Source organism: Rutilus rutilus (genome assembly GCF_951802725.1).
Source record: "Rutilus rutilus genome assembly, chromosome: 4".
NCBI lineage: Eukaryota > Metazoa > Chordata > Actinopteri > Cypriniformes > Leuciscidae > Rutilus > Rutilus rutilus.
In genome coordinates this window covers 31,779,634-31,851,722 of record NC_140212.1, presented here as the reverse complement: position 1 = coordinate 31,851,722, position 72,089 = coordinate 31,779,634, and the positions used below count along the sequence as shown (strand labels likewise).

The 72,089-nt window shown below is 37.9% G+C and overlaps 1 protein-coding gene and 2 long non-coding RNA genes across 3 annotated transcripts; 1 reads left to right on the top strand and 2 right to left on the bottom strand.

The window, feature by feature from the left end:
• The first annotated feature begins 4,070 nt into the window (after positions 1-4,070).
• LOC311290070 lies at positions 4,071-4,650 on the top strand. The gene is made up of 3 exons (XR_014627302.1): positions 4,071-4,186; positions 4,310-4,421; positions 4,509-4,650. It is a non-coding gene; the product is annotated as an uncharacterized lncRNA (long non-coding RNA).
• Positions 4,651-32,863: 28,213 nt separating this feature from the next.
• On the bottom strand, positions 32,864-57,209 carry LOC311289055 (uncharacterized protein; the record flags this gene model as incomplete). The annotated part of the gene is made up of 4 exons (XM_084406815.1): positions 57,129-57,209; positions 56,263-56,495; positions 33,386-33,526; positions 32,864-33,063 (listed from the first exon to the last, which is right to left on the bottom strand). Exons 2-4 carry the CDS (start codon positions 56,432-56,434, stop codon positions 32,864-32,866), a joined length of 513 nt encoding a protein of 170 aa, XP_084262941.1. The 5' UTR covers positions 56,435-56,495; positions 57,129-57,209.
• Positions 57,210-65,698: 8,489 nt separating this feature from the next.
• LOC311289950 lies at positions 65,699-66,979 on the bottom strand. Its single transcript, XR_014627250.1, has 3 exons — positions 66,734-66,979; positions 66,343-66,454; positions 65,699-65,803 (listed from the first exon to the last, which is right to left on the bottom strand). It is a non-coding gene; the product is annotated as an uncharacterized lncRNA (long non-coding RNA).
• Positions 66,980-72,089: the final 5,110 nt, after the last annotated feature.

The following is a 72,089-nucleotide window of genomic DNA, read 5'->3' as shown; positions in this document are numbered from 1 at the left end:
TCCACAAACCAGTTTGTTAAATGCTAAATTCATACTTATCCGACAAACACATACAATCTTCTGTTTAATATCACCAGGGCAGTGAACTGGAATGTTTGTGGTTGTTGTCGTTTATGTGATCAGTGTAAATTATTCTTTGATTATAGCTTTTATGTATTGTTTATCTACATGCTTGTTTATCTACAGGCATGCTAAACATGGTTTTGTGTTTGATTTGGCTACTGTTGTAAAGCCAATGTTCATATTGGGTTAATAGATATGGCGACAGATATTTAGCTACAATCGTTCTAAATATACAAAAGTAACAGTGTCATATAGCGATCACAATAGATCTGCAGTCTTAAAAAACCATACCTTTCTGAAACGTCCTTTAACATTGGGGGGTTTACAAGGAGGGACAGAGCAGTGTAGAATAATGGTTAAATGTGTTAAAAATAATGTGAATTTTAAAAAACGAAGCATGAACACGTTACAGTGCACCCCACAAACACAATCAAGCCTTCGAAAAAAGGTGTTTTTAAGCTTTGAATAGAGGGATTTGATTAGCTTTGTTTTCCACAGGTCTTGTTGTGTAATTTGATCATTAACCATATTGTCCTCTTGTGTATCAGACACGGAATATTGCTGAGAGGACTGAACCACTACCGTGGCGAGGTCTTCGCCTACCCAATGTTTTTACAGAGGGAATTGTTAGAGAGGGCCAATGTCACTTTCTTCTGCATGGATGTTGTCTGCAGGTATTTTTTCTCTGTCATATTGAAACTCTGTCAACCTACTGTACATTAAATGACAAGTGCCTGATTTTTTCAATCGTTTTATATTGATGGCCAGGCAAAGTGTTGGTTAATGCCTACTAATGCTGTGCTTCTTTTTAGGTACTGGCCATACCTAAGCAAAGTGACTGAAGAATCATCAGATCTTCAACCGCTGATGGAAATGAGGTAGGGGTGTAACGATTCGTTTTAACAACGATTCGATTCGATTCGCGATTCATGGTTGTCGATACGATTCAAGGACGATATTGGTTCATTTAGAACGATCCGATCTGAAACGATTCAGTGACTTGAAATCGATTCAGTAACTTTTTAGCCAAAAATTCTTGTAAGGGAATCAGGTATCAATTAATTATAGATATAAACAAACAAGTAAACAACAATTAATGTAAAATGCATTCACATTTTATTTTAATAAGTAGGACTGAACGATTATGACAAAAATGATAATTGTTGATTATTCCCTTGAAATTGTAATTGTGATTATTAATTACGATTATCACAACATAGAATGATGTTTTGAATAGTTTGGCCATGGGACCCACATTTCCGCATGGTCATCAAGCCGCGGCCCACCTTTTTAGGAATTATATAAGCCTATTATAATACATTTGTTTACACAAAAATTGTTGACACACAAGTTCTGTCCCCCTTAACAATTTTTTTTTTAAGAATATGACAAATACTGATAGACAGTAGGCACTGCGAGGTTAAGCTATTAAATAGCAGTCCCAAACTAGTTTTTGTTAATACAATCTTGGTATGAGCCACCACAGTCATATAAAAATATACAAAACCAGTAAGTGGCATTTTGTTATGGAAACAAACAACAATTAGGCTACCATGATACACAATACTTAGAAGAACTGGTAAAGAAACATGGAAACTGCTCCTGATAAATAGCAACACACATGATGTACCAATAACGTAATTTATTGGTATTTTACTTTTATTTCTTAACTTACTAATTTACGACGTTGCATGCTCGTATGTCTTTTGCGCTTTAGTGAAGTGATACAGCGCGCTCCGGCGCATTTGCGCGTGCAATTGAAGAGTGCGCGCTACTGCAGTACAGCGGCTGAGAGGACAGGACAGTCCGTTTTTCTGAGGCGAGAGACTTTGCGCTGCTTGTTGTATTTGCGCTGCTGCTGGCGCGTCACGCATGGCGACGACGACACAGATAGGCAGACTGAATCGAGTAACGTTTAACGCCTTTATCATTAAAAGTGCAAAGAAAAAACATCCATATAAAGTCTAACGTGCTTAAATCCAATGCGCTATTTCCTAGTATCGATACAATCGATTCATTACCTTTTAAAACGATATTAGATCGATATATGTCGTCCGGAAGGCCAACTTGCCGAGCACAGATCGATCCAGTTGGATCGTAGGAATATAAATCGATACATCGATGTAGTTGATGAATCGTTACACCCCTAAAATGAGGCCATTTCTCAGTGTGATGCATGCCAAAGCTCATACAGCAAAATGCGAGGTACCTCAAATTACTGAAATTCAGATGCGACAGTAGCCAGCAGGCAGCTAATGCAAAAAGTCGAGCAATGATTGTTTTTTATTATTTTAATCTGGTATTGGTGACAATATACTAAATTGTAAGTCTGTGATTATGATATCTTGTGTAGTATATTATGCAGATAAAATATGACATTTAATGTGAAAGTGATTTTAATGTGCACATAATCCATGATTGCATAACATTAGATTTTTAAAGTTATGGTATGAAATTAATCCAACACTATGTTGCAGGTGAGATGGGGCGGCAGGAATCAGGATGGAGCAGGGAACACTGTTGGAGAGGAAGTCGAGCAAGTATGTTATTACCGGCATTATTATAACTATGTAGATATAAGAGATACATTTATGTGAGAGACAAGCAGAGTGTGAAGGATAAAGTACATCAGGGTATCAAACAAAGATCTATGCTTGCTCGAATGACCATCAGAGCATGATCTGAACTGTAGTTGCAACACACATTATGTCTGAGTAAAAAGTGAAGTCAGCAGTGGTGGTGTATGCATGATGCATCACTATTTCAAGCTATGTTCCCTCTGAACTGCACTTTTTAACTATATACACTCTTTTGATCCTGTTAGGGAAATTCAGTCTCTGCATTTGAATTAGAGACGCACATACACAGCACACAGTGAGGTGACACACACTAACTCCTAACCACTAGAGCAGTGGGCAGTCAGCTGCTGCGGCGCCCGAGGAGCAGTGAAGGGTTTGGTGCCTTGCTCAAGGGCACCTTAGCCGTGGATGTGGACGGGACAGCGATGTTCAACAACTTTCCCCACAACCACTTTCCTCCTGGTCGGCATTCGAACAAGTAACATGCCCAAGGCCCTAACCAGTAGGCCATGGTTGACTTTCCAACCTACCAGTAGGACCCCATTTGACACACCAGCCTGGTGACAGTGCACAATCATCAAGTTTCATGGGATTCTATGAAAATGCAGAATGTCACAGCTCTGGCATGCCATAGTGAGGTTTTAAAATGTAGACCCAATTGGCAAGATCCAGCGTTGCTCCCAACTTTGAAAAATTGGGCTCGATCTTTCCAAATTTGCTGTCTATGGCTGAAAGGGTGTGGTTGTTTTAGTTTCCATGGCATTCTAAGGTGTATAGCTGGTTGACAATAAGATATTAGTTAAACAATAATTATGGCTACATGTTCACATATACATGTTTTTGTTTATTTGTTGTTGTTTGTTTGGTAATGTAATATAGAAATACATTAATTAATGTATTGTTTATCTAGGTTAACAGCTTTCTCTCCAGGGCAGCTCTTGTCACAAAGTACATGACAAAGGCAGGTTGGTATGACACATTACAAACCATACGCTATGATTAGGTATTTCTGACTTCTAAAATGTAATTTTCCTGTTCTCCTTGCACTAAAGTAATTGTTGTGTTAGGTTGTGTCTAACTGCAATGGTCTTTCTCATGTAAATTGATCCAATCATGCATGCAGATTTATTTTTTTAATCAGGGAGAGAGAATATGCTCACTCAACAGGCCATGGGGTGGAACAGAAAAAAGACAGAGAACCTTCACAAAGTCTTGGCCCGCAGATACATCAAAGTAAGGACATTTCCCAATGGTCCTCTTGCCTGACACAACATACATTTTAACAACATACAGCAGAGCTGGAGTCCATCCATTTGTAATAAGCTCATTCATCCATTCATTTATAAACTGTAGGTGAAGGAATTTCTTGATCCCGGTATTGGCTGAAAGCTTGCATGATATTTTTTTTATTTTGTGTGATTTAAAGATCTCTGAGATGGCAAAGCTTGAAGCTGCCAGTATCAGTGATTTCCACCAGAAGAATGACATCACTGAACAAACAGCACAGCAGTGGGTGTGTGATGTTCAGCAGTGGGCAGTCACAGGTAAATCATGCGTAGCGCTCAGACTTTTCACAAATACAACTGTTAATTACTTTGTTAAAATATGAACTACATAAGGTAATCAGAAAATTTTAAATGAAACAATCGCTTAATTGTGTTACCTAGTTAGAGCCAGGGAACACAACAGAACAGGGAGCAACAGAGGATCTCAGGGCTGAGATAGAGAGCATCATAGTGGCCCTGCTACGCAAGAAGCAGGACCTCAATCGTCAGAATGGTTGGTTGACTGATATTCAAATGGCACATTGCAAATGCAAACAAACAAAAACTGTTTTCCTGATAGTTTTCTTATTTCACTTTGCAGATAGCAACCAGACAAGACAAAGAAAAAGAAGATAATTAAAAAAAAAAAACTGAAACAAAAGAGCCTGCTGTACAATGCTATTGCAGAGGATACAATTGACGAGGAGTTGGCCTCCAATTTGACAGAGGACTACATCCTTCCTTGGGAGAGACGTGAGGATGGTATGGTAGTCCTGACATGTTCTCTAAAATGTATGCCTTTCTGTCTACGGTATTGCAATGAAAATCTCTCTCTCTCTTTTTCATATTTCCATCAATTCCCTCTACCTAAAGGTCACTCCTTCAGGTTAAAACGATCTCTTTTTGACCAAATGATGCCAATTAGACGACTTGAGGAGGAGCAGAGCATCCTGGTGAAGGAGATGATGATAGTCCGGTATAAAGAAACGTGACGTAGGCTACAGACAGATAAAACAAAAACATTAGGGCTGTAATCTCCCAGTCAATTTATTGGTCGATACGTTCTGGCTCAACCATAATTCTGTCATTTTTTTGCGTGGAAAGCACTAATTGCTAATGGGGGTGTTTTCAGAGCACCGTTTCACAGGTAACAGTCTGTCTTCAGAACAAGATTTAAGATTTCGCTTAGAATTGTGGGTAGTGTAGTATTTCTCCAGAAGATCGCAAATAACAAGGTTGATTTCATACCTTGTGGCTTTTATAGGAGCAGAAACTTTCGTTTCACAACCTCGTAGCTCGTGGTCAATCTACCTTGGATGGTTTAGACATTATGACTGAAAAACAATACACTACGGAGAAAATTAATGGGATTTGCTGGTCTGTTGGGGCCCCCCTTGGAGGGCGGGGCCTGTTTTAATTGAAACGGGTGAAACATAGGTAAGGCCGCCTCAAATTGAGCTTATGCTTTATTTTTCAGTTATGCACTTTATTTCGTTTCTGCTCTCGTCTTGATCTGGTTTGTTAAAGGCACACTAGGCAGCTTTCCGTTTTTGTCAAACAGCGACCCCTAGAGTCGCTGTGGAGTACTTGTATTTAACGTTACTGTCGTAAATAGCACTCGCGCAGAGCCGTCTCTGCACTCACTGCCTGATCCCTTCCGCCCTCTATACCGGTACCTGTTCAATAGGATGGAAGCTGTAATGAGTGGAAATAAGGTGTGGCCCCTTTAAGAGCTGCGCGCGCCCTGTTGAACTGTCGTCGGCAGTCTGTGTTGTATCATGTGCACCTCGAACACCCGTATGCGGGTTATTTCAGTTTGATGCTCATTCTTATCCTACTTTTGTTTATCAAGTAAAGATGTGGATGGTAGAACGGGTGACAGACAGTTACACGAGTTCGACAGGGAATAAAGTGCAAGTTGTGAGAGTCTGTCTGGCTCTCGGTAATAACTTCATCTGTGAGCTATCCCTATTTCTCCTCCTGACAGAACGCGTTACAAAGCGTCGGACATCGAACAGGCACAGATAACATCTGAAGATGTCTACTAGTCCATCAACATGAACGATATTTACTCGAGTCTGACTCCTCGCTCGGTCAGTCTGCCGTTTCCTTTCTTTCGTCCTCAGACAAAGCTTTCCTAGCTTTGTGTGCAGTGCCGTAAAGCAATTTGTTACATCGCGAGACCTGATATCACGCGATACTTCCTGACGCGACCCGCTGGCCCAAAGTTGCAAGGGTGGTTTTTCCGCTCACAGGCGCTCGGGGGATGCGCGACGACCACCATTCAACCCGAAACAAGTCATATAACTATTCCAATGACTCCGAAGCTGTTCGGTTAAGGTAAAAAAGTTACTTAGTGCACCTTTAATAAATATATATATTTTTTTTATTAAAGTGGATGTGCCTTTTGTGTTTAAGAGTAAAAGCTTCAAGTTAATAGTCTATTCGTGTCTCAACCGCAAAGCTGAGCTCCTATGTTTAGCCTCGCTCTGGCTAAAAATTATAGTGTCTGTCAGTTATTATAATACATATGACAAAATCAATTGTCTAAATTGTTGCACATGATGCAACGCTGTCAGAGCCGACAGACTCGTGTGTCGTTTTAGTGCAAAATAATTACGATTGCGAAAAAACGATTTAATATACTGCAAATAGCCTACTAGTTTTTTATGTTTATTTATAATTCATTTAGGAGGACAAGGCTACCAAGTACTGCGCAGCTAATTCATCTAACAGGGTTTTTTTCTAACATAATTTTTAGTAAATTTTTAGTTCAAATTTCTGGACTTCAGTCGACCAAGATTTTTCTTTGGTTGATTACAGCCCTACAAAACATGATTGCGATAGCCATTATGATTTGTCTGATTTAAAGCGTTCACTTTTTTTTTTACTATGCATATCTTCAAGTGTATTTACCATGTTTACTATAGTAATGGTTAGCGTGCATAGACTTTTGAATCGCGTATAAATATTTCTAGTTTATACGGTGATCAAAATCCACATCAGATCACAAACAGAAGGCATTCAAACATGAACATAAGTTAAATTATTAAATTAAAAGTCTTTAATGCTGACAGAATCATCCAGCGCTGGCGTCTCCAGACTCAGGTAAACTCCGCCTCTGTTCGTAACCAGTCCTCTAGTCCAAGCTGGCCCGCTTTGGCCCAAGGTATTTGACGGGCCAGAAATCCTGGCCGTCAGCCCCAAGTTAGCCCCGATTAAGCCCCAGAAATGACAGTGGAAATGCGACTGGCCATGGCAAGCACTAGCCTGGCCCAGCTCTGGCCCAACAGTGGAAACGCAACTAATTTGACAATAACAGCCTTATCATACACTCAACCCAATGAAGCCCCAGGCCCGATGCAAATGTTTTTTTTTTACTAGTTTCAGTTAAACACAATTTTAATTTTCACATCCTGCGTCACGTTGTTTAGCAAATGCATCTATACACCCATGGGCTGCAAAAATCAACAACTCCAAGTTTAATCAATGCCATTGCAGGGTTTTTCCTGGTTTAAAATGAGGCAAAGGTGGTAAAATCCTAATAATGTATTTTAATATTAAGGTGATTAAATGTGCATTTTTCGTAGGTCATATAGCCTAATGTGTTTTCCAACATTATTTTTGTGGGTGGAGCTCAGTACCTCTAGGGGGGTCCAAGCAATGACCCCCCATAAGAATTTTGTACATTTTAAAATCTGTTAATTAAAATAATTAATCCAACCGCCCATATTCTTTGTTTATATATCTGCATCAGATCATCACATTACAATTATTTAATTGTGAAGCATAATAATACAGTAACATATCACACTGAAGTAGGCTGATTTAAAATGAATATTTATTTAAATTAAAAGTTCTTCTTTTGGCATAATTACATTTCCTTTATATCCTAAACAGAGGCTTTACTCCCTTCAAACTTAAATTGTCAATGTTTCATTACATCACTGTTTGAAAACACTCTTATTGAAAATACAATACTTTTTGTACCTTTATAAAGAGCATTTTCCCCCCTAATTTTATTGAATGTATGCTCTAAATTTAATTTCAAATTCTTACATTTTATCCATACATTCAATTAAAATAAGACACTAGACCAATCAAATTAAATTAACATTGAAAAATTATAACTGTATAAAATGAGATTATGAGATTGTTTTAAATATTTTTTGAACATACAAATAAGTTGAAAAGAATGATACTTTGAAACTAAACCGCCAGTAATAGGAAGCATGCAATCATCTTAATGAGCGAGTCATTGAGTCAAACATTCATTCAAACAATTCGTTCAAACTAACTAACTTATTCAGAATGAGGCACTTTATGAATGAGTAATTGAATCTTTGACTCAACTGATTCGTTCAAAACGCTGAATCATGGCTGAGTGTTGCTGTGAGATATGCCATGGTTCTGTTTTCTATAACTATTTTCACTGCTGAATAGGGGAGGCTGAAACCCACAATTCAGTTTGTATCACACTTTTAGGGTCACAGTGTTTGAATCTGTACAAATCTTCTTCTTTTTTTTTTTTTTTATCTTTAAAACTCCAGAAATGTAGCCTACTTCGCCATATGATATATAGCTTAATTATCCACAATTTAGGATGCACCATTAAAAAATTTGTTATATCATAAATTAAATGGTCATTAAATGGCTTTCCTAAGGTAAACATAACGTTCCGTGTAATAATTGTTCTCTTGCAATTTTATTGACCTCTTTTTGTGATTGAAAAACACTGATCAATCAATATAATGTATGAGGCATATACCTTTCAGAAAAGTGTACTGTACCTTTAAATAAAAGTAAAACATGATCAGTTTACTTGCACTGAGGCACTACAGCGATCCATCAAATCACATTGACAAGCGCCAACATTGTTATCTGAATTTAATAATAAAATTAACCGAACCTAAATGCTAATCATTTTTGATAATAAAAGGCACCTGCTCTGTCTTGTCTATCAGTGTAAGTGTCCCGTTTGATCAGTGATTTTTCCTCTACATGAGAAAATGCATGTGTGGCGTAAAAGTGAGTAAATTGCGTTAGTCTCAAGCTAAATGAGTGAGAGTTGGCAGCCCTGCTTTTAGAAGGGCATAAATCATCACCAGCGTTCCTCCTCCTGCCACCTTCTCCTATGAGGATTGTATACATTAGACTAGTACAAACATGCTTTATGCAGCATATACACATCATTTTTTTAAGGAATTGATGGAAAATAATGCACATTTGAATTTGAAAAAAATCTCATTTCAGATCTATTTTTCAAAGTATTTTGAAATGCCTGCAATAACAATATTGTGCATATTCATTACCACGATTTATCAATTACCAAGTACCAGCACATATCTACTATCTCAATTAATTACTATATAAATATATGAATATTTAAAAAATACAAATCTCCCAATAACTTTGCTTGTCCAAAGGTTTTTTCCCTTTATTACTTAAACTGTTATGTAATAATCAATAACATAATGTACTTCAATTATTAACATTTTATTCATTACAGATCACCAAACTGGAGGCATTGGTCTACACAATGGACATTTCCAACACAACAGTCACCATAAGAGAAAATGACTGTAAACTAAAGACCTGCTGCATGGCGGACTCAACCGGAACAATTACACTGTCCTTATGGGACTCTCAAATTAATCTAGTTGATGTAGGCAAGTCATACTCCTTCACAAATTTGTCTACCAGACAATTCAATGACAAGATCACACTCACCACTACACGTACAACCACCATAACAACCACCATAACACCAATTCACAAAAATATTGCAATGCCTACTACTACTGATGTCACCCAAACTCCTCCGCCCACACTACACACAATAACAGCAGACATCACCGGTGCAGCAATCACCATGAGAAAACGGTGCTCCAAGTGTCATACCGCCCAACATGCCTTCAACAGTTTCCATCGTTGCACTACATGCAAAATACTGCGAAAAGGTACCACTTATATAACTAAATGTAGTGGATTTGTTACAATTGAACGAGAAAATGAAGTATCTCTATCTATAACAAATTCACTTATGACAAACAAAGAAAATTATCAACAAAGAAAACGACATAAGCACTATGGACAGTCAGGACATTGAAGAGTACTTCATATCAAACAGTCCACTCACACTCACATTCACAAACAGTAATCAGATAATAGATCTACACACACTGGACATCTGCGACAGTGATGAGGAACTGGCTTCAGTAATGATAGACGTCCCAGAAGAAAACACTCAAACACCCGACACGCATGAGAACATGACAAAAAAACACAAAGCAGTCTAACAGCAAGCGTGCAAACACTCACACACTCTAACACGCACAATGCATTACATGGTTATAAAAAAAAAAAATATTTACACTGACATTCCAGTAACTTCAAATTCAAACTATTGCTTTTTCAACACACACACACACACACACACACACACACACACACACACACACACACACACACACACACACTGTATTTGTTCTAAATAATGTTCAACTGTATTACTTTAACTGTTATGAGTTATTAGAGATTATTACAGTATAAACGTTAATAGTTATTAAAAAAATGTTTCTTACATATGTAAACAACAGTTCACATTTATCCGATTTACTTTTTTTTAATCCAATTTTACATGATTACTCGTGTCATTGATCTTTAACTATATTTGTTTAATGAAAACGTTACTAAAAATGTTATTGTACTACCAGTGGCGTAACTTTGTTTTAAAAAGTGGGTGGGACGTTTTTTTTTTTTTTTTTTACGGGGGGGGGGGGGGGGGGGGGGGTTATGAATGCTAAATCATAAATCGATGTATGTACAATAACATGTCCATCAATCGATTGAAATAGTACATGGGTTTAATTTGTCGTTTAATGAGGTTTGATATATGTTGGTATTGGTAAATCCTTTAAAAAATTGTGTTTGCTGAAATGGTCCAGTGGTAGAACTATTGCCAAGCGTGTAAGAGGTTGTGGGTTCTAATCCGCACTCGTATATATATATTTTTTTTCTCATTAAAACCCATTATGTTTATCAGTGGTTGTATATCAGGCAATCATACGTTTATATGCATTTTGTTTTGTAATTTCACCGGAACGAATAGAGAGTCTCCACAACGGATTGAAGCACGCGTCCGAGTGATGACTGTGCGCGAGCCACAAGAGAACACAGTATCCATGCCTGTGTCTGTATCTGTATCTGCTCGCAGCGACAACGAGCACTTTGATCACTTGATTTCAAAAACAACACATTTCAGTGCTAGATCGCCTCTTACAAACGAACTAAATGAATGCTCTGCTAGTTAACTGGAGATCTTTTATTTATTTGTATTGGTACATTCGTGCCGCGAGATGTTTCAAAAGTGGTGGGGACAATATCGACCTTAGCAAAAAGTGGTGGGGACATGTCCCACCCGTCCCACCCGCAAATTACGCCTATGTGTACTACACAGATTACAACAAAATTTTTTATAAAGATCTTTTTTTTTTCATTTGTTTTATGAATACATCACTGTTGTACAGATGTATATTCACCTGTAAAGTAATAACTCAAAACAGTTATTGAAAGCTGTTACTACAATTGTTACTCTATATATAACAATATTATTGGGAGATTGTTTCTTACATAAACATGTATGTAAACAATGCACATTTAACCAACTTTATTTGTACTGTTAAACCTGCACATCTTAACTACTTTATATATTAAAGTGTCCAATAATAATGTTAAAAATGAAATGTCAAACCAATAAAAATGTCAAACTTGTGTACTTCAAATTCTTTCAACTCCTTACCTATTGGAGAAAAAAAAACATTTGTTTGTGTGGGTGTGTGTATGTAAGCAGGCATTATAGACAACATAGAAACTCTGGTTTGCTTAAGTGCAGAAAACTGGTGAGAATCAGTTTTTAAATGAAAGTGAGCCAATAAGTGGTCTTCTAGTGCCCTCTGCTGGCCATTCTACTTATTAATAGTCTTTTTTTATGTGCTTTTGCATTCATATATTTGGACACTAAAAATAATTTATATAACAATTACTATTATAACAATCATATTTTGTCAGTTTATCACTTCATTTGTTCTGATACTTCATATAATTGCTAGCAATGTGGTAAATCATGGTAAATCATAGTAAATAATACTAGAATGTGGTGTATCAAAATTAATCATGCTGGTTATTTCATTCTGGTGAATCATTCTAGAACATGGTATATCATGATAAAACATGCTAGAACATGGTAAATCATGGTAAACTATGCTAGAACAAAGTAAATCATGGTAAAATGTGATAAATCATGCTAGAATAATAATAAACTAATAAAATAATAGAATGTGATGTGTCATGGTAAATCATGCTAGCTATTATTATTATTATTCTGCCGTAAAACGAATCGTGGAAACCAAACCGTAAGTGCTGGAGACTTGAAACTTGGCCAGATGGTAGTACAAAAATCGAGGAGAGGTTGAGAGAGTTTTGCCTATAGGTGGCGCTATAGCGACCAAAAGCGCAAAACTGGATAGTTACTTATGATATATAAAAAAATCAGCTCTCAGATTCTTTCAATTTTATTACGAAATTAAAACAATAAATACCATTTTGGCGCTTGTAAATGTGACCTGGGAGATCCCTAGTGATCATCTCTACTAGCTAATAGTAAATAAACACGAATTAACAATATTGAAAGATACAGTACAATTTACCGAAATGTATATTCCTCAAACATAATATCTCGCTCAATCAGTACCGCAGAAAGAGGTCAATAAAAAGCTGGAGAACAATTATGTTGCATAACATTTACCTCAGGAAAGCCATTTAATGACCATAATATAGGCTATAGCACGTTAGTTGGCTAGAAAAAGAGCTATAGAGAGTATTTTGCTAAATGTGTACTATTTTACATATATTATATTTTTACTTATATCTTAACTTAAATAAAGTTATTATAACTAATGTTATTTTTAACCTTAAATAATACTACCAGCTGATAGGGCTCTCTGTATGTTTACAGCATTAGGTGAAATTTTTTTCTTAAGAAAAATTAACACCTATCTTGTGTACCTAGTATTTATCCAAATGAGTCAATATTAAATCAAATCACAAGAATTTAATTGAAATCGTGAAATTTGTGTCAAGCAATAATAATAAAAAAACATGGCTTACCAGAAATTGTACCATATAAACATTTTAACATGTTTTCACTAAACCTAATGAAATTCAGTTCAGTTACTAAAATGTTTTGACAATCACAATACACTTAATGTGATGCAAGATTATTTTTTTCATATACATATTACATTTGTTTCACGGCTCTTTGGTCACGGTTTTCTACGGAAGCCCTGAAACGCAACGTAAAAAAAAAAAAAAAATTATAGTATTGCGAGATTAAAGTCGAAATATTTTTAAAGTCGAAACATTTCGAGATTAAAGTCGAAAAATTTCAAGATTAAAGTTGAAAAATTATGAGAATAAAGTCTAAACATTTCGAGAATAAAGTCTTCCATAGAAGTTGCGTGTGTGTGCATTCATAACGGCGCGCGTCCACTGGCGCAGAGGGCGTTTCCAATTCTGAATTATTATTATTTTTTTTTTGTGTGTGTGTGTGTAAAGAAATGCACTTGTGAAGTAGAACTGCCTCGGACATGGATCTACACAAAATTGTAGCTTTTTACTTTTATCTGGGCTTTCAACAAAAAGAAAATTCGACAGGTGCCAATCTACCAACATGCATTACCATGGCGTTGCCTATAGACGAGCACAGACTCCGCCGGAGTAGGTTCACAATCTGGTTGAAACTTCATGTGGCAGTGTTTTTGCCGTGTTTTCATGCTCGTCTATAATAGGCAACACTATCTAGGTCGAAAACACTTAACAGTAACACGCACCGTCTCCCTCTTCACCATACTCAGTTAAATTCATGCATGCGCAACAGAACGCCGTTGTATCAGCAGCTGCTGCAGTCCGTAACTTATGTTCAAAATGAACGAGAACATCATGAATCCATTTTCCAAACCGTGTTTTTGACTTATCCTGAATCACTACGGTACGCCTGTAATAAGTGTTTATATTCTGACTATTTTATCCCGGGGTCGGCTCGGCTGCGGAGTTGCCCAGTGCCTGCGTGACTCGCCATAGACATTAACGGAGAGAAGTAGCTCCGGCTACAATGTTCTTCCCGCAAGACACGTACACGTCACACTGATGACACATTTATTGCACACTGATGGTGAAACGCACCAAGTAGGAATTCAGGAATTACAAGCCAACGAGCCAGCATACAGCTTCAGTATGGCAAGCCGTTTTAACTTTTATTAATTTCCAGGATATGAATTGTTGATATCAAGAATTAAATTTTTGATATCAACAATTTACTTTCTTGATATCAACAATTGAATTCTTGATATCAACAATTGAATTCTTGATATCAACAATTGAATTCTTGATATCAAAAATGTAATTGTTGATATCTGTAATTATATTTTCACTAGTGAAATGTCACCATAGGCTGCCATTCAAAATCAATTGTTGATATCAAGAATTGATTTCTTACTAGTAAAAATGCGAATTACTGATATCAAGAATTCAATTGTCACTAGTTGAAATGTCTATTCCTTATATCAACAATTGAATTGCTACTAGTAAAATTTTTTATTTTTGATATCTGAAAATGTATTTCTGATATCAATATAATTTCAGATATCTAAAATGGCTTTCTTACTAGTAACAATTACATTCATGATATCAGATATCAGAAATTAACATTGTCACTAGTGAAAATGGAATTCTTGATATCAAAAATGAACATTGTTACTAGTAGCAATTCAGTTGTTGATATCAAGAATAGACATTTCAACTAGTGACAATTGAATTCTTGATATCAAAAATAAATGTTTTTACTAGTAAGAATTGTATTTCTGATAATGGGAAACTGGAATTTCAACTAGTAAGAAATCAATTCTTGATATCAACAATTCATTTTGAATGGCAGCCTATGGTGACATTTCACTAGTGAAAATACAATTACAGATATCAAGGATTATAGTTTTTACTAGTTGAAATTCAATTGTTGATATCAAGAATTATCATTGTTACTAGTGGAAATGTAATTTCTGATATCAAAAATAGCCATTGTTAGGTTAGGCTACTAGTAGAAATCTAATTCCTGATATCAATAACTATCATTTGAACTAGTGTAAACTTAATTGTTGATATCAAGGATTCGTATCCTGGAAATGAATAAAAGTTAAAACGGCTTGCCATAGCTTCAGACACAACTGATGACGAGAGCACAGGTGCGGACAGGGAGGAACCAAGTGAGCAAGGAATATAACAAATACATATGTTTATGTTTGATTATACAAAAATTAGGACTGTCAAAATGAACACATTAACGCATGCAATTCATTTTTTCAGTTAAACGCGTTAAAAATATTTAACGCAATTAGGCTGCTCTATAGTGCTCTCGAAATACTTCGACTTTATTCTCGAAATACTTCGACTTTATTCTCGAAATACTTCGACTTTATTCTCGAAATACTTCGACTTTATTCTCGAAATACTTCGACTTTATTCTCGAAATACTTCGACTTTATTCTCGAAATACTTCGACTTTATTCTCGAAATACTTCGACTTTATTCTCGAAATACGAATACGATTCGGTATACATTGTAAATTTTTTTTTTTATTATTATTTTTTTAACACTTTAGAAATACCATGATACATCAGCATAAAATATACATTCTTATAATCTAACATTTACAGTATTTAAAAAGTTATTCTCAAGGTCAAATGTAATAAAAAAACTGAAAGAATGAGGCAGCTTGATCTTAGGAATCTTAGTCACATTATTGTGTCACTGACAATTAAATCTGTGAGATTCTGATACAGCAAGAGAGGAGATGTTAGTTTCAACAGGCCTTTCATTTATTTGTAAAAATTGTAACTGCAAAACAAAAACACTTATTGTCAATTGTCAATATAGGCTTTCTTGTCACTGTCAGTGCCCACATTTATTACACCGTGTCCTAACTACAAGCGACCAGGCAACACGCGACGATTCCGTTTTAAAAATGGTCTCTACTCACGTCATGAATAAGTTGTCATAACGTTTTTATCCGACGTATTTAACAGATTATAACAAACTCTTGATCTATGGGTAAAAGTTAACTATAAATCTGAAAGTATTTTGGGGAGGGATCTACATACCAACTTATCACAATCATTAAACTCTTTGATGTAAAAAAACAAAAAAAAAACAATAGAACAGAAAACTGATTTTCTTCGTAGAGATATATTATGAAAAAAAAAACAATAGTGAAATGCACAATAATAAACCCAAAACAAATTAACATACCATAATCCAATAGTACAAATTACTCATAATATAAACACAAAATGAATAGTCATGATGATATGAGCATGTAATGTCGGATGCAATTAATGTGGGAATACTTCCCACTCTTACTCTTCTAGACAATGTAGATGTACACAATTATTCAATCCTTGGTAACAGTCCAGACCAAAATTCAATACTCCACACAGCAATTCCAGACACAAGCAGAAAACAGTTCTTATCCTCTTGATTAATATCCCGTTTCGGTGACCCAAGGCAAATGAGATATTATGCAGGTAAATTTGTCCTTTCTATTCCCAACATGTACCATGAAGTAGAAAATAGATCATTGGTACAAAAGAGGCTAGGTAAAAGGAGTCCTTTTTTGATTGAGCATTAAACGGTACGTTTCCCAATCAGGACATCAGTACAGGTTACCAGAGGGAAGCCATGCTTTCCTCTTACCAAACAGCTCTGTCTTCTTCTACTCCCTACCTGTATTTAACCTTAGCATAAAGGAACAGCAGTGCCCCCTAATGGTGGGTAGTGGAATAACACCATAAGTAACATTTAAATGTTACAAGATGACAGAATACATATTTTCACAACGTTGCAGAATTTTTTTTTTATTTATGTTGCGCCGATATCACGTTGATATAAACGTAAATATAACGTCTTATGTGGTACTTCCTGGACGTCACATATACGTTTTTACAACGTTCACCCAAAAGTCGAAAAATTCACAAAAAGAACCTGTTAATCACTAAAACCTGAGATGTTTCCATCATTGGATGTGTGTGTGTATATATACTCTTAAGAAAAAAAATTTTTTTTTGCTAAATCATTTGGCAATTATATACAAAGATTAGTAATATTTAATAAAAACAATATGGCAAATAAACACTTTAACTTTCTTTAATAAAACAAAACAAAATGGCAAAGAAACCTCTAACGTTTAACTTCCAACTAGAGATGCGCGGTTGGCGGTTACAGCCGCGGACTCCGCGGATAAACCGCGGATCGGGCGGATGACGTGACGAAAAATAATATTTGAATTAAATTCTGGCGGGTGGCGGGCGATTGAACCAAACAAATGAAAAATATTATGTATACACCAATCGGCATGCGGGTGCGGTTTTGAAAATTGGTCAAAAACGTTGGTGCGAATGGATGGCGGACGGATGTTGAGTTTTGTGATGCGGTTGCGGATGAAATAATAGCCCATCCGCGCATCTCTACTTCCAACATCTTCACTGTCAGAGTGGGAGAGGGTGGAGACTGAAATTCTAATCATTTTAATAAAATCAATTGTTTGTGTTTACTCAGAGAGGTCTATTTAAAAAAATTCTCAGTGAAACAATTAATTTGTGAAGTAACAAATGAAAGTGTAGCTGTCCAATTTGGGTCTGTCAAAAAAGAATGAAAAAGCATGTCATGACTGAGTATTATCAATTATTATCATTCCCTACAGGCGTGGTCGGGAACCATTTAATCCGGTAGAGCCATAAAAGCTTAAAAAATAAAAAAGGTTTCTACTTTAATAAACCCAGAGAAAAGTTCATCTTTTTTTATATTTTTATATTTTTTATATTATTGTCAAATAATTTCAAAATTGGTGATGTAATACAGGCCATCTCAGATTTTGTGTTCTTGAACCAACAGCCTACACTTCACCTAGGCCTGTCTGTAGGTTGGCACTTGGACTTTTACCAACTTGTATCATCAAATGCAGTACGTAAGAATAAAAAGAAGACTACAGTATATTAATGTGGCTTCTGTGCACTGGCGTGGTCATTCCAGTGATGACCGTAAAGTTGCAGTTCATATTCAGAAAATAATATCATATCAATCACTTATTTTTTAGAGAGAGATGCAGTTGTAACCTAAACATTTTGATGGATGCCTTTAGATAATGATTCTGTTAGAGATTGGATTCAGTCAAATCACTTTACTTTCCTCACCCATGTGAAATACAATTGCATTGCAGATTAATACAATTTATATTTAACAGTAGTTACAGAGTGAGTAGTGAGCTTGATACTTTTTTACTGTGAAATCACTGCTCCAAATCTGTTATATCATATTTTAAAATATATATTATATGTAGATTTTTAATTGTATATCAAGACACTAGTTTTGACTAATTACTTAATATATATAAAAATAAAATTTGTGAGATTGTTTGCTATAGTTTAGTAATCAGTGAAACAAGTATATGGCTCACGACCAATAGGTTCCTGATCCCTTGTTTAACAGTATGAATATAAAAGAAAATTAGATAAATCATCAGTCTTAAAAAAAAGGAACACATAAGACACAACAAGAGTTTCTTTCTAATTGCTAAAATGTAAATAGCCAACTTCAATCTTAAAAAAATATTGAATCTTGAAAACCCTTATATATAAAGCAATTTAATCAGATAAGTCTTTTTTTCTCTGTCACACACACACGCAAGTTTATGCACTGTTTACACACTGTATATTGTAGGTAAATTAAAAAAAAAATCTTCTTAGACATATTGCATGCAGATACGTTTTTTGGTCCTCCACGTTTGTTTGGGCTGGCTTTAAAGGGTTAGTTCACCCCAAAAAAATATGTCAGTAATTTCCAGTTACTTTAAAAAACTCATTAGTTATAGTTACTAGTTACTTCTCACAAAAAGTAACTGAATTACATCATTACAAAAGTAACTAATTACCAGGGAAAGTAATTATTACATTACTTAAAAAAAAAGTTTAAATATGTGAAATAACTTGGATACCCCCAATATTAAATATGTTAAATGAATGAAATGGACACTAAATAGAATAAATTATTATTATAAGACATTGTACACTAATCTACACTATTTTAATGTTGCTGTGGGACAATGTGAGAGACACCTATTAACTTAAATATTAAAATATTATCATTACTATAGTGGAACAACAAAACACAACAGATGGTTTAGAACTTTTAATATTTATTGCACAGACCACAGCAAATAAGTCTACAAATAAATTAGCTTCTTAAGAAATGTACCAAAAATAAATAAATAATAGTAAAAAATATACATACACGTACACTCTTTGTAGTGCAAATTAAAATGATAAAACTCGAACACCTTTACAACTAGTAGACAAAGATGTTTTCTTTGAGCGTTTCCTGCAGGTTATTTTGGAGTTTTATTTTATAACCATGTAAACTAATTAAAATGTTGCAGATACAAATATGATACAGAGATTATCTTCATGTTGAAATGTGTAATTTATTTATAAACAAACTGTATTATGCTCGGACACACTCGGTCTCTCTCGCCCAGTCGACCATGCTTGCGGCGTTCGCTCGGTTTTTGTGATTACTCATTACTCAAAAAACAACACCGTTAGTAACGCCGTTTATTTATAACGCCATTATTCCCATCACTGGTAATTACTCACCATCATGTTGTTCCGACCCCATAAGACTTTCGTTCATCTTCGGAACACAATTTAAGATATTTTTGATTCAATCTGAGAGCTGTCTCACTCCTTCATAGGCTTCTATGTTATTGAAACTTACCGGCCCAGAAAGTTGGTAAAGACATTGTTAAAATAGTCCAAGTCACTACAGTGGCTCAACCATAAGTTTATCAAGCGATGAAAATACTTTTTGTGCGCAAAAAACAAACAAAAATAACGACTTAATTCAACTATTCATTTGCTTCTGTGTGGGCCTGAGTGAATTCACGTAGTTTATATGGAAGCAGAATAGTCTCAAATATAATTCACGCAAAAAACATGATTCACGCATGCGTAGACAATTTCACATGCATGAAACCTAATTCACGCACACACACAAAAAAATATATTCACAAAAAGCAATTCACCTGCGCAAAATAAAATTATATATTCATAAATTACATTTCACAAATGCAAAACACAATTCGTAGATACACAACTGTGCACAAAAACCTTTGAATGTTTAAAATGTACCAGTTTATCCTTGAATATGAATGTACAAATCGTCATTCACGTGTGAATCGCCTTGGCTTTGTGTGTGTGTTTTTGAGACTTTCCTGGCAGCGAACTCCTCCTACACAGATGAGTCGTACTCTTTAGCCAATCAGATTTAAGCTTATCGATTGACCAATCAGTATCACGTGAGGGCGGGCCTACCGTCATCAGCTTTCGACCAAGAACCGGTTCGTGGCTGAGCAGAGGTATGTGTACTGCAGTTGATGATCAGGGGTGCGTTTCCCGAAAGCATCGTTGGCCAACTATGGTCGCAAGTTCCGTCGTTACCAATAGAGTTCAATGGACATTGCGATGAACTTGCGACCATAGTTGGCCAACGATGCTTTCGGGAAACGCACCCCAGTTCATTTCTGTGTTTACTGAAGTTAAAGAGTTCGAGATCAGTTGAAGCAATAGTTTATGAACTATTAACTGATGTAAGCAAGTGCTGTGGTAATCAGATGTCCCATATCGTGTCAAAAATGAAGAAGAATGATACTTGTTTTGTTGTATTTTAGCCACAGGTACAGACAGCTCTCTCAGCTTCAACAATCACGCTAATGAGTGCAAAACAATCATCTAATAGCCTACCCACTCTAGCTCTCTTATCACTGGCCTCATCGAGATTGTTCTTTAAATACTAGTGAATAGACCTATTTTAATGAACACCCATTGTTTATTTGCCATTTGTGTATGTTGGTAAATTATTAAACGCTCGTTGTTTCCCTGCATTTTTCAGGATTACTCACCTTTGGCATGACATCTGGATAGCAGTCACAGACATCTTAATTCATGTTGTTTCTTTATTCTCTTTTTTACTTTACTTTTTTAAATTAATGTCTTAATTGGTAACACTTTACAATAACGTTTCATTAGTTTACATGAACTAATAATGAACTGCACATAGGCTATACAGTTTTGTTAATGTTAATTTCAACATTACTTCATAAAAATCTTGTTAACATTAGTTAATGCACTGTGAACTACCAATGAACAGCTGTATTTTTAACTAACATTAACAAAGATTAACAAACACAGCAACAAAATGTATTGCATCATGGTTAGTTAATACATTAATGTTAACTAATGAACCTTACTGTAAAGTGTTACCAATATATTCAACATTCATTTCATTATGTTTTGTGCTGTACTGTCATCTCAAGGTTTTTAGTGTCACAGGACAATGTTGTGAAGCATTAATTTTACTTAGCCTAGTAAAATAGGCAAATCTGATTTTATGCTGATCAGACAAAGGTATACATAGAGGCAATTAAGATTATGCAACTAAGATTATTCAGTAAACTCTATTCAAATACCATCACTTAATCTCCCACTTCCTCTGTCTGTACCTCTTGTACTATAGGTTTTTACTATTTTAAATATCAGACCAAAATCTGATATGTCCTAACAGAGAGGTCTACTGATGACTGGAATGAACACAATTAATTTGTTAACTTTTCACTTGATGTATTGCACTTACTTGAAGAGTTCAGATGCAAAAGCCTCTAAGTGCCATCTGAAATTTTCTTCTACAATGATCTTTTTTATCAAGCTCATATTTAAGTTCAGAAAATTTCACTTAAATAGCAATGAAAATTACCTATTGTCATTTAAGTGAAATTACTGAACTTAAATATACGAGCTTGATAAAAATGATCATTCTAGAAGAAAATTTCAGATGGCACTTAGAGGCTTTTGCACCTGAACTCTTCATTTATATATATACTTTAAAAGCAAAGAAGACTCTGACTGGATCTCACAGCTCTGGAAGAGACGTATATTTATCTGTACTGAATGTTTTGCTTCGTACTTAAAGATTTTCAGTTCATGATCTTCATATGTAACAGGAACATTAATCATGATTAAGTCATTATATATATTTTTTATTCCCAAAGGATTCAGAAACTTTCAAATTAATAAAACGTGTACATCAAATGTAATTATGTCTTTGAATCTTTTAATTCTGACAAGAACATTTAATAATGCATGCATCGCAGGGCTTTATTCCTAGAGCGTGTACATAGTTCGCAGGAGACAAATGAATACAGTAACAATGCATCACTTTCAACCTCTTGTTGAAACAACTGTCAAAATGGATGGCTTGCAACATGACTGTTTTAAAAGAATTACAGTAGGAATGGTAAGATCACAATACTGGTTGTCTGCAACTTCATACATCATCTGTCTCGGAAATCTGAAACAATAATATTACATAATATATGCAGCTTAAAACAAAAGACATGTCTCCATATGCACTTCATTACATACATTATCATCAGTTGAATTTGTGGTGGACAGGACATGAAAATTAATCCATCAATACTAAAAATAAATGTTTATGTTCACATGTGGACTAAACAGCAGTTCATAAACTATTGCTTCAAATGATCTCGAACTCTTTAACTTCAGTAAACACAGAAATGAACTGATCAAGTGCAGTACACATACCTCTGCTCAGCCACGAACCGGTTCTTGGCCCGCCCTCACGTGATACTGATTGGTCGATCGATAAGCTTAAATCTGATTGGCTAAAGAGTAGACTCATCTGTGTAGGAGGAGTTCGCTGCCAGGAAAGTCTCAAAAACACACACACAAAGCCAAGGCGATTCACACGTGAATGACGATTTGTACATTCATATTCAAGGATAAACTCGTACATTTTAAACATTCAAAGGTTTTTGTGCACAGTTGTGTATCTACGAATTGTGTTTTGCATTTTTGAAATGTAATTTATGAATATATAATTATATTTTGCGCATGTGAATTGCTTTTTGTGAATATATTTTTTTTGTGTGCGTGAATTAGGTTTCATGCATGTGAAATTGTCTACGCATGTGGGAATCATGTTTTTTGCGTGAATTATATTTGAGACTATTCTGCTTCCATAAGTTTAACAGCGCAGCGCTTCTGTGTTGTATGTCAGCGCGTAGGCTCACGCATCACACATGACCAGCGTCGGCCAATAGTGAGCCTACGTTCGGCCCTGAAAAACTTTTTTTCCTTTTCTTCCCTTCAGGCTTAATTTGGACCATAGCATGTTTGTCCCAAATGCCCACATCATCCTTCGTACCGACTGGCCAACTGTCCCAGATCATAGTCTCACACTGAATGCAATCTAAAAAACAACAACTTTTTAGCCTTTTCAATATTTACTGTAAATGTAATTAACAGTTTTATTGGTAAAAAGTATTTATAATATAATGTAAATATTTAGATTAAGATTTTTATATAGAAAGGTAATCACCATGGATTTTCTAAATGGCCTTTCTTGGTTTAGCTTCAAACAAAACCTCTGTCTGCATCTGATCCACAGATATTGCCTGTTCTTCCATTACTTCTTGCTGCTGCTGTTTCATAATTATTTCTCGCAGCTAACGCAGCTCTATCATAACTTCATCAAGCTTTCAATTCAGTGTAAAAATACAACACATGCATTCAAATTCTTCATGCCAGATACCATAAAACATGGGAACACAACTCAGTGTAGCATAAAAGTAATTACTTCACTCTTCATCTGTCCTCTAACATCTTTTTTGACAGGCCACTGCTGATGCTATGAGGTAATCAAAAAATAAAATATTTAGTTTATTGACAGAGCATAAAATGCTTAAGTTTTGTGACTGTACCTTTGAAATTATACTTTTTTATTTTTATTACGGAGTGAGGTGCATAACCTATATTCATTGCCATTTTGCATATTACTAGGGACCAAGCACTGAAGGTCCCAAGGCGCCTGCTTAATTTTCTGCTCAAGTGTTGGCAATAGAGCTTAACTTATATTGATCCCAAAACATTCCTTCAAAATGTTAATTAATGTTAATGTTAATTAATAATTAATATAATAATTAATGTGTATGTGTGTATTGTCACGGCCGGCTCTGAGCCGCGACAAATGAGGTAGGCAACGAGAACAAAAGCGAATCAAAAAGTATTTATTAACAAAAATAAAGTTTACAACTCATAACTAAATAAGAAAAAAACATCACTACGGAAAGCATTCCGCTCTGAACGTAAATAAAGAACAAGCACAATTAATTATCACAAACACAATATCCACGCTCCAAAAATACAGGCGTGCAAACATAAATTCCCAAACTAAACTAATACATGAAGCAAACAAATAATGAACAAATAAAGCAGCAACCCAAAATAACAGAAGACAAGAGGGTAACCGAAGAGCGTGAAGTCAGAACCATGACCTTTTATAATTTTCTGCAGGTGTTTCACATTATGATTACCTCAAAGTCAAAGTTTCCATCCTCCGTATCACTTTCGAAACGACTTGGTCGCCTGTGCGTTCTTTTCTGCATTTGGGAGTCTCCATCCGTTTCAACATAGGAGAGCTCCTCAGCACACTTCAAGTAAACCAGAGCTTTCTGATAATAAAAAAAACTAAATTATGATTAAATGATCAAGCGTATGGAAGCCACTGTTCTTGGTGTACTTGCTTTAATGACGTTGCCACTTATTGGCAACACTAACAATCTGAACTATACATTAAAAATTATAGGGGTGGTTGATTATGATTTCACTTTTCTAACTTTAGTGTGTAATGTTGCCGTTTGAGCATAAACAACATCTGCAAAGTTACAACGCTCAAAGTTCAAAGTGCATATTTAACTTCATTTAACAATCAACTCAACAAGTAAAGAAATCAACTTAAAGTTGACTTCAGAGGACTTTATCCACTCCTGTTGAAAAAAACAACAACAATAAAACAAACAACAACAAAACATACACCAAACAACACAGAATACTGCAACACAAAATTAAATAAACTAAACAAATCAACTTAAGTGGCCTTTATCGCCATCTGTTGAATAAAATAAATAATAAATAAAAAACTGCACTAAACAGAACATTGTATGTTAAGGCCATATGATACATTAAGGACCTATGAAGGAGTGTCTTTGAGCTCCATCAGCTTGTCATTTAGCTGTTTTTCTACAGCCTCCAGACTTTTTTGTTTTTCTTTTGCAGCTCTGCGAAGACCATTTGATTTCGAGATGAAGCTGAATTTTCCAACCGATTCAGCTTTCTCTGCATTACTATCTGCAGATTTTAGGAGGACCCTTATGTCCTCCTCCAAACTCTTCTTTTTGGCCTTGATCTCACCTATCTCCTCCATTACTCCCTTCCTCTTCTGAGCAGTCTGCTCATCTTGTTTTCAACGTTTTTGGTCATCCAGATAATTGTGATATTTCTGCAAGGCAGCAGCTGCAGAGAGGAGTAGCTCTTTCGTGTAGACTATGTTGAGCAGCCCTCCAATATGGTTCACATGGTCATGAACGATCCGCTGAGCAATCAGAGAATGCTCTATCAGGTTCTCCACCATCACCTCTTTGTTAACTGAAAACCCTCTCTCTCAACAGAGGCTTGACCATGTGAGAGGACCAGGACGAGTTTTACTACCTCCCAGAGATGGCGAAACTCTGCCTTGTTTGATAAATGTTCATGGTAGAATTCATCCAACCTTCCCATCTGTGGGTTGAAATTCCTGAAGGAATCTGACGCACACATCAGATTGTGGTCATAAAAGTGGCCAAACTCCCTCAGAATGTCATCACAGCTTTGTTCTTCAATGCGGCCAGATTCCACGAGGAGTCATCAAACAGTGCATCCTTCATGACACTTGAGCTTGACAAACTTCTCCATTAGACTCCTCAGCATATTTGTGAGATCACCGCATATAAACGGCAGCATGGGTTTGTCCTTCTGGTATAATTTCAAAAATTGAAATAGGGTGTGATTTCCCTAGCTCGCCTGAGGAAGCGGATGACTAAATCATTCCTTCCCAGTGACTGACCCAGCGTTGAACCGGAGAACGCTGAAATAGCCGCCACATACACTTTGAGCGTGGAAGGGGATCTGCCCTTATCCAACAGCTCTTGTAGGAAGGAGAGAACCTCCGTTACCTCACATTCGAGGGGTGAAAAGCTCCGAGCTGTACACCAGCCGGAGAAAGCCGACCACTTTGAAGCATAGAGTCGCCTGGTCGACGGCGCTCTAGCCTCCGTGATGGTATTCATGACTCCCTCTGCGAGACCAACGGGTATCCGTTGAGCGCCCACACATGAAGGGACCATAGTTCCAGGTGTGGGTGCCAGATCGAGCCCCTGGCCTGCGAGAGGAGATCTCTCCTCAACGGCACTGGCCATGGAGCGATGTCTGCTAACTGCATCAGAACTGGGAACCATGCCTGGTTCTTCCAGAACGGTGCTACAAGCAGCACTGGGCATTTCGTTTTCCTGACCCGTTCCAACACCTGAGGCAGGAGGGAGATGGGGGGAAAAGCGTATAGCAGGCAGCGCGGCCACTTTTGGGACAGCGCGCTGTCGGTCTTTGAAAAGAATGCGGGGCAGTGAGCGTTTTCGCGGGACGCGAATAGGTCCACCTCCGCTTTGCCGAATCTCTCCCACAACAGCTGGACTGTTTGTGGGTGTAGAGACCATTCGCCCGTAGGAACGTTGTTCCTGGACAGTCTGTCCGGGCCCACATTCAGCAGCCCGGGCACATGTACTGCTCTCAGCGAGCGCAGGTTGTGCTGAGCCCATAGCAGGAGGCGTTTCGCCAGCCTGTACAGGGGTATGGAATTCAGACCGCCCTGGCGATTTATGTAGGACACCACTGCCATGACGTGTTGGTCCTTGATGTGGGGACAAAAGCGCGTCAGCGCGTTGTGCACTGCCAGCATTTCTAGGCAGTTTATGTGTTGGAGCTTTTCCCGTTCCGACCATAGGCCGAAGGACGGTCTGCCCTCGAGCAGCGCTCCCCATCCCGAGGTGGATGCGTCCGTAGACACCATCCTCACCCTCGAGGAAGTCCCCAGGCTTACACCTGATTGGTACCAGTCTTTCGCCATCCAAGGCACCAGGGCTGTGACACAGTCCTGATCGACCTTGAGGCGTAATTGACCGGACACCCACGCTCTGCGCGGAACCCGCGCTTTCAACCAGAACTGCAGCGGGCGCATGCGGAGCAAGCCCAGCTGGAGAACTGACGATGCTGAGGCCATGAGACCCAGCATCCTTTGAAATTTTCTGAGCGGGGTGAAAGCGCCGCGGCGGAAAGACATCGCCGCGCGCTGAATGTTCAGCACGCGCTGTGGCGACAGCCGCGCTGTCATAGACTGTGAGTCCAGAACTATACCCAGAAACGGAATCGTTTGGCTGGGGTTCAGTGAACTCTTCGCCCAAATGACCGTGATACCAAGATTCTCGAGGTGATCGAGTAAAATGGCTCTGTGCTCTATGAGCTGAGATCGTGATTGGGCTAGGATCAACCAGTCGTCCAAATAGTTCAGCACTCGCATGCCTCTGAGTCTGAGAGGAGCGAGCGCTGCGTCCATGCATTTCGTAAATGTACGAGGTGCCAGGGACAAGCCGAAAGGCAGGACTGTATACTGGTATGTCTGACCCTCGAAGGCGAATCTCAAGAATCGCCTGTGATGTGACGCTATCTGTATTTGAAAATACGCGTCCTTCAGATCTATCGACATGAACCAGTCTTCTCGGCGAACATGCGCGAGAATTTTGCTGGTTGTGAGCATTTTGAAACGGCGTTTCACTAATACTCTGTTCAGTCGTCTGAGATCCCGAATGGGTCTGATACCGCCGTCCTTTTTGGGGACTAGAAAGTATCTGCTGTATATCCCCTGTTCGCTTTGAACTCGGGGAACAAGCTCTATCGCCCCTTTGCTTATCAGTTTTGATATTTCGGCGTGAAGTAGGTGTGCTACATTCAGCGGAACCGAAGTTTCGACGCGCGCTGTGAAGCGCGGAGGGCGTCGACAAAACTGTAGCGAGAAGCCTCTCTTTATAATGCCTAAGACCCAGTCCGAAACCCCTGGAAGCGCTGCCCATGCATCTGCATGGTTGGCTAAGGGCCGGATACAGAGCGCGCTCTGTTCGCCGTGCGACAGAGGTGCTATGGGGCTCACAAACATAGGCGTTATGCCTGCGGCATTTGAGGCGGGGGGCGCGCTTAATACAGCGGGCGGAGCGCTCGCCCTCGACCTTACAGTGTTAACAGTGTTTGGCTGAGTGAGGGGGGGCTGCGCGAGTCCCGTGGGACTCATGTGTGCGAGTAGATGTGGGCTGTGAGCGGGCACATTTACTGCTTGGGGCGCGCTGCTTGTGTAAGCAGCGCGCGCGCTGACAGGTCTCGTTTTTACAGAGAGCCTGTGATCTGATAGACATAGTGTTCGTGGGCACTGAGTAGTGGGCACTTTTACTATGTGGGGAGCGCAATCAACCTGAGTCGATTTTATTTGCGCGAGCCCTAAGTGCAGGGCTGTGCTTGTGTGTAGGGATGGGCACTGAGAAGTGGGCATCGACACTACATTTATAGCACCATCGGCCGTGGCCGGGACACCAGAAATACCGTAAGTAAGTGTGGGCGCGGGAGAGCGGGAACAGTTACTGCAATGAGTGCACTGTCTGTCTGAGCAGAGTGAATGCACACAGGTTTCGTCTTTACAGAAACCACAAGGCATGCAGAACATAGTGTTTGTGGGCACTAGGCAGTGGGCACGTTCACTATGTTGCGTGCGTGATCGACCCGAGTCGAATATATGAGCGCGGGCCCTGTGTGAAGGGCTGTGCTAGTGTGTAGGGATGGGCACTAGCAGTGGGCATCTTCTCTACACATATAGCATCATCGGCCGTGCTCGTGGGCAGCAAAAAACACGTCTGCAGTTGCCTCTCGGGGAACAAACAGAGTGATTTGCATTCGGCGGCATAAATATTTTCTGCCGGCCGGCCTGGGGTTCGAACCTCCGACCCCCCGCGCGCAGGTCTAAGAATCTACCACTGGACCACAATGAAGATACATTGACAAAGTCAGCGCGAGTATTATCCGCACTGGCGTTTGCTTGTCAGGCATGTACCACGTGCTTGTGGGCAGCAAAAAAAAAAAAAAAAAAAACACACGTCTGCAGTTGCCTCTCGGGGAACAGAGTGATTTGCATTCGGCGGCATATATATTTTCTGCCGGCCGGCCTGGGGTTCGAACCTCCGATCGCCCGCGTGCAAGTCTAAGAATCTACCACTGGACCACAGTGAAGATACATAGACGGCATGTACCACGTGCTCGTGGCCAGCATAAAACACGTCTGCAGTTGCCTCTCGGGGAACAAACAGAGTGATTTGCATTCGGCGGCATAAATATTTTCTGCCGGCCGGCCTGGGGTTCGAACCTCCGATCGCCCGCGCGCAAGTCTAACAATCTACCACTGGACCACAGTGAAGATGCATAGACAAAGTCAGCGCGAGTATTATCCACACTGGCGTTTGCTTGCAGGCCTGTACCACGTACTCGTGGGCAGCAAAAAACACGTCTGCAGTTGCCTCTCGGGGAACAGACAGAGTGATTTGCATTTTCAGAACGCCTGCAAATGTGAGAAGAGTGGAAATCGCCCAGATTCAGCGGGGCTGAAAACACTCCATTCTCTTTCGCCAGTGACGCGCGGGAACCGTAGAAACGGTGTTCGGTTGCAGGCAAGCGGGTACTACGCGCTCGCTGGCTGCAAAATGCATCTCTGCAGTCGCCTTCAGGGGACTTACAGAGCAAAGCATTGGCGGCATAAATATATATGCCGCTAGACCGGGATCCGAACCCCGGTCTCCCGCATGGAGACACTATAATTCCACCACTGAGCCACAGGGGGATACAGGCTTTGAAAGCGGCGTCAACATGTATTCTTCGGCGTTTGCTGGCAGGCAAGCGTGTAACAGACTCACTTTCTGCAATAATATTTCCAGTCGCCGAACAGGGAACTGAGAAATGTGAGAGAAAAGAGTTCAGACCGACCAACGGTGGGACTAAGAACACTCTTTTTTCCTTCGCCGGTGAATGACGCGTGCAGAGGCAGGGTAGCTTTTCTTGTAACGTAAAGAAAAACTAATCCCGCCGTCCGCTTCCAGGAAGGGCAGCCTCGGAAAGGATGCCTGGCGAGTCCTCAGAGTCACCGTAGGCAATTGGCTCGGAGCGAGCGCGAGCGCTGCCTGAGAAGGCGTCTTGAAAAAGACGCAGCTCTTTTAGGGGTGAGTGTTGCAGCGAACACACACACACACACAGAAAACAGAGCAATAGCAATAAAGGATATAGGCGTCGGAAAGCGCAGCAGGTACGGCTGCCTGTAGAAGGCGGCGTTGGCCAGCGGCTTCGAGGGCTCGTCCCGCTGAAGTGCTTGCTTCGAACGACGCTTGCTTCCGTGATCCAGTGATCCAGCGATGCGTGCGCTTCGCTGAAGAGATTAAAATCAAGTGAATCAGCCTTCTCGAGCTCCTTTTATAGAGGTAAGCCACGCCCGTTTCGGCGGGAAGTGGCGAGGAGGGCGCGAAGCGCCCTCATTGGCCTGACGTCATCTCAGGCCTCGCTCGATAGGCTTAAGCAGTTGCCGCAGAGCAGCCAATGAGCGAGCAAGCCGTCTCGCCATAGCTGACTGCTGCTGCCGCAACGCGTTTTACATATATGAAAATTAAAGGATAATTTTTTGCTTCAGTGTTTCGTGAAAAGAGACTTTTCCCGTAGCGTTTTGATAAAACGCAGTACGAGAGAACTCTCGTAAGAGAACCAGTTTATGAATATTATATCCCCCCAAATACATTAGTTACAGGTTGAGATTGTGACTACTACTCTTGCCAAAGGATGGACGTATGTTCTCGGTTTATTTCAAACTTAAACATATAATAATAATAATAATAATAATGATAATGAAATTTGTTTAAAATTTAAATAATTAGGAAGTGATGCTGACACTCATGATTGGATTAGTTCACTATTATGAGCTCTATTGAGTGTCAGTTCAATATGTCTCAGACTCCAAAGACCTACCTTTATGTTACAGTAGGCGCCTGAGGAGGACTTCTCTTTAGGATATGAATATAAACATTGATGTTCTCTTGTCAAAAACAATTTGCATCCTTAATGAAGAAATTGGCAGCATTTATGTTGCGATAAGTGCAAAACCACATCTTCCAGATTACAATGTTTGTTAGAATATTACTAGTGCCTCACAGAAATGTATGCCTGTACAGTATGTGTCAAATATAAAACTTGTATTACTTGTGAAAAACATGTTACCTGCTCACTAATTACTCAGGCGTTACCTTGTCATCCCGCAGGAACAGGTGTTACCTCTATGGCACTGCACACTGGTTCCTGTGTGCACAATTGTCGGCAAAGGTCTGCAAAGTCGGACAGCTTCTGCCCTTTTTGAAACGCAGCACGTAATTTATTGTACGCTGTGATGTCACAGGCTTCCAACTCAGCAATGGCAGACGTATCGACAATCGTTTTCCTATCCACACCACACTTTTGGTATGCCTCCGTTTTGGTTGCTCCTTTTGACAGATACTTCAGGACCTTTTTGTATCTTCCTATGACTTGCTCTGGTAAAAATACTGACAAAGAACAAAACACTAAAATCCATTCATCTTAATAATTTCCTTCAAATAACATAATTTTGTAGTTTTTCTCAAAGCATATACGCAGACTCTACATGGGAGTAGCATTTCATACATTACAGAATATATTGTATTAATAAATACATTTATAAATATAGAAATTTGTTTGCCAGTAAAGGCAGATCTCCTCAATTCTGAAGTGACTGAGTGTAAAGCCACAGCCTCCCATGCATATTTGAGGGCTTCGGAGTATAATAAATGATACATAACAGTATAATACTATACAAAATATTAAAAGATACTGTTAATTTACTGTTGCACTACACTATAAAATGTTTTGTATTGAGCCAATGTCCTATTGGTCACATATCTTCATGTTCCCTTTCGAAAGTGAACTCGCAATGCGTCGATGATGCTATTGGGGAACGCCCCCTTTACGTGAACCAGTGTCTGAAAAACTATCCAATCACGGCAATTAACCGGCTTGTGACGTCACTACTAGAGTGACCCAGAAGTATAAAAGCGGCGCCTAGAAAACATGTCATCCTCTTTTCGTCTTCGGGACTGTTTTGTCTGATTTACAATCATCTGAAAAAGGTAAGAACAATTATGGCAAGTGATAAGCGTTTTAAGAAGTGTGTGGATCCGTGTCTAAGATATTAACATCAGATGACACACACAACTTGTGCCAACTGTGAGTTTTTTCCCTTGAGAAAACTTTGCTCTTGTCTGCCCTGTTCTTAAGGGAAGAGGGACAGACATCTGTGCCAGGCGATTCAGGTCCAGCTAGTGCCGAGGCAGTTAGTAACAGAGGCAGTGTGAGTTCCCTTTTGAAAGGGAACATCTAGGTTACGACTGTAACCTCTGTTCCCTGAGAACAGGGAAAGAAACACTGCGTTAGCCATGCCTCGGGGATGCCTGCTTAACAGTCCCTTCAGACGATAAGTGGATGACATGTTCTCTAGGCGTTTTATATGTTTACATGTTTTATACTTCCGGGTCGCACTAGCAGTGATGTTATAGGCTGTCGCCGGTCAAATTCGATTGCCGTGATTGGATAGCTTTTCAGACACCGGTTCACGTGGAGGGCATTCCCCATAGCTTCATCTACGCAATGCCCTGCTCTCAGGGAACAAAGGTTATCAACATCTACAGTACAAGAGATAACAAAACTTGAATTTTTGGAATGGAAGAGAAGCAAGCACAAAGTGCACATTAATTTAAAAGAGATTAATTTAAAATTTAGTCTTATGAGGTGTTGAAGAAGAGTCGGAGGAAGATGAGGACTGGACGGAACTCGAAGGAGAGTCATCTCTTTTGGTCTTCTTGCTTCCCTTCCTGTACTTTTTCTTTTCTGCTCGCACATGGTCCTCATCAGATGAATCTGTGATCACAATAGACCTCTTTGGCTCTTTTGTTTCTTTAGTTGACAGTGCTGTAAAAAAAGAAGAATCATTTAGAGTAACTACAAAATGTGCATTGCTGGGGAGGCTTCAGGAACAGTGTGAAGACTCACGGTGTAGTGCTTTTTACAATAGGCATTATTTTAAACCAGCTTTCCACAAACAGAAATCACAATAGTTTGGAACAAAATGGAAAATTAGAAAATAAAGAAAATTACAGTTTACACAGAGAGTACACTTCTTTTTTCTTTTTCTTTTTTTACACTAACATGGTGTTTTTAAGCAAATGTTTGCCAAAAAATTATAATAATAGTAGACAAATACAAATAGCTAATACTCTAAAACAGTTCTCACCATTGGTTAAACTGCTCCGAAGAAAATCCCTCTCATTTTCCACATCTTTGCATTTTTCTTCAAGGAAATTGACTTTAGATTTCAAAAACGAGTTTTCTTCTTTGAGTTTATTGATGGTCAACTGTTGGGTTGGTGCTTGTGCTGGAATATAAAACAAACAAATAATCTGTCAAAAAATTATTTAGAATGTGTCTTCCACATGAAACACATATTGTATAAAAACTATAGAGTTTACATAAATTGTTTTCAAGTTAACAGCAACTCACTTTCATGTCTTCAAGAGATAAGGATGATTTATTTTTAATCTGACAGCCTGTTATTATTATCATTCGGCTATAAATATGTGTGTGTACAGCCTATATATATATATATATATATATATAGAGAGAGAGAGAGAGAGAGAGATAGATGTGAAAATCATAAAATGTTTATCTCATTAAATAGATTAAGGTTTTTTTTTTTATGTACAGGGAAAAAACACAGTTAGTCATAAACATTAGCTATGGAAATAAGTTTTTTTAGTATTTTTTTTTTTTTTTATCCCACCGATATTCAGTTAGGACACCAGGTGAGAAAGTAAAATCATGTTTTTGTAATAAACATTTCTGACTAATTTGCTTTGAGGGAACTGAATATGCAATTATGCTTCTAATATTATTAATGATAACAATAATTTTTGGTCTTGAAATTACATTACCCATACCAAACCCATATACTTAGCTAGCTTGCTAGAAAATTGTCAACAGACTGCAAATTGTAACCAAGAATGTTAAGATTAGTTTAAGATTTGATTACAGCAGGGTTCTCAGCTCTGGCCCCCGAGATACACTTTCAACCTTAATCAAACACACCTGAACAAGCTAATCAAGATCCTAAGGAATACTAGAAAGATACAGGAAGGTGAGACTGACCAGAGTTTGAGCTAAACTGCAGGAAAGTGGATCTCAAAGGCCACAGTCGAGAACCCATGGATTACACTACCAACATCAAAGAAACATAAATGACACAGTACATTACCGGTTTCTTCTTTGTCATCCTCAATTAGTCGCTGAGGTGCAGTTCTCTTGCGCACAGTTTTACGCTAGGTTCACACCGGACACCGAAGCGACGCGGAACGGAAAATCACGCGCGGTCCGGCGCCTGCCTGTTCACACCAGACGCGTATTCTCCGCGGCGGTCGACAAGCGCTTCTGCTCAGTTGTTGTTTATTCAGAGCTGTTTTTTTACATCATGGGTAAGTAAATAACCTCATAAAATGAATACACCATGTTTCTGTAACCAAGAAGTTTGTACACTTCTTTTATTAATCCGTTGTCGAGACACACGCAGCCAGAGAGAGAATATGGTAGACAGTAGTAGTGTAGATATACCGTTGAAATATACATCCTCTCTTGAAATGTATTAATTTGTTTTCATCTTTCTAGTCTGTTTAGATACACAAATATGATCGCATTTGTCACTCGCGGTATTTTAATTCGAAAATTGCTTATATTTTGACAATTGACCGGATTGTCTCGTGTTTCTTGTTGTGACTTCCTGCCGGAATGGACGCGGATCACTCGCGGCTCGCGCAAAAAATAGACCAGATGCCGAAACTGGCGCTTCACGGCGCGGGCCGGCCGCGGCGCTTCGGCATCCGGTGTGAACCTAGCGTTGCGCTCTCGCTCCGTCGCCATGCTGCTGTCTTCTGATTGTGAACTATGGGATTCACTAACTCCAATATGGCGACGCGTCAATGCAACATTGCATAAGCTACCGTCTCTGCACGTGAATTCTACTGATGGACACGATTCTTCGAGTGTATTGTCCCAATACGAAATGTAGTTGACCGCAGGCATCAATCCACTTAATTTTATGCCATCCAAAACTTTAATTATGTTTTTTTGTTTTAAAATTTTCTCTTTTAAATTGAATCAGTGTCATCCTGTGACCTTTTGATCTGAGTCAGGTGATCCATCCAAATTTAACCAGGACAATAGTAAAACTACTTAAATAGTTACAAGAATGTAAATTTTTACAAATAAACAAACTATTACCTAATTATGCTATATTTACTTTTTAGGGGTTTGGTGCAATTTGATAACTTTTCTATTTTATAAATAAAAATAAATAAAAAGGACATAAACATTAACATCGAATTTGCGTTTAGGCTATTATTATTATTATTTTATTTTTATATATATATATATATATATATATATATATATATATATATATATATATATATATATATATATTTCCTGAAAACTGTGGGTGGAGTAGCCTATGTAGAAAATAATTCAGGCAGTACGTTACTTCCGAAGTTCAGGGGTCAAGTCAAATGCTCTATCACTAACGCCATCAACGCGATCGGTTAACAGTGTCATTTGAGATCTTTAAAGAGTGTCTGATTATGTTCCAGAATGCTGCTAAGTTAGCTAGATCAAAATATTCCTCAGAATTAATTGCTAAACACTTCCATAAACCTAAGATTTTATTCTCTACAATAAATTCAGTAATTAATCCAAGTTGCCAATTTCACGGGGAAGCCTCGGCAGAAATTTTTTACGTTTTTTTGATGATAAAGTGGCATTTATTTGTTCATCCTTCACTTTACATCTTTCAGATCAGTTTTTGAATTCGTTGGCTAGTCCGTTTTTCTTTTATAATTTTCAGCACGTCTCTTTAACAGAACTAAATGACCTGGTTAACAAGATGAAGATAACGACCACACCACTTGACGTCATTCCATCAGAGATTTTAAAAGCAGCTTTTCCTATAATCGGCCCCAGTGTTCAAGTGTTGATTAATTCATCTTTGAACACTGGGGTAGTCCCAAATAGTTTTAAGCATGCGGTTGTTCAGCCTTTGCTTAAGAAACATGGTTTGGATGAGGGTTGCTTGAATAATTTTCGGCCTGTCTCTAAGTTATCATTTTTATCTAAACTTTTAGAACCTTTTTAGAAGTTATTAGAACCTCTTCAATCTGGTTTTACTGCCCATCATAGCACAGAGTCTGCCTTGCTAAAAGTGCTCAATGATGTTTTAATTGCAGTTGATGCTGGTAAAAATGCTGTATTGATCCTACTTGATCTTATAGGCAATTTCTCCTCATCTTCTACCACTACTTTTATTTGAGTACCTCAGGGCTCCATCCTGGGTCCGCTTCTTTTTAACTTGTATATGCGTCCACTGGGGGATATTGTTAGGAAGCATAATATTAATTTCCATTTTTATGCTGATGATACACAGCTGTATCTCCCTTTGAAAGCCGGCGAGTCCATTCAGACCTTGATGGATTGTATTCGGGACATTAAGGAATGGTTATCGATTAACTATCTCCAACTTAATGAGGACAAAACAGAAGTTATTGTCTTTGGCCCACCAAAACTGAGAATTAATCTCACTAAGGAACTGGTTAACCATTTTCCCTCAGTTTCCTCTCAAGTCAGGAACCTTGGTGTCATTCTTGACTCTGAATTACGTTTAACCAAACAAATTAATTCGGTTGTAAAAAATAGTTTTTATCAGTTGCGGTTAATTTCCAAACTAAAATCATTTTTGTCATTCTACGATTTGGAGAAGATTATTCATGCTTTTATTACTTCTCGCCTGGATTACTGTAATTCCTTGTATTTGGGTCTTCCTCAGTCATCACTTGCTCGGCTCCAGATGGTCCAAAATGCAGCTGCAAGGCTGTTGACCGGGACAAAGAAATACGATCATGTTACCCCAATTTTAGCCTCGCTTCATTGGCTCCCGATCCATTTTAGAATTCAGTTTAAAATTCTGTTGTTTGTTTTTAAAGCTCTTAATGATCAAGCTCCCTTATATATTAGAGATCTTCTTACTCCTCTTGCACACACTAGATCTTTAAGATCTTCAGACATGGCTCTTTTATCTATCCCTCGCTCCCGTCTAAAATCTAAGGGAGATAGAGCCTTTGCTGTTGCCGCCCCACGTCTATGGAACCAATTGCCTCTGGACATCCGCCTTGCACCTTCAATTGCTATTTTTAAATCTAAATTGAAAACTTATTTTTATTCCCTGGCATTTTAATTATCTCCTGATGCTGTTTCTGTCTGTTCTGTTTGGTTGTTTCTGTGTTTTATTCTATTTGTTTTTACTTTCTTCAGCACTTTGGATAGCCCTGCTATGTTTAAATGTGCTATATAAATAAAATTTACTTACTTACTTAGATGTATGGCTTTGATTTTATAGTAATTTTATAGTAAAACAATGCATACTTTATATGGGGGGAGGGGGGTGGTGACAGTTAAAGGATTAAATATTTACACAATATTACTTATTTCTCAAAATATTATGATTATTCATGAATGACAATTCATGTATTGTTACAACATTATTGTTGTGATATGACCTTATTCACATAATTTTGACATTATCCTCAAAATAAGTCATCACATTGCTACAACTTTATTCTCATAATCACAGAATAAAAGACCCTATCATATTGGCATACTGAATAATTTAACTTTGGGCAAATATGTTGTAGCGACAATGCCTGACATGCGGTCACATGCTGTTCCAATTAGTAATTCCTTGTCTCCAAACACGTCCTTCGTTGTCTTTTTAGACAACGGGTCTGTCCACGGCGTCACTAAGTCTGCTTGGACATGTCAAAATGGCAATCTGGTGTTCCCCAGAGGGACATTTTAATCATAAAGAGGACCCTGTTTTTAAGAACCCCTTGTAAAACCCCCTAGTTCAGCTTGGACTTCCTGCAACGTTACAGCCTCATGACATTCCGCACACACACACAAACACCCTTTTGTGTATAACTGAGAATACGAGAAATATCTTTTCTTTTATTTTCATAATGTGTGTACATTCCTATATGCACGTGTAATAGAGGTGTGGGTTGCTAAGAGTAAAATCTTGAATTCTAAATGTTCACTGAAAGAAGGTTCCTCAATAGTGTCTTGTAAACCGACCCCGACATGGTCGTAAACTTTATGACTCCAAAGCTGCATCTTATCCAGTTCCTATGCAAGCCAACATTCCAACACATGGAACTTTTCAGGGAACTTTTCAGAGAAAACCCTTCAAATGTTTGATACGTATTCCTTTGTTTCCCAGGTGCCTTCACTTACCATAACGGAAACACTGACAATTTTATTGTGTGTTTAATCAAACTTTATTTGTGTGTAATCATGCATATAAATGTAACGTTATGTTTCCTTTATATTTACCTGTCATAATTGGTATCTGTCTGACCGTCCTGTTTTAATTCAACCAGTCACACATAGGAGATTACAGTAAAATGTATTGTTCTGTGTGTACAGTCGTAAGAGGAAATATGAATTATTTCTCTCATAAGACATATGGTAAAGGTAGGCGGGTCTTCTCCACACAAAGAGAATCTTTCCCGCCTCAGATAAGAAGTTCTGATTCGCTGTCGTTCCAGAGAGAAGGCGTAAACAGAGGTCTGTTAAAAGGCAGAAACCCCCTCATCTCGCTCTCTGATCCCTCTCTTCTCTCTTCGATCGCTCTGACCTTCTTCCTCTTCTCCCTGGCTTCAAGAAACATCTGAAAGGCTCAGGCCTTCTCCTCGGACCAACACATGTTCGAGTCGTAGCTGCCGTTCTCCGCAACTAAGCTCATACGTGCCTTTCCCCTCCAAAAGGGAAACGATCTGAACTTTCTCGGTAACGTTAAATTCAAGTGAGCCTTTCAAGCTTCCCGCGACACCAGAAGACGCAACAGAAACCGGACACTGTCCGTGTTTCCTTCCTGTCTCAGCCTCACCCGAACAGAGAACAGACTTGCAAGTATCTTTTGATCTATCTCTAACAGCTGATTCCTGGTGTCTAGCTCGTAGGTCTGTGAATTAAGTTACCGTCTATCTTTTATCTCTTTATTTCTTTCTTGCTTTCTTTCTTTCATTTTCATTTTATTCTGATCACATATTTTTCTTGTTTGTTTAAATGTTTGTTTGTTTTATTGTTTGCATTTTACGTACGTTTATATTTGTAGTTTATATAATCTCTTAGTGTGTGCCATTTTATTAATAAACCCATTTATACTTTTAACTGTCCCTGTGTTTGAAGAATCCACTTTTTATGAAGTCAATGAAATCAAAGATCTTATTTAAGCTACAAGCTCGATATTAGACTACATTCAGTAGTTTTAATTTATAAACTCAGAAAGTTGGGTGTCCGTGGCCAGGACATGAAACTCTTTTGAAGTTTGTGAATACCTCTTCTTGACTGTAATGATTTTACATTTGTTTCGCTGGACGAATTAAATGTTGGTCAGATAGTTATAGAACAAGGTAATCTCGATAATTGATAAAATAAATGTACATGTGACTTATGAATTATGACCATGAGTCATAAATATTAATATTCCCAAGATTCCCCATATTCTTGAGCTAATTCATATTTACCCAGAGTCGTATTCGCTACAATGTTTTTGCAAAGATAAAGCAAAACATCATTGTGATACTGTAATGACCAATGTGAATCTTTTTACACATTTTCTCTCTGGTTAACAGATATTGTCAAGGACTGAGATTACGACAAGTGGATATGATCCAGGACGGGATGGCTGGAAGCTCAGCAACACTGAGCAAAATGACAAAGAAGCTAAGAATGGTCTGTAGAAAAGCCTTGAGGAAGTACAAAAGAAAGACAGGACAGGTTGTGGGGGGAAGGACAGAGTTTGTCGTCATAGATGAAAGCAATTTCCGTCACAAAAGAAAGGTAGAATATCTACATTTATTTCTAAGGCTGTAATATATAATGGCTCTTGTGCAACTTAACTTTCAAATCAAATCACAAAAATAAATTGCCTTTTGAAAAGGTAAAACAAAGCAAGGAGCATCATGATTGGAGCAACATGCTTTGGCATAAACATTTTGCTCAAAAAATACATAAACTCTTAAGTCCTTGATCAGTGAGTTTTGCTTGAGCAAAAGTTATATTAGCTATTCTAGAAAATTGTTTGAATACAATGATTTAAAGACAAAACAAAGTTGTAAGAAGTATGAGAAACTGATGACAAACTAAATATTCAAGATAACACAAAGACAAAAGTGTAAGAGAAAGCAAGAAACTTATTGAAGTTTTTTTATTTTTTATTTTTTAGTATGGACGAGGAAGAGCTGGCGGAACATGGAGAAGAAAAAAGTGGGTCTTTGGTATCTTGGCCATTAAGGGTGTTAGAAGACGACCAATTTTGAGGCTAATTGAACGGCGCTCAAGAGATCACCTGATTCCAATTGTAACAAGACATGTTCGGCAGGGATCAACCATTTTGAGTGACGAATGGAGACCCTACAGGAGAGCACACTTGGCTACACTCACTACACTGTGAATCATATTAGGTGGTTTGTAGACCCAATTCATGGAGGCCACACCCAGAATATAGAAAGAGCATGGTCAACATATAAAAGCCAGATTTGGAGGTTGAGAGGCAATAGGACAGAAAAGCTGTTAAAGGAACACTTGACCTGCATTGAGTGGACATACTGGCTTGGACACAACCACAGGGATGGTTCTCTAGGACGTTTGCTAAAAGATATTAGAAGACAATACAGAGTTTAATATTTTGGAGTATCCTAAAAAATAAATGGCTTGTACCTGTGTGTGGGTGAGCATATGTGTGGTTGGTTGTGTATGTGCATGTCTTTGTAGGAGACATTACTGTGGCTCAGTTCTCTCAACTGTTTCATAACTGTGCCAAATTTTAGGTTTAATTCAGATATCATACAGTGCTTTATTCTTGCATGCCCAGTTGTGCATTTTTGCATTATGTAGGATTTTCTTTTATGATCTTGTGGAAATGTTTCAGTGCTTATAATAAAAAAACTTTGCGTAATTAGTGAGAAGTTAACATGTTTTTCACTTTAAAATAATGGGCCACATCACTAGTAGTTCCTGCGGGATGACAAGGTAACGCCTGAGTAAATAGTGAGCAGTTAACATGTTTTTCACAAGTAATACAAGTTATTTAATTTTATATTTGACACATACTGTACAGGCATACATTTCTGTGAGGCACTAGTAATATTCTAACAAACATTGTAATCTGGAAGATGTGGTTTTGCACTTATCGCAACATAAATGCTGCCAATTTCTTCATTAAGGATGCAAATTGTTTTTGACAAGAGAACATCAATGTTTATATTCATATCCTAAAGAGAAGTCCTCCTCAGGCAGCTACTGTAACATAAAGGTAGGTCTTTGGAGTCTGAGACATATTGAACTGACACTCAGTAGAGCTCATAATAGTGAACTAATCCAATCATGAGAGTGTCAGCATCACTTCCTAATTATTTAAATTTTAAACAAATTTCATTATCATTATTATTATTATTATTATATGTTTAAGTTTGAAATAAACAGAGAACATACGTCCATCCTTTGGCAAGAGGAGCCCGATCTCACGGGAAAACGTACAAATTCTACGAGGTGGTTTATTCGTACGAATTCATACGACCTGACTCGTACGAATTAGTACGATTTTTGCAAAATCGTACATATTTTACGAATTGGCCAATTCGTATGAATTCATACGAATGACCTACCCCTGACCCCGCCCCTAAACCTACCCATCACGTGGGTTTAGACAAATCGTACAAATTCGTACGAGTGAGGTCGTACGAATTAGCCAACTTTTTATCATTCGTACGAATTCGTACGAATTGGTCGTGAGATAGCGTTGGCAAGAGTAGTAGTCACAATCTCAACCTGTAACTAATGTATTTGGGGGAATATAATATTCATAAACTGGTTTCCACAAAGAACCCATTTGAGGCACAAGCTTCTGAAATGTTATGACCATGTTAAGAGTAAAACCCCCCACAATTGTTCACTTTTTAGACATGTTACTTTTGTGATTAGTAATTAATTGGTTATTCTTTCTTAGTTCACAAGTAGTTCTCAATGAGGATATATTTCTTTAGTAATAATCAAATACCTACCAAGGAACTACCTTTGTACTAAATTAGCTATTACTTACTGCTTAGTTAATATTGCTTCCATATTAGTTAATAGTATTAAGTTCGGTGTTAATGCAGTACTACCTATTACTTCCTGCATATCTACTTGTTAACTACGGACCATTATTCTAAAGTGTTACCGGAAAAATTATGTATTTTCATTGTCAAGACATATACATTTATCTACTGGAATAGAGCAGTGTAAATACTGCATAAGGCCACCCTCAACCTACAGTAGGCTACTTGTGTGACACTCCATCTGACACGATTTCTGTTTAGCAACCAACAATTGTTGTTATGCACTGGGCTGATGTTTGCAGGTTTTAAGTTGCGGGTAGTTAACGTTACAGTTACTGTGCTGTAACTTTGGCTATGTTCACTGCATAGTCAGGATGTTTTGTTGCTGCGTCGACCAAAGTGGAGCGCAGCATTGGCGAGCTTGCACGCACGCCGCGGTCAAAGTTAAAATAGTTTTTTTTTTTTTTTTTTTTTTTTATTATTACAGACAGAACAAGTAACACACATAGTATAGCATACAATATTACAAAACAAAGTGTGGCATTAATTGGTAACATGGGATCCAAAAATTATATCAAAATATTTTAAACACGTTAATGACTTTTTGTTTTTTACCAATTTCAATATAGACATAAAGCAATCAAATTCTACTCTAAACATCTTAAAGATTGGGGATGAATTTACATATTTTTGTTTATGTATATAAAATTTAATAACAAAATAAATTAACAATGTATTCAAGACCTTGTTAACATTGTTTTCATAATACACAATAATATCCTTTAATGTAAAATAGTATTTAATCTTTACTAAATTAAAGATAAATTCTGCCAATTCCATCCAGAAACTTTGGACAATTTTGCATTCAAAAACAAATGCGTCAACACTTCTTTCCCACTTTTACAAAAAGAATATAAATCATCAGTATCAGAGTATCTTGAAATTAATGATTTAACAGGGTAGGTGGTATGCAAAATGTATTTCTTTAGTTTTATTATTAATACAATATTTAAAGGGGATTAACCAAGCAGTCTTCCAATTAATATTATCAATAATAGAGTTCCAACAACAACAAAAAATCCTCTAGGTGCTATTTTATTTTGCATTTGAAATATTGTACAATTATTTTTATTTTTGCATTTTTATCAATCAATTCAATGCCGTTTAATATTAATTTTGGATTTGTCATTAATGTGGAGTTATATTGAATATGACTTTTAATAGAGAAAAGTACCTCCAGTCCCCCTTCAGCTTTCTTATTAGTAAGAACCCGTTTCTTAAGTCTGAGATTTGTTTTTTCAAACTAGAGTAAAACAAATTATTGATATCTTTACAATAAGAGTCTTTACCATACAAAGATAAGGAGGGATAAACAAATCAGGATAAGCCTTCTGCTTTAGATAACAGGACAAAACCATTAACTGAGAGATCACGTTGTAACCAACAGTTTAATAACACTTTGAGTTTTTTTAATCTAGAGGAAAAGTTTAAGCTTTGTCTTTCATGGACATCCTTTGTTACTATAATTCCTAGGTATTTAACAGAGGGTTTCACTGGAATGTCAGCAACAACTTTATCATTTAAACTGTGTAAAGGAAGGATTTCACATTAAAAATGTAAATAAAATTCTACAGTTTACCTGTCTATACCTGGTGCTTGCCCTTTTTTTGGTTAAAAATAGTTCAACTTTTGCGCTGCGCTCTGTGACAATTACTTGCACGGCCAATAAAAACGGGGCATCCAAAGAAGCACAGAAATAAAAATGCCTGCCTACTTTTGCTCTGGCCAGCAAATCGCTCTGTATCTGAAGGGCTACATTTTATTTCTCCATTTAATAAACAAACTATTCAGTCAGAGAGGTATTTGTTGTGAAAGAAATACAGTTACAATTTCAAGCATTTTCAAGCATTTTCTCCAAAATTTAAACACTTTTCAAACCTTGAAAACACAACATCAAAATTCAAGCATTTTCAAGGATTTCAAGCACCCGTACGAACCCCGCCATTAGTTTCATGCTAATGGAACACTCGCTTGCATTTTTTTCTATATCAACATTTTGCTGCTTGTTCAACACAGAAACATCTACATCCAGCCTCGCTTCTGCAATGTACTGAGCCTCCACATCATCATTGGCTTCCATGACTTTGTTGGCCTCAATTGTGAGGTTTTATTAAACTGTGTCTGAGCTCCTCTTTCAACTGGAGTCCATTCAACTGGACTTCACTCACTGACCAATCTTTGTCTCTCTTTCCTTCTATTTTATTTTGAAAGTTTGATGCAGTGTTCATTCAGTCAATCAGTCATGTGAAAAACCTTTAAATACAAACACCACTTTAAGAGCCCAAATATATGCAGTCAAATACAAAACAGGATTTTGCGCACACAGGATTGAAATGCTTGATTTTAAATTCCCACAAAGAAGACCATGCAAGTAAGCTGCAGATATTCAAACAGTAAATAAAAAAATCATAAACAAAATCCAATTTCATACAAGATAAAAAATTAACGCTCACCGGATACTTCTTCATTGATTGCAGTTGACTTAATTCTGCACAGAAGAGTTTTTTTCTCCAGTCCAAATAATGTCAAGTTTGCAGTGCTCACTTTTCAGTTCTGCTTTCTTGCTGCTGCTCTGCCCTGAGTCTGTGGCTGAATCCGAAATCACCCCCTATACCCTCAAATAGGGTGTTACATGAGGGGACAGCCATTTGTAGTGGTGTCCGAAACCATAGTGGAAGTTATTGAGTGCACTTATTCAATCCCACATTGCACTGCAATAACGAGTGTACAACCGATGTACGCTCAACGGCCGTCCGAATTCGCTCACTCCTTCAAGAGAACAATATTAGTGGACTGGTTCAGGAAGTGGTTATATCTTGGCTAGACATTTTGACTGATATATAAACCCATAGTTCCATAGTCCTCATCCACTTTCCATTTTTAAATAATAATATTGCCCCTCCTGCCTATTATGACCAAATAATTGATTTACACACATTCAATAGCCCCATTTATTTTAAGCCAAATACGTTTATTACAGTTATGTTATACAACCAGTATATACCACCAGAAAAAAACATATTGTATTCATATAAATAAATTAGTCTATGTGAAAAAAAAATTCTTCACCGTTATTTCTAAGCCTTAACTGGCGCAAAATACAGTGTATCACAGATCACATTATGCCGAGTTCACACTGAACGATTTTAGGCCCGTACATTTATTGTAAATTATAAGATTTACAAATTTACAAGATTAATTGTAAATATATCTCTTAAAATATTGATATAGAGAATGCGAATGTGACGTCACACGTTTCACTCCGCGTTGCATTTCGGGAAGGCTTCGCCATATTGGAAGGACACGCTATCCGTTGCCATGGTTACTTCAACAGTGAGACTGAGAGAAATTTCTCAAGGAGTTTCTCTAAATAACGCTGCCTGGCGATAGTCTTTTTCAGTTCCTTTTGCTTCCTCATTTTCCATTTATTCCCAATAACTGCGCCATATCACAAAAATGCAAATAAATATCAAGCTGCTCTCTACCTCTGCCGCTATTTCTCTCGGTCTCACTGTTGAAATAACCATGGCAACGGATAGCGTGTCCTTCCAATATGGCAAAGCCTTCCCGAAATGCAACGCGGAGTGAAACGGGTGGCGTCACATTCGCATTCTCTATCAGTATTTTAAGAGATAAATTTACAATTATATCAAACAGAAACAAAGCACACACATTTGCTTGACCAGCAGCAACAGCAGCACATTGCAAAATTATTTATTTACCCCCAACTCTCTATGCAGAAAACACAATCCTTGCTCCCCTCGTCTCCCCAACCATTTCCTCCTGCATAATCTGTTTTTTTTTTCTCCTTTGCGCTGCAAATCAGCGCAAGGACAATTTGGATTGCAAATCTTCTTGCAGGCTATCATTTTTAATAAGAATTTCAGTCTAGTGCGAGAACTCCGGTCTCACCTACACGTGATCTGGCGTTATTTCCTTATCACTCCTCGTGTGTGTTTGATTGTGAAAAGTAGTTTGCGTCGCTGATCCAGGGTTTCTGCAGATATCTTCAAATTAAATTGAATGCTTTTTAATGCCATTTAAGGCCTTAATTTTCGCAAAATCTATTTAATGACTTTTAATGCTTTTTAATGCCCCTCGGAAACCCCGCCGATCCATCGTGCAGTGTGAACACAATGTTACCCCAGACAATTGTGCAGTGTGAAAAGAACAGTGACCCGACCACTTTGAAAATCGTGCAGTGTGAACTCGGCATTAGATAATCTGTAATGTATCTGCTTGTTTTACACTCTTTGACCACCAGGTGGTACTGTGAGCAAATGAAGCCTCGAGACATTTGTGAACTACTTGGCTGAAAAGCTTCAATGCATCATGAGGCTTCATCTCACCACCACTAGGGAATAGTGAATGAGGGTTTTCGGATTCAGCCTGTATAACTTTCTAACTAGCAGACCAACTTCCCCTGGTGTATACTGGCTGGTGCATTCTGGCTGGGAGGGGCACAGCCAGCAGTTTGCCCCAAACACACAATGTAATCAAAACACACCAATCGTTCAAGAATCATCATAAGGTTCATCGTCTTTTCTCCTCTGAGTGGGACACATGGTTTGGATCAATATTGGGGCCACTATGTAATCATTTGAAGGCACCTTTATTAGTTACAGTTTCAGGAGTGTTTCTCTTCTTACTTCTTTCGCCGTAAGAGTTTTGATTTTTGTGAGACACTTGATTGCCGTGGGGCTTTCATCGAATGCCAAGAAGGAGGCTGTAAGACTGGAAAATCTGGAAGAGAGGGCAACTCTCTGAGAAAACAAAGGAAATCAACATTTGAACTCTCTCTTGTAAAATTAGCATCACCATTTGAGATGCAAGTCTCACCTCAGATTCATCCTAATCTACATCTCTGTCCCTTGACCCCCCATTCCTTCTCTCTCTTGCTGAGATCACCAAAATTCACCCAAAAATCTATATGGTTTAATGTGAATAATTATCATACAGTATTATACATGTTCGGTATCATTTGAAATGTCTCAGTGCAACTGGTACAAATGTCTCATTCCCAAAGAATAAACCAAAAGGTAATAAAGTTCTTAAGAGTTTAGAGATAACTTGCACACAGAGGAGGGTGTGTCTTCCAGGCAAATGGCATCCTGCTCCCAAAAGGTGTAAACTCAATGCAAATTCCCATTGTTAGCTAATGTTTCCATGTGAAAGAAGTTTCTGACTATATAAAGAAATGCAACAAGAGGCTCAGGGCAATTTTTAGCTCAAATAAGCCTGTGATGCTGAGAGTGGCCAAAACTCTCAGCATCATGTATTTTCTAATGTCAGGTTCGCATCTTTTCTCTTTATTTCAGGGCATTTGATGTTTTGTATTTATTATCTTTGAACTGATTATGAAATTGGCATGATAAATTTACCGGGCATAATAAAATTGTAAAGATTTTATTTTATTCTGACTTGCTCTGAAATTGGTTTCCCAAGTAGATTAAACGGATTTGTATGTTACCGCAAATCTGCGTCAGATTAGTGACGACTAATACTTGGCACTAATTCAAGTGTACTTGGTTTTGCAAAGACAGAAAGTGAATGTTCCGTTTAGGACAGCAAAATACTGATTGATCAACCTAAATTTGGGTGTGTCTTACTTCTGTTTTAATTGAATGTTACTTCAGATAAGTGTATGTGGGAAAAACCACGGCATGGTCAATTCAAAGCTATTATAAGAGAAGTAATGTTGGTCAACTTATATCTGTAGTAGTGGCCATACCTGTACTGAAGTAAACGTTACTTTAAAATCAAGTGTATGCAAAAACCATGGGGGCTATACAAAAGTATCTTTGATTGTGTTAGCGTGAATGCGACCATCTCAGGTATATAGCTTATTACCTCTGTTTAGTGACCGAAGCTGGCGAGTTTGTGAACGTGAGACCCACGTTAAACAGAAGGCGTGAGGACCTCAAAAGTGACATAGATTCCTAATATGAATGGGTAAAATATAAGTAAAAAGAAAAGAATAATAATAATAATAAAAAAAAAAGAATAATCAAATGTGCTGCTAAACTATTATATAAATGACCATTAACCAATTGGCATTCTAACCTAAATTCGAGGTAGTGATAAAATGGATTCAGACAAGTTTAATTGAAACTAATTATTTTGCCACGCGGAAAAGACAGTAATGTGCAGAGACCTTCACCCGTTCTATCGGAAACTGCCATTGGACCGATTTAGACGGGCTTACTAGACTAATGTTCAAACACTTTAATTCCCAAAAAAACAAAAAACAAAACGAAAGCCCCTCACGAACGACTGCCGCACAAACCAAAATATAACATAAATAGTCCAGGCCTGGTCCTGTCTTGTTCTTCACTGTCGTAGCTTCTCCTTTTATGCTTCAGAAGCTCCTCCGTGAGAGATATGAGACCGGTGCACCGTTCTCTCTGGGCTCTCTGCCCTGCCCTACTTCCACATATTTATATTACTGTTATTATTTGATTTACGTAATTCATTAATTTTACCATAAAAGACATGACACTCTGTTGACAGGTTTTGCTGGGTTGCACACAAGACAAAACGGATATCTTTTGACAAGATCCGGTGTCCGGGACTGGATTTGATATTCCATCTGTGTGAATTTTCATGTGCCTGTTAAGGCTTCCTTTTAGAGTGAAACTTATTCCACACTGTTGGCAGATGAAAATGCTTCTCTCAAGTGTGAATTCTCATGTGGGCCTTAAGGTTTCCTTTTCGGTTGAAACATATCCCACACTGTAGGCAGGTGTAAGGTTGCTGTCCAGTGTGAATTATCATGTGGGCATTAATGTTTCCTTTTCGGTTGAAACTTTTTCCACACTGAGGGCAGGTGTAAGGCTTCTCTCCAGTGTGAACTCTCATGTGGGCTTTAAGGTTTTCAGGATGATCAAAACTCTTTTCACACTGAGGACATTTGTAAAGCTTCTCTCCAGTGTGAGTTCTAATGTGCCTGTTAAGGCTTCCTTTTAGATTGAAACTTATACCACACAGTTGGCAGGTGAAAGGCTTCTCTCCAGTGTGAATTCTCATGTGGACATTAAGGTTTCCACGTTCACTGAAACTCTTTCCACACTGAACGCACATGTAAGGCTTCTCTCCAGTGTGAATTCTCATGTGCCTATTAAGGATTCCTTTTTGATTGAAACTCTTTCCACACTGTTGGCAGGTGTATGGCTTCTCTCCAGAGTGAATTCTCAAGTGGTTTTTAAATCGTCCTTTCTTATTGAAACTTTTTCCACACTGTTGGCAGATGAAATGACTACCAGTCCCTGTCTTTTGAGCCGTTTGTCTTGAGGAAATCTTTTCTGTCTGTGAGCAACAAAAAAAAAATTCTCCAGTAATTAAATCATGATGATTGTTATATTGATCTTTCCCTTCCATTTCATTCAGTACTTCAGTCTCCTCTTTCAGTGCCATCAGATCTAAGGCAAAGACAGAGGGAAAAAAAGTTAACTTCAGTTTAATGCTAGAAACAGCAGACATCCAAACATTTATACATGTAAAGCATCAAAACCAACTGCAAGTGAGAGAGCACAGTAGAACAAAACAAGAGAAAAAACAAAACAATTATATAAAAAATGACCAACATATGTAACACCATTCAGTGTTTAAATATCAGAAAAATATTGAATGTTTAATTACTAATTATTTTTAATGTTTAATGTCTAATAATGTTTAATTTAGCAGAAAAACATATTTGTGAAGATTTTCAATCAGGATTTAAGCCCAATCATTGCATAGAAACTGCTTGTTGAAGTTACAAATGACCTGCTTTAACCATCTGATTGTGTATCAAAGTAAAATAATGGTGAATATCTTTGAAACACAAAATCATGTTGAATTGCACAAAAAATGCATTGCATTTTGGGGTGCGGAAAATCTACATGTTTGTGTATATAAGCTGTGAATATTTCAACTGAAACCATTTCACACAATTTCAATACTAAAAAAGTCAAATCCACCTTACAGACTTCATTTGCAAAATATTAACTAGTTTAAGCTCACACAACTGCTGTTTTGTTTTCACAACAAGCTTATTTCTGTGTCGGTATCGGTGGGCGTTTCCCTGCTAGTGTTTACAGCACTGCTGTACACTGCGGCCATTCCCTGGGTGCCTCAGCACTGTGAGAGTATAATGGAAAGAATATATTTCTTCTTTTCTTTCTTTTTCTTCTTCACAAAAGAGCAACACAAGCGAACCCTGCGTCCTTTGCAGGATGTAATTTCGCTTGTGCATTAGTTGTGCTCCCTGAAGTGATCCCAATTACGTCATCATGTCGACGTTACGTCTTCCGTTCCCTCCTTCACGGAACGAAGGTTACATTAGTAACCGAGACGTTTCCTTCACCTTATTTAGTTGTGCTTTATCATGGTTTGTGTGGCTGTGCTGCAGTGCTGGGGTTTGCCCTCATACATCATACTCCAGGATTCCCCCAGTTGCGGGACATTCTACAATGCTTAATGTGAAAAGCGTATAGCGTGGCTTCATGGAATAATAAAAAGATCAAACTCAGTCAGTATATAAATTATACAGTTGATGAAGATACATACTACATACAGGCTCGCAGATGAGCCCAGAATATGAACGCATGTGCAAAGACTGACGTGAAGTGTATTCCCATAAAGAAAACCCTTAAAGTGGTATGAGGTCGACACCAGCACTGCAGTACTAGCCTGGATGCCAGCCGAACTTAGCCCCGCCCACAACATTTGAGGTTGGGATGTTCGGTCTAGACTTGATTTGTTGTGGAGCAACTATGCTCGAATCAAAGCTGTTTGGACCAATCAGATTGTCAGGGCGGGCTTTATAAGATGATGGACAGATGATCAACAGTAACGTAATCATCCACGTCCCCAAAGAGCGCTTGGGTTGAAGTCGTTTACAACAAAGATGACTGCCGCTGGAGAATTGAGATGTGTAGATTCCGTCATCGCATCTGATATAGAAGATATCGACAGCGCATTCATTTTAAAAGAGGAACAGAGAACCGCAATCAAGGCACTTGTCGATCGGAAAGATGAATGAAGAACATACGTCACTAACACCATTGCTCTGATTGGTTGTAGGTCTATCCAATTGAGTGCAGAGGCATTTTCTTTCCTGGTTCGTTTGAAACACGACCCTTAATCACAGCCCAATGGAGCAGTATCAGACTCATATTCTGACTAGAATCTGAGTATGACGACGTCAGGTTACTGCAGCACAGCAGCATTTTTTTATTATTATTTAATAGTGCTTTAATTTACCAGTGTTCATTCACGCTTAAGCTTCAGCTCAAAAAGCAATGCCTGACATTATTGACTGAGATTGGATTATTTTAAACAATTATTTTCCTAACTCTTTCCCCGCCAGCTGCCAGACAGCACCAAAAAAAGTTTTCATTTTCGAATGGACCCCAAAATATTTTGTTGCATGAATATCTGAACATACAATATATCAAAATAAAGAATAAAACCTCTAATTTAAAATCAATCATTTATATATATATAAATTATTACTTTTTTTGCCCTTTATTTAACCAGATACAATTTTCTGAGTTTAAAACCTTTACATTAAAACATATAATCAAAACAATTAAAAACATTTACAATTTGTTTCTTCCTTTAACAGCTCACTAAGCAAAGATCTAAAAATATACATTGACACCAGGGTCTGCAAAAAAAGAACACACGAGTGGAACTGAGAGGGTATACAAATCCTCTGAGCACAAAGAATAAATAACAAAAAAAGAATAAATAACAGTAGATTCAAAATTGATTTATAAATAAACAGTACCAATGTTTACATCTGCGTATTGATAATGACGACCAACCCAACTCTGTTGTACAGATGACAGTGATGAGTATTGTATTTACAATTTAGTATAAACCTATGTTCACAATGATAAAAAACGTATCTAAAGAATTTAAGAGTTTAGTAGTTGCCGATTTATACAAAATATCCCCATAATCAATGACTGGCATAAAAGTGCCGAAACGGGTCTTTTTTTTTCTTTTTTTTTGCCCAGCTTTATTTTTCATTTTAGTCCTTAATTGATTAACATAGGATTTAAAAGATAAAGAATCATCAAATATAAAACTGAGATATTTATATTCTGTCATAACCTCTATTACCCTGTAAGGTTTTAAGTGATAGTTGATTTGCCACTTGTTTTTTTTGTATCGTGAAAATAACATTAGTTTTGGTCTTGTTCAAAGTCAGGTTTAGGTCACACAGCCTTTGTTGCACAACATCAAAAGCACACTGTAAAAAAGACACAGCTTGGTGTAATTTGGGTGTAAATCACGGTGTCATCAGCATAAAAATTTAAATTGACATTACTAATATTGAGATCAAGATTATTAATATAAATGCTAAAAGGTAACGGCCCCAGAACGGACCCCTGAGGAACGCCCCTTATAATCTAATAATAATTTAAAGGTGCGGATGAATGACCTTCCATTCGCACACTGTGTCCTGTCTAATAAATAGCTTTCAAACCAATAAATTGTATGATTTGACAATCCAATTAGTCTCAGTCTAGTTTTCATTATACTGCGGTGTCGAAATGATTTTAAATTATACAACGGTGTCGAAAGCCTTTGACAAATCAATAATAAGTGAAACACAATAATATTATTTAGAACCCTGGTAGCAGCTGTAGTTGTGCTGTGCTTTTTCCTAAAACCTGACTGATTATGTGATTATGTGATAAGATGTCATGTTCATTCAAATATGAAATCAACTGCTCACTAATAAGAGATTCAAAAACCTTAGACAGAATGCAAAGTTTAGAAATCTGCCTATAGTTATTCATATCAGAAGGATCCTCCTTTTAACAATAAAATAACAAATGCAGACTTCCACATCATTGGATATTCATTAAAACTTAGTGAAAGATTATAGATATGTCAAAGGGGCAGCAATGTGATCTGCAGCTAATTTTAAGAAAAATGGTTCTAATTGGTTAGGACCAGCTGACTTATTTACATCCAGTAATTTAAGGGCTTTTTTTAATCTGGCAAATTAAGAGTGGTTTAAAACTAAAATTAATATAAAGTAAATGTCTTCCGCTATTATCCATATAAATATTCCTATAATTTTAGTTGCCTTGAGTGACGACCCGACAGCAACAAAATGTTTATTAAAACCACTCAACATCTCTCCTTTTCCCAAGATTTTTATGGAATTGTCCATTATGTATGAGGGAATGTATGAGGGATATATTCTGTTTCATTTCTGATGAACGCGTTAAATTACATGCATGGAAGTAATATTTCTATTGCTTGTTTCTGCTTCTTCACCTGTGTTTTGATCAAGAGAAGAAATGTACTCTTTCAGAATGTGTAATAGCGCCCCCTACCATATAAATGTCAATGACGGAGAAAGAGTTAAATGTTTCTTTTTCAAAATCTTTGTTGATGTATTATTACCAACAACAGTATGAAATATTAAAATGATTTCATTATCATCATGTATCATCATTGTATTACGAATTTATTAAATGTTTAATTTAGTTTTCAACATTAAAAGTTAAGACTTTGATTTTTAAGTAGGGTCAGTTTCTAGCTAGAGACTCCGACCAGTCCTGTTTTCTCTATTGTGTTTTAAATGAGTCACTGAGATTCTCACCTTTCAGAGCCCAAATGGCTTTCGGAGCCCCTGGCCCATATGTTGAATCGTTAGGTTGATTGGATTAGCTGTAGGGGATACTTTCACCTTTTGTCTTTAATGGCTCTGGGATGGCTCTTGGAACTGGAGTTCTTTGCCAGTATCAGCATTTTAATAGTTACGGTGATTCAATTGGACTGGTAGCGCTCTCAGAGTAAGGTGTGTTCCTACTTCATTTGCATGCTTTGTTCAGAGTCTCCGCCTCTATGTAATCCCTCCCCCTTGGAATGTATATAACTACAATGCATACTGTATTAGATTCAGACTGTTGGAAGAACTGCAGCAACGCAACGCGAAGTTCTCAATAAAGAATAACTTCTGTTTGAACGCGATTCCAACGTCTCCTGGTCTCTGCTTTGAAGAAGGAAAAAGTTCCCTACACCATACAAACATGACAGAATTGTCTATTCCGAATATATGTGTAAAGTTCTTGCATGCTTCTCCATCCATGTTGGATCTGCTTATTCAAGGTTGTGTTCGTTAAAATCTCTCTTAGGTTAGTCTCGCGAGACCTGGGGCCTGTTTCAGAAAGGAGGTTCAACCAACTCTGAGTTAAAACTTGAACTCTGAGTTGACTTACCCTGAGATGGTAAACTCTGAGTTTTCGGTTACAGAACAGCTGAAATTAGTTAGTTCAATCGACTCTTGAGTTGACTGACTCTGAGCTAAGCGCGTGCACCACAACTATAAAAAGCCAGTATCAATCACCAGAGTCACCATGGCAACAGCGCCAGACAAAAAGAGGTCTGCATATTTCTCACCAGCAGAACTGGATGTGCTTATGCAAGCATATGGAGAGTACAAACATTATTCTTATTTTTTAAATATCGGCTGCAGCAGCGAAAGACAACCAATGCTTGAGTCAATGCGTAAGTTTACATTTTTTAATTACTGTTATACAGTGTTGGGTGTAATTAATTACCAAGTAACCTAAATACTGTAATTTAATTAAAGGGATTACTCTTAATTCTTCTGTAATTTAAAGTAAAATCTGATGTAATTGCATTAGACTATAGAACAATTCTGTATATTTAACATACATTTTTAAAAGGTATATTTTTAACCTTCTCCCTCTACACACTTTGGTCAATTCAAGAATAATTCATGCAATTGTATATTGTTTATTTGAAAGCATTAAAAGTGCAGTTTCTTGTCTTGATATGGGATTTAGTAATTAGTAATTTAGACCAATACTTTCTAAAGATAGTCAGTATTACATTAATTACACTGTTGAAGATGTAATTTGTAGTTAGTAATTAATAACTATTTAGAGTAACTTACCCAACTGTTATAATATCAGAGGTGAAACTGGAAGAACAGTTTGTTATTCAACCTAATTTTAATTTTCATGTAGGTGTAATCCTGCAGGTATTAAAAGAACATTAAACTAAATAGCATCCAGTGTCTAGCAGTGCGGCAGCATTTTTGGTTGAGGGAATTCCTGGAGGGACTTCAGAGCCAGTCACTCCCGAAGATCCAAGGGCCTCATAAAATGTAAGAGGTTTACATAGCCTATGTGTTATTTTTATATAGGCTATTTTTGATATTTCCATTTATTTTACTATGTTTTTTTTTGTTTTTTTTTTGGTCCCAACAGATTCTGGTGGTAATATCTGTCTTTTGGAGCCCCCTGTCCCAACAGAACCCCAGGTAGTTGTAAGTAGCCTACTCAATACACCAGAAATGATGACAAATAGTGTTATAAAGTGTACTCGACCAAATGCTCATCTTCACAGGACGATGGGGATAAAGAGTTTCTTCTACGTGTCTACACATCAAACAATCTACACATTCACATTTTTTTCACATTTTTATGTGAAGTAGCCTATAGAATCCAAGTTTAAATCTAAGTATAAATGGGTATTCTTAGTGAGTTTTCACTTAACCTCCTTTCTGAAACAGGCCCCAGAGGATCAGACTAACCCACCAAGAGGCTGTTTGACTGACATGTAAAGCAACCAATCACGGTCTGTTTTTAATGCGTAATAACAAACTCCAAACATGGAATTCAAATCTTCTCAGGTTGAAGGCAGCACTAGTTTGCCTGGTCATGTGATCTCAACATGTCTGTCCACATGAGGCGACCCACTCCAATAATCAAATAATTTGGACACTCATATGACATTCTTTAAAAATATCATTAATTTCTGTAGAGCTGGACATTTACATTAGGATCAAAATAAGTTCAGCTTTGAGAATGAAACCAACCTGTTTGTTCCTCAGTTTCTTCTTGTTTCACTCTGAATGTTTCTTCAATCTTCATGTCTTCACTTTCCTCTTTAATAAACACCATCTTTGTTTGTTCTTCACTATCTTCATTTTTCACTCTGAATGTTTCTTCAATCTTTATGTCTTCACTCTCCTCTTTAATAAACGCCATCTTTATAATAGTGTCATGTGGATCTCAGTCGCTTCACCAGGAGTTTTTCTGTGTGTTTGTCCTGTTTAAAATGAGAGTAATTAACAGAAAGAAAAATAAACCCAAACTAAATCTCTGTGTGTGTCTCAATCAGCTCTAGTTCAGTAGTTCAGTTCACTGGTAAGAGAGTCAGTGACAGTTAATGGACTTAAATCACAAATTTAAGATATACTTTTATTTGGATTAAAATATACAAATAATACCAAAAGTTCATATTTATGATTTATATTTCGTTACACATTCATGAAAACAGCAGCTGGTTTGTAAAAGTTGTCATTACACATTGTGTTTCATGTTCTCGTTTATTTTTCATTTGTTCTCAGTAGCTGGTGACGTCAGCTCGAGCGCTTTTAATCACTGAATCATGTCAAGAAACAATTGATTCAACTGACTCGGAGTTTCGAAAAGCTCCGTTTCTCTAAACACTTCTTTCAAGATTAACACGTTATTGAGAGCGAGATGAGACGCTCATTTTATCTTAATCAAGGGTGGGTGCGATTTACTCCCAAAAAATAACGTTCATTAATGTTAAATAAAGCATTGCAACGTTACTTTCAAGAGTGGTTAATTTATTATAGATATCTTGTAAAAATGATTAAATTGACTGGACAGTTTGCATTGATTTAAACACTTTAAATGCATAAAAACCACAAACCTTTCTTTTTCAGAATCACAACAGATGCAGGAGCGCGGTGCAGCCTGATGACGTCACACAACAGACCAAAATAAAAGTCCCATTCACGCTGTTTGTCTGGATAAGAGTCATCCTAGAACTAAAGTCTCCCAGATAAACCTGTTACTTAAAAAAATATTGAATCAGTTTTTAATAATAACAGAAATCATATTACACTACTGATTGCATGCATTCACCTTGAATTATTATGAAATAATTAAGTCTAATTTTCTTTTTTGTGCTAACTCTTTTAAGTTATAAGCAATTGCATAGAATATCTATCTATTTTATATATATATATACTTCTATCTAATCTCACCTAAATTAATTTGTGCCAATGAGACCAGAACTCATGTAGCCTGGCAGATTCACATACTGATCAATAATATAAAATATATAAGTATGTGATCATAATTATAGATTTAAAAAAAAAAAAAATTCTGTTTTGTAAAAATATAAATTATGTTATTGGGAAGTGTAGTGTTAAATCATTTAAATAAAGCCTCCATAATCATTTACCTTATTATGCATCAGATGAGGTGGCAAAGCACCAATTTTTTTCAAACTAGCTGTCCTGTGGTATTGTCATTTTGATACAAACATCGGTACAGTGTGTGAAACAATAGTGCTTTGAAAACTGTGTTGGAGCATCAGAGCCCCAGTATCAACCATCCCATCACTAATTTTCAGTATTATTTGCAGTGTTGGTAGTAACACGTTACAAAAAAGTAATGCCATTACAGTAATATTGTGATGAACGCTGGGGATTTCTCTTTTTGTTTGGCTTTGCCCCCGGCCATCTGAACCTTTCTGCAGCACGTTTTTGTTCCATCTACTGAAGGCAGGAATAATGGAATAATTAATAATATGAATAATTGAATAATTAAATAATTAGGCACGAAACATTGACTTGAGTTGAAATATTTTATTATGTCTTTAAACGCAAAGCTTCCACGAAGAAAGCAGTTGCTGGATAGAATTAGTAACAAAGCATTGAGGATATGTGCAGGTGTAATGAGATCAACACCAATTAAAGCAATGCAGGTTGAGTTAGGAGAAGTGCCTTCAGATCTGAGAAGAGATAAGCTCATGCTTACATATTGGAGTCGTTTAAGTGGATGTGGACATGAAAATCATGCAAAGAGTATTATTCAAGAATGTTGGGAGTATAAGTCTTTTAAAGGTAATGGCTTTGGATGGGTAACAAAAACAAAATCAGAGGAATATAGAGTGAACAATATCTGGTTTAATTTACCTACACCTATTAGTAATATACCTATATGGTTATTTACTAAAACTGAGATAGACTTAAACATTTTGGAACTAAAAAATGAATGGGAAGAGAGTGAGAAAGGACATCTGGCAAGTCAATATATAAGGAATACATATTATAGTTACTTAGAAATGTATACAGATGGATCTAAGGATGAGAAGGACAATGTAGGAATAGGAATATATATACCGACAATGACCATAAGTATTGGAAAAAGATTACCTGATCAGGCTTCAGTGTATACGGCAGAGATGATGGCGATTATTGTAGGACTACAGTGGGTTGAGGAAGTAAAACCAGACAGAGTGGTGTGTTGTGTTGATTCTGTAGCAGCTCTATATAGTATTCAAAATATGAAATCTAATAGAGAAGATCTAATGCTAGAAATCCAACAAAGTTTATTTAGATTACAGAGACTACAGATAGATGTGAGATTCTGTTGGGTACCTGCTCATATAGGAATAAAAGGGAATGAGGGAGCAGATAAAATAGCAAAAAAATCAACCAGGACAAATGATACAATAAATATACCCCTTGGAAAAGGAGAGGCTAAGGCAATAATCAAAAAAGAAATGATGAAAAAATGGCAGGACAGGTGGGATGTGGATAAAAGTGGAAGGAAATATTACAGTTTGCAAAAATCTATTAATGCACAGGGGGTGAATAGAAGTAACAGAAGAGAGGAGAGTGTTTTAACCAGGTTAAGGTTTGATCACACAGGTTTAAATAAAACATTGTTTTTTATGGGTAAAAGTCAATCTGATGAATGTATAGAATGTAGATCCAAGGAAGATGTTGAACACGTATTATTGCATTGTAAGAAATATAGGGATGAGAGGATGAGATTAAATCAAAAGATAAATCAGGTAGGAAGAAAGTGGAATATTGAAGGTTTGTTAGGCACAACAGGAGATGGGGTAAAGGATGCACAGAAAGCAGTTGTACAATATTTGAAAAATATAGGAATATATAATAGGATTTAGGTAGTATCTAATTTTTTTTTTTTTTTTTTAAATGATATAGTCATGATAATATTGTCTCATGTTACATACTCCTATACAGTAGGTGGCGGTATGCACCTTTATAGTCATGGTTGCAATCTGCCATAAAACGAAAAGAAGAAGAAGAAGAAAGCAGTTGCTAGCAAGCAGCAAGTTCAAACTAGACGGACATTGAAGGGATACGGTACAGTCATACCTCTTATTACACAGTATTTTGCCACATAAATATTCTGGGGATAAGAGATATTGATTTAAACTGTTTTAAAAATCTTACCTGTTTTTTATTTTATAAACCAACAGTGTACAAAACAATAGTCACAAAATCTGTGATAACCGGATGATTTAAATGTACACAAAATATTAATTTGAGTTTTCCTCCTTACAAGCGTAAAGTGCCGACTTCAGTAACCCGGATGAGCCTGTGTCATCTGTTTTTAGTGGTTGTTATCTGGGAATAATATACCGCTGGATGGCATATCAGAATCAAGTATTCCACAGTGCGTTGTAATAACTAATAATTGTCACAATTAGATCCAAAGAAGACGCAGATGATTTAAGGGTAACAAGTGATTAACTAAATGATTAGCAGTTGTGATGAATGTGATTAGTTGTCTATGGTGACTGATCGGTGGCGGGAAACACAGACAAGGAAACACATGTGAGGAATGAAAACAAACTAAAAGTCCATGAACTGAATATAACTGAACATAATGGCGACAGTAATATATATTACATTTTGAAAGTAACTTGCCCAACACTGATTATTTGTGATTTCATTAATAAAAAAAATATTTTTTTAATTAAATTTTTTTTATATAATAACACACAACAAAGGCCTTTATAGATAATTTCACTAACCCTAACCACCACCATAACTTTTAAGGCCATTGCACACTGAGTCCGAAATTTTCGTATGCGTTTTTTCGTGTTCGTCAGCCTTAAAATTCGTCACGCACAGAAACCTTGCACACTGAGTCCGATGCGTATTTATTAAACCTTTGCAAAAAAATACAAAATGGATTCGTCAAGCAGTGAGGATGATTTTGTTGCCCTCTTTCTTCTTAAAAAGAGAAAAAGAAAGAGGAAATATTGGGTCTATCCAATCCTGGGATTGCGCAGAGAGGAAGGAGAGTTTCACCTCCTTATCAAGGAGTTGCGAAATTAACCCGAGCGATTCAAAATTTACCTCAGAATGTCAGTGGAACAGTTTGATGCTTTGCTAGCGATACTGGAGCCACATATTAAAAAGAAGACCACCAATTTCCGTGAACCAATCGATCCTGAACAGAGACTGGCATGTCTATGGACGGACACACACACGCGGCCGGCAGAAGCGCTGGGCAGACAGAACAGCTGTATACAGGTTATATTTTATTCAGTGTCTTTGTAATCCGCATTTTGTTTTTCATACAGTACTTGTGCTGCGAGACGAAGTGTAAAAAAAAAAACCTCTCAAAATACTGGCTGTGGATGCGAAAAACGCAGAAAATCGAACCCGATCCGAATTTTTTTGTTACGGACGAAAGTTTCGTAGACAGTGTGCAAGCGTGATTGACATAACGTGAGGTCGAATTATTTTTTTTAACGTGCGAAAATTTCGGATGCGAATTTCGGACTCAGTGTGCAATGGCCTTTAAACTAACATATCACAACACTGACCTGACAAAAGTAAATAATTAACTACTACTAACTAATAAATGATTAACTACCAATCCTAACCCTCTTCAGATAACACCCATTACCAGTGGCATTTCAGTCAGGGACTTCAGTAACGATCTCCCACCCCGTCGCCATAACAACACCCCAGACAGCAAACTGACTACGAAACGCATCCGCCGCGGAGGTACAGTGAACTCCGGAACGGATCCAGAAAGCGGATCCGAAACTGCGTCCACTTGCACACCGCGGCGAATCCGCCACGGTGGCGGCTCGCGGATCCGGTCCGACACCGCTGCAGTCCCTTTGCGTATCCGTACATAAATGGGTACATCCGCCCCGGCTTCGCTTTGGATCCGCGAATGAACCGCATATCCGCTCCGGGTCCGTTTTGGACCCTGTCATATGAGCATCGTATCCAGCCCGGGTCCGTTTTGGACCCGTTCATAAAATTCCGTCTGCAGTGCCACTTTTTTCCCCTCACTGCCTGATAACATCCTCCTCATCCAAAATTAATGCAATGAATCCAGTGTGTGAACGTGATTGCACTGCGCCTTGTTAAAGATGTCAGGAGGAGAAAGGCTGTGAAATCCGTGTCTATGTGGGTTTTGGTATGTGATATAGGCTACATGCATTACATTTGGCTGACGCATGTTTAACCAAAGCGACTAACAACATGGTAGCCTACACAGTTTGCTGTTTAAGGCAATTCTCTCAACAATTATATTTAAAAAAAGGTAGAGTACAATAAGAATAAGTGCATCAGTGAGTGCTGTTTTTAAACAGTCGAGTGTCAGTTCTAAGTGCTAGGATCAGCAAGACTAGTTGTATGTAGTGCTACGAGAGGAGATGTTCTCTGATTATAAATAGGCTACAGGCCAATGGAATTTGTAAAGGGCATGGTCTCTGAATTGGAAAACAATGTGTAGCCTGCGACAGACTATTTAAATTAAAACTGAAACAATTTGAAAGAAATAAAACATTTTATTTAACAAAAGAACACATAAACATAAGTAGCCTAATCATCGGCCTCAGCCTGGTTAGGCCGGTTGGTCAGGCGCCTCCTCGCCGCACCACGGTCTGCAGCCAAGTTAAACCATCTTATGGCATAACGTTGAATGTCTGTGTCTGTGGCTGTGCGACACAAACCATTTGCACGTACAGCACCTGTAAGCACAAAATGAGGTTTTAAATTCAGCATGCATTTGGTAGGCTACTTATGACTTAAGCCCGGGCTGCCCAGTTATTGGCTGGAATTAATCAGTGTTGCCAGATTGGGCATCTTTTGACTTCGTCGGCTGGGGAAAATAAGCCGGTGTTACAATATATTCGGTTCCTGAAATATTTGGTTCCAATGGGTGGAGCTATCATGAATATTCAAGAACTTGGAGTTGCATGTTGCATGCTTTGGATGTTGCTTTATACTGACTCAACTGAAAATCTTTTTGATACTCAACCTTTACTTTATCAAAGGTTGTCATAAATGTTAAGCTTCAGATGCATTAACAGTTGTTTTCTCTAGCAATGCTTTAGAACAGGGGTTTTCAAACTTTTTGTGTGTGTGGACCACTATTTGTAATCAAGAATTTTCGCGGACCATCTCATAATACACATAATAAAATATGTCTACACACAGTCCTACCTGAATTAATCTGCACCTCTAAATAGGCTTACTATCACTAAAACTATAACTGGTCATCACATCAGTACAACAGGCTTGTTAAAAGAAAGTTTACTGCACACAATGGCTGCCACATATTTTATTTATTTATTTACTCAAGCGCCCGAGGGCCAAATCAGGTTCATTTGAACAACAGGCTTATTTCCATAGCAATGGAGTATGAAATCTATACAGTAATAAGAACACTTGGATATAGTCAACATTTCAAAACCTTTGGTGATTTTAGGGGATTATTAATCTTCAGAGTTTTACAAGTCCTCAAAAAGTAGGCTTGAGTTTGTCCACTTAACAGCACATCCGCAAAACATTTCAGAAACGCGAGATCAAGAAACTAACTGAAATTAAAATAATAACAGGCCTTATTCATTCCATTTATACACATTTCGTTTCATATAAACTGCCTATAAAGGCTATGCGTGTGATGTGATAATGAGAACATATCTGCCTCTGCCCTTTTCTCTTCAGAGAACCTGTTGCTATCCACCGATCCATGTTGTGGTTCTAACGGCACTGAACTTGAACGTCACGGCCGAACACCACTAGCCTATTTTATTAATCACACAATAACTTGACAATTTAATTACATTTTTATATCAATATAGGCCTACATATTCTTTTTACTTGTCATTTTTTTATGGGAATTTCCTGGTAAAATGAAAGTAAAAAAATATTATTTTATTTTGCCTTTCCACGGACCACCTGCAGTACCCTCACGGACCACTAGTGGTCCGCGGACCACAGTTTGGGAATGGCCGCTTTAGAACGTTGGTCAAATTAATTGATAATAATGACTAACCATTAATCATAAAAATTAGGCCTACATCTTATCAGTTTTGTAATGTTATCTTTCTTATGTAATCTTTTTGTAAACAAGGGAACACAAAAACACTACTATTATTCAGCAACTGAATAAGCTTAACATTTATGCTTAAAAGCTTAACATTTATGATAACCTTTGACAGTTGTGTATCAAAAAGATTTTCAGTTGAGTGTAAAGCAACATTCAAAGCATGCAACAACATGCAACTCCAAGTAGCCTATGTTGTCTTGAGCTATCATCCTATAATATAAAATCTATTTCAATAATAGCCTACACACAACTTTGGGAGACAGAATCAAAACACAAGAATATATTTGTAAATATTTATTTAAACATGCAATAATAGACATTTAAAAAGCTTAATCTCAGTCATTCGTGAGAAACGAACAGTTAGGAGTAGTTTAGGACAAAACGCCATCTGAAGCGCTCACGCTAATCATTTCTGTTCCACTCGCTTGTATTTGTCACGCTATGGTCTCGTGAATATTCATGGTAGCTCCACCCATTGGAACCAGATATTCTAGAATATATTGTAACACCGGCTTAGGCGGGCAGATAAAGTTAAATTGTAGGGCAGATTTGAGTTAAATTGTTTATCTGTGACAGAATCGTTGTTGGGGCGGATTTTTTTGCTGAAGGGGGCGGGTTTTCGATCATGATTGGGCGGAAATCACTCAACCCAATCTGGCAATTACTCAAAGTATAACTGTAACTTGATTGGCTGGTGCCTTCTGTTGTTGTCCGTCGGTGCTTAAACTTTTCGATGCGAGCGACGGGAGCAACGCGACGCAACAGACACACAATTCAGTTCGGCAACGGATGACGTAAGCCCATGTAAAGTGGACAGGATGCGTCTCCAGCACTGCACCGCACGCAGCTGTGTGTGGGAGCCGTTACACTTCCCTTCCCTGCTGCTGAATACTTAAAGTGACTTACGGTACAGCAGTGTCTTTGACGACATGTGACCGAATGGCCTCTTGCCGTTTGCCCCCTTCCAGCTTATGGTCTTGGCCACTTCTTCAGTGAACATCCGAGAGAAGATGTTCCACGCCACTCTCTTCACATCTTGGCCACCAATCGTGGCCAAAGAAGAAATCTAAAAGTAAGTCACAAAACACCTTAAAATACAGACAAGGTATAAAGCCCTGATGTAATAACTTGTACGACAATCTTTGCCCCACACCCACCACCCCAGCACTTTACCAATTAGAGTTGAGAGTGACTGGCAGGAGCATACCATTCTTTGTTTGGCTGCTGCATTGGCAGCGTCTTTCAGGAATGCTTCAAGCTCATCCACCGCTTCCAGTGATTCGATGGGCAGCTGAATGCATTCAGGACACTCTGGCTCTTGAGGTGTTGAGGTGTTGAGCACCCTGCTGCTAAGGTGATTGACCTTGGCCACCAGCTGGTCCTGCTGCTGCTTAATGTGCTCCAGCAGGCTTAAAATGTGGACCTGAGCAGCTGTTGAATACATAGTATTATAGAATAATTATTCCCTCTCCATTCCACGCACTTAAGTCCCCCCATGTCCCCCGTGGTTAAAGTCAAGGTATTTTAGCTTGTAGTTACAGTTATTTCTTACCAGAGCAGGGAATGGTTTCTGGGCCATGTCTCCCACCTCTCCAGGTAGGTCTGTAGACCTGGCTTGGCTCCTCTGACCCCCGTTGTTGCTGGTTGCATTGTGCAGGTTGAGAGAGGAGTGTTTGTGGCGGTTCTGGTGGTAGTGGTTGGGGAGGGGCAGTTCTGCCAAACACTGGTGGGGGGTATATTGGTGTCAAGCTTATACAACATACACAACACAGTCAAAAGACTTAAGAAACATTCACAAAGGACAACTGTAAGATGACTACATATTCAGTATGCATGGAGCAGATAAAGCTAAAAGCTGGATGGCCCGGGGAAGAAAGGACTTCCTCAGTCTGTCTGTTGAGCATGCTAGTGACAAGAGTCACTAAACTTGCTCTTCCGTGTAGTGAGTGGGGGTCATTTTGTGGTTTGTGTATGTGTTTTTTTGTGGTGGAGAAATAGAAACATTTATATGTAGGGATATTTCCATTTTTTTCTTATTTGAAATTATTAGGACATGAATACGCTCTCTGACTCTTACTTTGACAGAGCTCTGGACTATTTGCAGGGAGTTGGTGACTTGTCCCAGCAGATGACCCGGATTTGGACCTCTTTGGGGGTCGGTAGTCCTCCTCTAAATCAGTGTCACCAAAGAAATGTCTGTTTAAATCAAAAAAATATATTTATCTACATGCAAATCAACATTTAAAGGAGACAGAGAATGGTTGAACAGGGCATTGATCTCTGTTCTGTGTTATGTGACTGAGAGTCAATGTCCACCCTTACAGACTCATAGACCTAAATGCACGTTCACGCTAAGTTAATGAAAGTTTAGGGTGTCTTGCTGTCTCGGTTGCACACTTCACCCTGTCCCAATCATGCAAACAGCAAGGTGAGCACTCACAGCCTGGCAAAACTCATTCACTTTACAGCGTGAGTCAGTTAAGTCCATGAGGGCTCAGGGCTTAAGTCTCAGGGAGGACATTGAAACTCCGCCAGTAAGATGTATTTTTGGTGGAGATTTCCAAAGCAGAAATTTACATGAAACAGTGGTTCAGAATGTCCAGCATTCGTATGTTCTTGTATGCAGATAAACTAACAAATATAAGGTTAAACTGTTTTTTGATTTTGTCTTTTTTTTTTTATAAAAGTATATGGTGTTAGTGTTTGCATGTGTAACATGAAGGAAAAACACTGACTTTGCTGTTGTTCTCCTTCTCCCAGGCCGTTCCTGTTCATCCTCAGTTTGGAGGTCCGAGGTGCTACATGTCAGAGCCTTCTTCAAGATTTGACGTGCCTCCATGTAAGTATCTGAAAGGTAAACCTGGAGCTTGACATGAGTCTTACAGGAACATGCCACCATTTTATGAAATTAATTATTCACGTTCTCCCCTACAGTTAGATAAGAGCGCAAAAACATTTTTGTCTCCACTTATCTTTTTTGCTCACTTATCTTACTCAAGGGGAGACCGTAAATAACCCAATTTCATAAAACTGGCATATTCTTGTAAATAGTGGTGGTAGTGGATTTGTAGGTGTAGAATTTATAAAAAACACTTTGCCAAGAAACAACTTTGAGATTTGGCATACCAGATGATTTGATGATTCTGACATCATGTGTCTGCCAGTCATCCTCTGGCTCCTCTCCATGTTTTACTGCCCTATTTATTCTTTCATCACTGTTATAAGTTGGCCACGATGCACAACCATCCTCGTACCAGCTTTGGGGCACCACTGCTATGGTTTTATTGGTGACAAATTCAACTACATGGAACATCCTTAATGGAGAAGACAAGAAAAGAAACAAGTGTGAACGCACAGTTATTCTGAGTCAGAGTAAGAAGATCTAGTGGAAAAAGCTTTGACATTTTGTTTTTATTGATTTTGATAATATAGGGGCTCATGTGAAGTGTCAACTTGCACAACACTGATACTGACAGTTGACACCTGAAAGATGATTAACTTCAGCAAAGTACTTACAGCAACCTATCAGCCTGTTTTCTGATGCAGCCACTGCCAGCAAGTCAAACTTTGGTCAGTCCTCAGACCCTGATCTAAACAAGTCGTGCTATGATTATGATTGGTACTAAAACAATGAACAAAAACTATCAATTCATTTTAATGTAATGAAGTAATTAACTAATTAATGTCTGAACTAATAAACTGATTGAAATGCATTTTTTTTTTCATGTTAATGCAGGAGAGGAAAGGCCACAAAACCTTCCCTGTGGGGCAGGGCGACACATTTCCCATCAAGCTCTGAAACATTGGCAGCCTTGATGATCTCAGATTTTTCTGAAATGATGTAAATATTCAGTGTATCCGAGCTAAATGGGTAGCTAAAGAACAATGACTTCCTTCTATATTCCTTATATATTGCATAAATATGCAATATAAATATAAATATGCTTCCAGCGATCCAATTCTCTAAGAGATCGCGGCTTTCTGGCAAAATATAAGGCCTCATGGATACCAATTTAGCTGACATTTGTTCCACTATAGTTGCAGGGACACGGACAGTCAGAGGACCACGAAGCCACATATTGAGCAAGCGCCTAACGATACCTAAGCACACAAGGTGCATGTAATCTAGGGGAAACTGTGACACCATGCCGACCCCAGTACCCTCAAATGCATGTGGCCCCTCATGGTGATGTATCTCATCTAACCTGTCATTGAAAGACTCATCCGTCCTTAGTGCATAATCTTTACATGGAAAACTCATTCGGCTCTGTTCATGTCTACCAGGGTTTGTGCATTTATCGCAGCCGTGGTAGGCATTATGACTTTTGGTGTGTTTCACAAATGCTCTTGCCGGTGTGTCACAAATTACTGTATCAAGTTTAAGCGTCAAAGTCTTTCCCTCAAAACAGAAACCCTTTTCCAGATGAACTAATTCTTTGGAGAAGTCTTCGAGGAATTATTTTTCTGATGGTTTTTTTTCTCCAGAGTATAATGCGATCACTACAGGCTCTTTCATAGGGACACTGAGCAGGAGACCCAGGATGGGCCACAGCTGAACACTTGAGCTTTTAAATAATGGTAGCCCATCTATGTTTATTTGTAGCCTCAAAGTTAAGCCATCAGTTAGCATGTGTGCATACCTGCTGAGTGTAGCACTAAGTGAATGGATGATGCCAAAATAGTAGTATTTTTCCCCTGCCTTCTCTTGAATGGAATATTTAGTCATTGTCCTAAGGAGGGTCCTGCCATCCTTTGGAAGCTCAGGATGGGAGAGGCGAAGGATGCCTAGTAGGGCAGTCAGAGCAACCAATGAAATTCCAAAGTGTCTGGCCCAGTCCGCAATCTTGTCAGATAAGGACATCTCATAGATCTCATCTTCAGGTTCGGAACTATCACTGCCACTAGCTAAGAGACCCTCAGTATAGTCTGACTCAAACTCCATGCCACCTTCCTCTTCATGAAAGACTGCTCCTGCTGCAATACCTGAGCTATCATTTGCACAACTGAGACAATCTTCTAACAATCCTACACTGTCATTATCATTCTCATGCCTGTCATTTAGCCCTGTCTCTGTGTCCATGTCAGTCAGACTGAGATAGTCATCCTCATCCCTAATTTGTTCAAGTCGTTTTCCCACATCTACACGGGTCCTCCGTCTTATGGTGGAGCTGGAAACTGGCACAGTCTTTCTGTTCATTTCCTCTAAAGAGGGGTTAAACAACCAGATTTTTTTAAATGCTGCTTCAAGTAATTTGGAGTCAATCAGCCCATATCCCTGTTTCTTTGAAGCTACAGAGTGCTGCCGGTAGATAGAAGAACGACAGCATTTGGTACAACGTAAACCGAATTTTGGGAACTGGCAGCTAACGCTAACAGATGGGGGCATAAGAAAACTTAACTTTCTTGCCCTACATTACTAGTCAGAGCATCATCAAACTGGTGTGTCATTAACTAGATAAGACATGAGGATTCTGTAAAAAAACAAAACAGCCCATTACCATAGACCATTTCAAGAGAGTTCCATTATCAGCATCATAGTTGTTCCCACAAGGCTTCCGTTTTAACATTCCATATGTTATCTTAATGCAGAGGAAGTAGATTGGGAACAACTATGATGCTGATAATGGAACTCTCTTGAAATGGTCTATAGTAATGGGCTGTTTTTTTGTTCAAGCATTGTTTTTGTTTATCTTGTTGAAAGGGTCTATATCAACACCTTAGCATTCAACAGTGACGTCACTATTTATGCTCCAACAATGAAACAATGCAATTGGTGATATATCCTAAATGTTGATCTTACTTCACACAGGTGAAACAGTCCTCAGCCCAAGATCCAATAACAAGCTGCAAAGAAAACAGAATTATGTTAAATTGTGATTAGGATTATGGATACCAGTATGCAGCTGAAGTGGCATGACGTTATAGCTATCAGTCTGTTCTGTTGAGATGAGCTACGTATTGTGAATCAATAAAAATGTTTGATGAATATGGCGCTGTTCTGCAAAACTAAAATGATTCTACCATCAACACACTATTAACTGTTTGATAGAATAATTCCAGGTGGTACATACGGAACACACATTTCAAAACGGGGAGGTGAAATAAACAAACCTGAATATGTCTGCTTTCTTTTGCAATATATTTTTAGTTCTTAGCTTAGTGATTCCGATTGACAGACGTGAACTATTAAATATATTGCACGTTGAGGTAGCACAAAATTACAGTAAATGTACTTCTAACAGTGGATTGTGAGTTTTATTTTCCACTGCGCTTGCGTGGTGCATAACTCGACGGCTAGCCCAGTTTGACAGAAACACCGGCATGGCGTTCGCGGTCGGGAAAAAAAAATGTGGGAATATTCCCAGACCCTTTCAGCGCACGATGACTGCTAGATAGACCAGACATTAGAAGAAATGCTAAATCCCATTTACATCGAGTGGAGAATATGTGTTTGTGCATAGCATTCATACACTGTTGAATAGTGTGCACAAGCGTAGAAACAGGTTTTAAAGGGACAAGCATGGAGACTTGACAATGTCCCAATTTTTATTTTATTTTTAAATTGTTATGTCCTTTAACAAAATGTAGCTCTACCCAGCTGGCGGTCCCCCAGCGTTTTTTGGGTGGCAAAAAGTCAGCAGCTTAACACGGTCGGACCTCCGGCGGCACACCATCGGCAACCCGACCAATCTGAAAATGTTGTTGGTCTGCAGCGTTTTTTGGGTGGCACGTACGCCACCAGCGGTTTTCCGCAGCTGGGCCACCGTCGGCACACCAGTGGCAAGCCGGTAGTCGGTCCACGTGTTTCTGAGTGCTTACAGGACATCTTTAATTTATAAATGTATATTTGTTTTAATTTATTTTTACAGATAAAAAGATTCTGAAAGCACAGAATAAAAAAATGGTGAAACTGACCTAATAGCTGTAGCAATATCCAAAGCAAAGTGTTGGTGGTATAAAAAATACTGCCTATGAGCATTTTTAGCACGCGCTCAAATGAAATATGGGGCTTGAGTGTTCGTAAAAAATAAAATAAAAATGGAAATGATAAAAAAGCCACAATTGCGTCACGTGCATGAGTGGTAATTTGCATCTATGAATGGGTCATATAGAACTTCAAAATGATTTTTAAATTTATGATTTAATAATGAGATTTTTATTCAAGTAAGGTTCTAATTCTAGATGTTTATGTTTGAAAATGCTGTGTGACTTTGACGCGTTTTAATGTGCGTGCGCGTGAACACTCGAGTCGCCTTCAAACACTGGAGCGGAGATGAGTTGCCATGGAAACGCAACTATGGTTTTACTCAGGGCCGGCCCTGACCAATTTGCTGCCCTAGGCAAGATTTTACCTGGCGCCCCATGCATCACAGCCCATTTCACCCTGTCATTGTGTTCATGATTTAGCATATATATATATATATATATATATATATATATACACACACACATTACAGCAGAACTGTTTCCAACACTCATAATAAATCATCATATTAGAATGATTTCTAAAGGATCATGTGATAGACCGGATTAATGTAATGATGCTGAAAATTCAGCTTTGCATCACAGAAATAAATGATAATTTAAAGTATAATAAATTGAAAACAAATTATTTTAAATTGTAATAATATATCACAATATTACATTTTTTTTCTGTATTTCTGATCAAATAAATGCAGGCTTGATGAGCAGAAGAAACTTCTTTCAAAAACATTAAAAATAGTAATGTTTCCAAACTTTTGGCCTGTACTGTATCCCCCAAAAACTGCACAACTGTAGAGTAAAACATTAATAAAAAAGTGATAATAAAAAATGCGTCTTAAAACTGACATGATTGTACAAAATCACAGTCTGGGGACTCAGAACTCAGAACAACTGCTAACATTAAGTTTAAGGTAAAAATAACTGCCATGAAATTATAGTATCTTACTCCTATGCAATAAATTGTTCATTCACTACATCTCTTTACCTCTGTCTTTGTCCTCTTCTCTTCTTTTTGGCACTGTATCTATCGCAGACTGCTCATTTAACTGGCGCGAGCTGCCAGGCCCGTTTCTACGAGCTGTGTGTTAACAAAAGCAGTTCTGTCTACATTGGATGCGGCGTCGGGCACGCTACACAACAAATTACCAGAGCCCGTCTACGGAGAGCCTGCCCACTCCCTATTAAGCCCTATTGTACCGAATTTTGGTTGTAGTACCACCAGAGTTCCACTGGGGGTGATCGCCATGAGTGCAAAATGAATGGGAGTCAATGGGGCTAGACGGCTAAATTTGTCTCTTTCACCCGATTGCCATTGATAAATCTCAGATCTGATTGTAGATTTTGCAAATTCAACATGGGTTTTAGGTCGAAAGTTGAATGAACGAGTACTTATGTCCTTTCGATTTCTTACAGGTTGAGTTGTTGTTGCCCATAACACGCTAGCATTCTGCTAATGACGTCAGCATTCTGACGTCATTGACATTTTGAAAGACTTTTT